Here is a 70,625-nt window from a genome sequence, read left to right as displayed (position 1 = left end):
TCCCTTAAAATCCACCACGTATTCCACGTCTCAATTCTCAAACCATACACTGAGAATACATTTCCTGGCAAAGCCCTATCACTGCCCCCATGGGTGTGAGCACAGGGTCAGGAGGAATACATTGTTAATGAAATCTTTGACTGTAAGATCAAGCAGGGCAAATTATGGTACCTGATTGATTGGGAGCATTATGGCCCAGAGGAACACGCTTAGGAACCATCTGAAAATGTTCATGCTCCCTGTGATGTTGCATTCTATATGATTTTATAAAAATATGCTAATGCAAAAGGTCTCTTGTAAGGTATCATTACAAAGCTTATAATCTACTTAGTGTGTTCATCCTATTTGTATAAATGTGTCACTCTTGTATCTGAAACTAGAAATATGAAATATAACTCTGAGGTCCTATTGTAGTTATGCAAAGTGTGGGCCATTAATGGTGGTTTGGAATCTTAATGGCTCCCATTAACCAGGACAATTACCTGTAGATGGTTCAGTTTTACTTTTAAGTCTTCCTGTATACCTGTGGGCTGGCAAGTGGGTAATGAAGTCTTACAGTGACACGTGAGCAAGTCACCTGAACTGGAATCCATCTTTAATCTGGTGCTTTTCCATTGAGAAGAGGGGTGGGAATCCAGAGGGACAAACGATTCCCGACTTATACTAAAGATATATAAGTGGGTGGAACAGAACAAAGGGGGCGGCCATCATGAGAAATCCCCTAGCTGCCACTTGAGCTGAAACAAGGGCTGTACCAGGGGAAAGGATTGTGCCCAGACTAGGCAGACATCCAGTCTGTGAAAGAAACTTATTGAAACATCTCTGAGGGTGAGATTTTAACTGTATTCAGTTTTATTACTGTACTAGACTTAGACTTGCTTGTTCTATTTTATTTTGCTTGGTAATTCACTTTGTTCTGTCTGTTACTACTTGGAACCACTAGAATCCTACTTTCTGTATTTAATAAAATCACTTTTTACTTATTAATTAACCCAAAGAATATATTAATACCTGGGGGGGGGACAGCTGTGTATATCTCTCTATCAGTGTTATAGAGGGCGAACAATTTATGAGTTTACCCTGTATAAACTTTATACAAGGTAAAATGGATTTATTTGAGGTTTGGACCCCACTGGGAGTTGGCCATCTGAGTGTTAAAGACAGGAACATTTCTAAAGTTGCTTTCAGTTAAGTCTGGAGCATTGGGGCACGAGGTTCAGACCCTGGGTCTGTGCTGGAGCAGACTGGCGTGTCTGGCTCAGCAAGACAGGGTGCTGGAGTCCCAAGCTGGCAGGGAAAGCAGGGGCAGAAGTAGTCTTGGCACATCAGTTGGCAGCCCGAAGGGGGTTTCTGTGATCCAACCCGTCACACTGCCACCCTGGTTCGGGCCTTCCATAGGAGCAACCCTGAGAAACCTAGACCCACATCACCTGAAGGTCACCCCAAGGGGAGGGGATGATGTCTTCATCCATGGGTCTCAAAGCTGGATTCATGGGAACAGCCACACTCCTACCCTCCACCTGGCAGCCTTCTGACAATTGCTCACCTGGGACACACAAAGCCCAACCCCAGTTTGAGGCCCTGCCCCTGAGGTACAATTGGCAGAGTCTCAGAGTGGCTGACTGACCCACTGACCCTAATTCAGCCAGCGTGTTTTGAAAATGCTTCTTGGTGTCACTGCAAACTTGCTGAGGTGCATTAGTCCCTGAAGAGTGTACAAGTCTCTGACCAGGAGTCTGAACCAGACTCTCTGGGCAGAGCTCATGGTGTGAAGCAGAGTGCTGGAGCCAAGAGGCTCAGTTTCGGAGGCAGTAAGGCTGCATGCCCTACCCTGAAGAAAGAGTGGGGATCTGGCACACTGAAGGGTCCCTCCAAGTAACTGTTTAATAGCTGGGGCATAGTACTGAGCCTATGGACCTATGGCAGTTGGCCATCCCAGCAAAAGTCCAAAGGGACCTTCTGAATTCTTTCTAAAATGAGTGGAGGGAGATCCAAAACAATCCCCTTATGTCACAGCATAGAGGAGATTAAATTGTTAATGACTAACATGTGCCCTCGGAAGGAGAGTCCAGGCAAACACCACTTCCACTTCATAGAATCATAGAATATTAGGGTTGGAAGAGACCTCAGAAGATCATCTAGCCCAACCTCCTGCTCAAAGCAGGACCAACCCCAACTAAATCATCCCAGCCAAGGCTTTGTCAAGCCTGACCTTAAAAACCTCAAAGGAAGGAGATTCCACCACCTACCTAGGTAACGCATTCCAGTGCTTCGCCACCCTCCTGGTGAAAAAGTTTTTCCTAATATCCAACCTAGACCTCCCACACTGCAACTTGAGACCATTACTCCTTGTTCTGTCATCTGCCACCACTGAGAACAGCCAAGCTCCAACCTCTTTGGAACCTCCCTTCAGGTAGTTGAAGGCTGCTATCAAATCCCCCCTCACTCTTCTCTTCTGCAGACTAAATAAGCCCAGTTCCCTCAGCCTCTCCTCATAAGTCAAGTGCCCCAGCCCCCTAATCATTTTTGTTGCCCTCCGCTGGACTCTCTCCAATTTGTCCACATCCCTTCTGTAGTGGGGGGACCAAAACTGGACACAAGACTCCAGTGCCGAACAGAGGGGGATAATCACTTCCCTCGATCTGCTGGCAATGCTCCTACTAATACAGCCCAATATGTCGTTGGCCTTCTTGGCAACAAGGGCACATAGTTGACTCATATCCACCTTCTCATCCACTGTAACCCCTAGGTCCTTTTCTGCAGAACTGCTGCGTAGCCAGTCGGTCCCCAGCCTGTAGCGGTGCATATTTGCCTCTGTTTGCCAGAAGCTGGGATTGGGTGACAGGGCATGGATCACTTGATGATAATCTGTCTGTTTATTCCCTTTGGGGCACCTGCCATTGGCCACTGTCAGAGGACAGGATACTGGGCTTGATGGACCTTTGGTCTGACCCAGTATGGCCATTCTTATCAGATTCTTCCTTCCTAAGTGCAGGACTCTGCACTTGTCCTTGTTGAACCTTATCAGATTTCTTTTGGCCCAATCCTCCAATTCGTGTAGGTCACACTGGACCCTAACCCTACCCTCCAGCGCATCTACCTCTCCCCTCAGCTTAGTGTCATCTGCAAACTTGCAGAAGGTGCAATTAATCCCATCATCCAGATCATTGATAAAGATGTTGAACAAAACCCCTGGGTCACTCCACTTGATACCGGCTGCCAACTAGACATCGAGCCGTTGATCACTTCCCATTGAGCCCTACAATCTAGCCAGCTTTCTATCCACCTTATAGTCCATTCATCCAATCCATACTTTTTTAATTTGCTGGCAACTTCTGCAACCTCCCTTTCAACTTCTGCATAACTCCCTCACTATTGCAGCCCAAAATATCATCTGCTTACAACATAATTTCCAATGCCTTAAAGCCAGTTCAGCTCCACAATAACCCACCCTCCAGCAAAGCTGGAGGAGCTGAAGTCACCTAGGCCGCTTACAGGAGTATGTCACTCTTCCCCCAATTAATGCAAGCTGAGGAAGCCTGCTTCAAAGAGTGATGGAGATGGTATGATGGGATAACATGATTTTGGCAATTAATTGATCTTTAAAGATTCATGGTAAATAGGCCCAATGGCCTGTGATGGGATGTTAGATGGCGTGGGATCTGAGTTACTACAGAGAATTCTTTCGTGGGTATCTGGCTGGTGAATCTTGCCCATATGCTCAGGGTTTAGCTGATCGTCATATTTGGGGTCGGGAAGGAATTTTCCTCCAGGGCAGATTGGAAGAGGCCCTGGAGGTTTTTCGCCTTCCTCTGTAGCATGGGGCACGGGTCACTTGCTGGAGGATTCTCTGCTCCTTGAAGTCTTTAAACCACGATTTGAGGACTTCAATAGCTCAGACATAGGTGAGAGGTTTTTCGCAGGAGTGGGTGGGTGAGATTCTGTGGCCTGTGTTGTGCAGGAGGTCAGACTAGATGATCATAATGGTCCCTTCTGACCTTAATATCTATGAATCTATGAATCTATGAGCTTCAGTCAAAACCTGGACAGTGCACACACGAGAATAAACACAGTCACATCATCAGCCTGTGGGGAGACTGTCACCAAAGTACAAGCTGGAACAGGGAGAGAAAAGCCAGAAAGATGAGTTCTTAACAGAGGCTCCATTGAAGGAGCTTACAATAACCCAGACAGGGAACATTCCCCTATGGACTGGAAAGGGGGTGCTCGAAACCCCAGTCACCTTAAGAAGACTATATATATCATTATACAGTAACTGAAAGCAGGGGCCAAACCTGGGCCCAACACCAAAAGCTCAAAGGGTGTGAAACAAATACCCATGATCTACGCAATCAAAAGCCTTCTCCTGGTCACAGAAAATCAACCAACATTCAAATCAAACATTTCTGAGGCCCCAGTTAAATCACTCAACAGGAAATGGTTATCAAAAATGGACCTGTTGGGGATGCAACAAGGTGCATGACTGAACCAATCAGTTTTCTGTTAATTGCCAAGGTCATTGAAAAAAGTTTATAGTCAGAGGAAAGTAGGGACATAGGTCTCCAATTCTTCACCTCCCCAAGATCCCCCTTCTTAGCCAACAGAGTAAGAACTGCTCGATGACAACGGAGTGTCAATATCTTCTCCCTGATATTCTCCTGAAAACCTGGAGAAAATCAGATCCCAGAAGGGTGCAAAAGGCCTTGTAGAACTCAATAGGAAAACCGTAAGTATGAGGTGCCTCACTGGAGCAAAGCTGTTTAGGACAGAAGTCAATTCTGAGAGCATCAGGTCCTGTTTTCCACATCCAACTCTGAGATCCTGGGAAGATCCTCAAGAAACTGCTGAGTCTCATATGGATACATTTTATGCAGCAAACAGGTCTAAGAAAAAGTCCACAGCAGAATTCCTGATCTCCACAGGACCCCAAAGCACTGAACCCAACAACCGCCTTGAAATAGCCAACCATCTTCCACTCCGCAAGTTTCTTCTGCAGGCCAAAAAACACCTGAGTAAGCGCATGCATTTGAGAAAGGTCCTGAATCTGGACCCTAACCAGAGCACCCTGATCTTTGCTAGAAAGGTCATGCAAGAGCAGGTTTTTACATTCAAGTTCTCACATAATCCAGCATCATTACTGCCAGGAAAGGCTTTTTCAAGTTCCACAATCCCCAACTCTAACTCCTTCATACTCCAGCGAAGGCCCAGGTTGTCTGCTCCATGCATTGCTGACAAAAACATGTAATATTAACTTTACCCACCTCCCACCAATGCCTCAAGGAGGGAAAATCATCCTTCAAGGCAACCCTGGCTTCCCAAAAATGATTAGCATAGACATCTTGTAAAAGGTGAGTATTAAAATGCCAATAAGGTCTTGAATAAGGGGAAGGGCTAAACACAAATAAAACCAAACATGATCTGAAATCCCAGGAGTATGATAAACTAGAAAGCAAACAGTGATGAGTAAAACCACATAAATGATCCAAATGGCCCAGAGAGGAAAAGCTTCCACTGGCACTCAACCAGGCGTGCTGCTGTGCCCAAGGTGGAAAATGCCACCACACATCTGCCAGGTCAGAAGGCTGTAAAAGAGTTAAAAGTTGCTGAGGAAGACAGTGAATGTGGTTCCAGATGACTCCTATCCAATCCTTCATTAACAGTACAATTAAAATCATCCCCCACTCCTCAAAAAGTAAAACATCACTTGTCAAACAATTTGACAAAAGAGCACCCAAAGTCTGGGAAAAGGATCCCGTCTTTCCTGACAGTAGGAGCAGAGAGTAATCAAAACAAAGAGAATATTGCTCAAAAGTAGCTCGAACTGTCATTAAGAGCCTGGAATAACACCCTGCACAATCTTTGAATCAGGCTTCACCTTGTCCGCAAAAAGACTGGCAACCCCTGCACTTGCAGTGGAACCATGACTCAGAAAACCTCTCTCTCTCCAATCAGCAGGCCAACCACTTTTGTTGCCTGAATGTGTGTGTGTCTCTTGCAGAAATGCATTACCCACCTTTTTCTGGGGCAAGTACTCAAAAAGAGGCAGGCACTTTTAAATGTCCCTGCACCCATTCACATACAAAATCATGTATCAGACCAGTACTCATCAGACAAAAGAAGACGACAGAAACAGGAGTGGGGAATACCCAAAACCTCAACAAAACCACCAGAATTTTCAATATCCATTAATCGCAACAGTACAATTGGTCAAAGAGACATACTTTAGTCATCAGCTTTTTCAATCTATACTGCTTCTGTTTCATAGAAACATAGAATCATAGAATATAAGGGTTGGAAGGGACCTCCGGAGGACATCTAGTCCAACCCTCTGCTCAAAGCAGGACCAATCCCCAACTAAATCATCCAGCCAAGGCTTTGTCAAGCCTGACCTTAAAAACCACTACGGAAGGAGATTCCACCACCTCCCTAGGTAACCCATTCCAGTGCTTCACCACCCTCCTAGTGAAAAAGTTTTTCCTAATATCCAACCTAAACCCAGGTCACCCCACTCCAGGTCACCCCGCTCCAGCCCTGAAAGGGTTAAAGCCCCCCCTGGGGGAGGGCTGGGGCTGCAAGAAAAGGCTAGATTGGGAGGGCAGCCACAGCTGGGGCCATGCCCCAATCAGGCCACAATAGGCCCTATAAAAGGGCTGTGAGCCAGGAGCTCAGGCAGAAAGAGTCTCTCTCTAGCTGTAGAGAAAGAAGGACCTGGCTGCCTGGGAGCTGAGCAGGGTACCTGAGTGGAGCAGGGCTGGGGAAAGGCCTGGGGAGCTCCAGCCTGGAGAACCCCCAGGCTGCAGGCCTTGCTGAAGGCTCAAAGCAGGTACTGGGGTTGCAGAGGGGCAGCCCAGGGTTAGGCAAAGGCAGCAGGTCCAAACCCTCCTTGCTGATAATGAGTGGTTTACAGACTGCAGTCTGCCCCAGTGAGTGGGGGCTAGATGGTGACTGGCAATAGCCACTGAGGCAAGGTGGGGATAGAGGGGTGGGGAGGAGACCCAGATTGTGGGTTACTGCTGGGGGCAGAGCCCTGCCATAGAGGGGCACCAGGGTCCGGGAGGGACTTGGGGGCCAGCGGCAGGTGAGATGCTGGCCTTCAGAGGGTGCTCGGGGCTGGAAGAGCTAATTCCCAAGACGACTGGCAAGAGGTGCCGCACCGGTGAGTCTTGCCCCACTACAAGGTGGTGGAGAACGCGGCCAGAAGCGGTCCGCCCCGATACAAGGGACAGGACTGGGACTATTGCCTGGAAGAGGAGGGGACAATGAACCCAGCCTATACAGAGGTTTTCTTTGCTGAAGGCTCTTGTGCTGTCCCTTGCTGGTCTCCAGTGCCAGGGTCCCAACAGAAGGGGACTGACGGAACACAGGAGAGGCGTGAGACCTTACTCCGTGTGGTCCGGGAGAACCAGGAGAGACAGTGGGAGGTACAGTGGGCCTTTTAGGCACAACTGGGGCAGCTAGCAGAGGGGCAGCGGGCCCTGGTGAAACTCCTGCGAAGGGAGTTCCAAAAGGACTGCCGAGACTGGTGGGAGAAGCCCAGCACTGGGGCCAGGAGGCCCGGGGCAGAGTGTCGGGCTCATTACACCTGTGGGCGGCATGGACATGTGAGGGTGAATTGTCCCTACTGGGATGGGGGCAGGGAGCCTCGCCCAGGATGGGGGAAGGGACATGCCCCTATGAGAGGCCACCTGGCGACTGAAGCCAGAAGGCGAAGAAGGTGTTGGGCTGGTGGGCAGTGGGAGTACCTATGGAGGGAGTGCCCTGCCCCAAGGAGCATGGCCCAGGGCAGCCCATGGAGGGCCGTCCCTGAGAAGGACCAAAAGAAGAAGCCGGGGCCTAAGGCAGCAAAGGGGCAGCGAGCCTGCTTTGGCTGCCAGGAACGGGCCACATAAAGAGGAACTGCCCCCTCAGAGGAGGACAAACTCAGGTGGAGGGGCCTGAGGACCCAAATGGGTCAAGGACCAGCCGGGAAGGTTATACAGAGATGGCAGTAGACATGACCGAGAGCCACCCATGGAGGATGGCAGACAGAGACTGGGACAGAGCGTTCCCAGCAAGAGGCCGGGACCCAGGCTGTAGTGGAGCAGGTCGCAGTAGGCACCCAGACCCTGAAGGAAGAGGGCCCGGGGGAGTCTGGCCTGCGTGCGCGGCTGGAGGCTGCAGAGCAGGCCCACCAGGAGGCCGAAGCGAGAGCCCTGGACCTCGGTAACAAGTATGCGGCTGTCGTCGAAGAGGAGATCTGTTTGCATAAGCAGCTGGAGGAGTCAGAGAAGAAACAAGCGGTTCTGGAGGCGCATGGGCAAGTGGTCCAGGCCAGGAGACCCGCCCCCTACTCCCAGGGGTGGTGATCTTGAGGGGGGAGGGGTGTAGCAGGGCGGTCACCCCGCTCCGGCCCTGAACGGGTTAAAGCCCGCCCTGGGGGAGGGCTGGGGCTGCAAGAAAAGGCTAGATTGGGAGGGCAGCCACAGCTGGGGCCATGCCCCAATCAGGCCACAACAGGCCCTATAAAAGGGCTGTGAGCCAGGAGCTCAGGCAGAAAGAGTCTCTCTCTAGCTGTAGAGAGGGACCTGGCTGCCTGGGAGCCGAGCAGAGTACCTGAGTGGAGCAGGGCTGGGAAAGGCCTGGGGAACTCCAGCCTGGAGAACCCCCAGGCTGCAGGCCTTGCTGAAGGCCCAAAGCAGGTACTGGGGTTGCATAGGGACAGCCCAGGGTTAGGCAAAGGCAGCAGGTCCAAACCCCCCTTGCCGATGATGAGTGGTTTACAGACTGCAGTCTGCCCCAGTGAGCGGGGCTAGATGGTGACTGGCAGTAGCCACTGAGGCAAGGTGGGGTTAGAGCGGTGGGGGTTCCCCTGAAAGGGGAGACCCAGATTGTGGGTTACTGCTGGGAGCAAAACCCTGCCGTAGAGGGGCACCAGGGTCCGGGAGGGACACGGGGGCCAGCAGCAGGTGAGACACGGGCCTGCAGAGGGCGCTCCGGGCTGGAAGAGCTAATTCCCAAGACGACCAGCAGGAGGCGCCGCACCAGTGAGTCTTGCCCTGCTACACTCCCACACTGCAACTTGAGACCATTACTCCTCGTTCTGTCATCTGCTATCGCTGAGAACAGTCTAGATCCATCCTCTTTGGAACCCTCTTTCAGGTAGTTGAAAGGCTCAGCCACAGAGACTCGTTTCAAAGTACAAAACAGATTAAGATGAGAAAACCAAGCTGTCTCCTCTACCACATCTTTCCCTTTAGGCTCACCCAGAAATCTGCCAATCGCATCCAGGATGAATCCGTCTTTAGGGAGTTCAGGACCCGAAGGATCTTTGAGTGCGTCATCCCCCACCCCTTTCAGAGTCACTGCCATCCTTGAGGGAGGAGACCTCAGAGACCCCGGCGGGAGAGGGCTGCTGGGACTGAGGGGGCAACGCTGATGTCTGATGCCTCCAACTAAAGAACCATGTTCAGCAGCCTTGTGCTCCCCAACTGCACCAGCCAGCACCCTCAGAATAGGGCCCTCTCCACTTTCAACAGCCAATTTGTACTCTGGGCTTTGCCAGCAAGCCAGAATCCACAGCCAAGGCCGCAGATTCCATAGCAACAGGCTCAGCCTCCATTCACAGCCAAGCCCAGGCCGTGAGATCACTGAGTCAGGAGCCACAGACCCAGTAATGCCATCTGCCAGCATGCAAAGGGGGCGCTAGACCCCCAGAGCAGAGACATCTGGCGCCTGCTGGAACCCATTCTCTGCCACCCCACATGTGCTTCACTCACAGAAATCCCCACATTCCCAGGGGCAGCCTGATTGACCAAATGTGTCAGACGCCCACAAGGAAAGCAGGCCATGCCCTCACTAGCCAAAGTCTCTCTCTCACACACACACAGGCCTCAGGGAAACTTTGAGCACCTTGGAAGCTTTGTTTAATGTCATAAAACCTGCCCTATGAAAGGCCATGGCTAGTGCCCTTACCACAAGTCGCTAGGTCTCTGGCCAGCCGCTCATCTGCACATTAGAGATCGTGACTTTAACAACAAGTGTTGAGAGGGACACAACGGGGACAAAACCACGCCACATAACCATCCCCTCCACCACCATAAGCTCAACAAGGCTAAGTGTGAAAAGCAACACAACATTTGCAAGGCACCTCACATTTATAACCCCAACTCCTTCCCCACAGCTAGAACACACTCCTCCCCAGACACAGAGTCTGGAGGCAAAATCCCAACCCATGGCCACAGGTTAAACCCTGCAAATCCACAACAAAGTGCGGTGTTGGCCTCCAGGCAAGCCAGCACAGCCCAAATGGGGCAGACAAAAACCCGCCAACACAAAAGAACCCTTGAAACTAAACACCCAATGACCAAAACCCAAACCCCCATTACCCCAAAAGAGAGAAGAACAAAGCACAGCCATGTGTAGCCTCTGTCCCAAACACTCCCATGCTCCTCAGGGAGAGAGAGGTGTATCTGGGACCAGACAGACAGATAGGGACAGAGCTGGGACAGATAGAGACAGAACAGCTCCCAATGCCATGGGAGGTCGGAGTTCATTCCTGCTCCTCCCCACAGTCCCTGTGTGAACTTAACCTCTCTGGGGATGTCTGCACTGCAGCTGGGAGTGAGCCACCCCCTTGTGAATAGCTGTGCAGACATTGCTGTGACGCTTTGGCTTGGCCTGGAGCTTGAGCTCTCTCCAGACGTCAGATTTGAGAGCCCAGGTTCCAGCCTGAGCTGCACCATCTACCCAGCCCTTTTTAGGGCACCAAGAAGAGCCTGTGGCCCCAGGCTGGGTGGCTCGCTTCCAGATGCAGCATAGATGTGTCCTCTGTGCCTTAGTTTCCCAGCTGTACAATGGTGATAACCGCACTGCCCAGGGACAGCATGGGGCTGTGGGGCACGGTGCTCACAGGATATGGCGAGGACCCCACTCAGGGATAGCACAGGGCCGTGGGGCATAACAATATAAGAATGGCCATATTGGGTCAGACCAATGGTCCATCCAACCCAGTATCCTGTCTTCCGACAGCAACCAATGCCAGGAGCTTCAGAGGGAATGAACAGAACATGGCAATTATCAGGTGATCCATCCCATCATCCAGTCCCAGCTTCTGGCAGTCAGAGGTTTAGGGACACCCAGCACATGGTTATCATAGAATCATTGGATTGGAAGGGACCTCAGGAGGTCATCTAGTCCAACCCTCTGCTCAAAGCAGGACCAATCCCCAGTTTTTGCCCCAGATCCCTAAATGGCCCCCTCAAGGATTGAACTCACAACCCTGTGTTTAGCAGGCCAATGCTCAAACCACTGAGCTATCCGTCCCACCCCAAGGGATCCTGGCTAATAGCCATTGATGGACCTATCCTCCAGGAACTTGTCTAATTCTTTTCTGAACCCAGTTATAGTTTGATCATAGTGCTTACAAATGTATCCACGGCTCTGTGTGTTCCTTTTGGGGATGCTGGGCACAGGCTGGAGCCTGGCCCAACTGCGGGAGGCACTGGGGGCCTCGTGCGTTCCTCCAGGGCAGTGCCAGGAGCAGTGTCACAAAGTCCATTCTCCCCATGTACAGAGCAGGCTCCAGCTTGCAGTGGGTTTGCCAAGCAAGGGGCAGTGACCTGTGGGTAGATGGTGCCCTCTAGAGGCGCAAAGTAAGTACTGCTCTGTGGAAGAGGTGCATATTCTGGTGATGGCTGAACCTTGTGTGCACAGCCCCGCAGGAACCATGGGCACAAGCCAGCAAACCCAGCCAGCAGCACAACGACAGGGTGGGCAGCATCTTCTCCATTCCTGCCCTTGAATCCCCTCCATGCTCTAGGCCCTGGGCTGCCCCAACCTCAGGGGGAGGCCCGGGAGGAATCCCAGCTGTCTTTGGGCACACCCAGCTGGTTCCCTTTATCTCGTATCTGACAAGCCAGCCATTGGGCACAGGAAGGTCATGTGACTCACCTGAGGTCACACAGGATGTCAATGGCAGAGACAAAAACGGAACTGAGCTCTCCTGAGGGCTGGGCCAGGGCCCCTCCCTCCTCCCTTGTTCTGTGCTCTCTGTGTGATGGGCAGCACCAGAGCCCCCAGCTAGGATCAGCCCCACCGTGCTGGGTGCTGCACAAACCCAGAACTCGTCCCTGCCCTTAAGAGCCTGCCTGCTCTGCTCCCCCTTCTGGAGCAGCAAGGCAGCACACGCTTCCCTGGCTGCCAGGCTGGAGCTGAGCAAGGCACAGCTTTCTAGGTGATGAGCAGGAGTGGGGAGTCTCTCTAGCTCAGCCAGAAGTTGCTGGGCTCCATGCAGGACTCACTGGGTAGGAATCTCTGGCCTATGATGAGATTACTGATTCTGTGGATGAAGGGAAAGCAGTGGATGTATTGTTTCTTGACTTTAGCAAAGCTTTTGACACGGTCTCCCACAGTATTCTTGTCAGCAAGTTAAAGAAGTATGGGCTGGATGAATGCACTATAAGGTGGATAGAAAGTTGGCTAGATTGTCGGGCTCAACGGGTATTGATCAATGGCTCCATGTCTAGTTGGCAGCCGGTGTCAAGTGGAGTGCCCCAGGGGTCGGTCCTGGGGCCGGTTTTGTTCAATATCTTCATAAATGATCTGGAGGATGGTGTGGATTGCACTCTTAGCAAATTTGCGGATGATACTAAACTGGGAGGAGTGGTAGATACGTTGGAGGGCAGAGATAGGATACAGAGGGACCTAGACAAATTGGAGGATTGGGCCAAAAGAAACCTGATGAGGTTCAATAAGGATAAATGCAGGGTCCTGCACTTAGGACGGAAGAACCCAATGCACAGCTACAGACTAGGGACCGAATGGCTAGGCAGCAGTTCTGCGGAAAAGGACCTAGGGGTTACAGTGGACGAGAAGCTGGATATGAGTCAGCAGTGTGCCCTTGTTGCCAAGAAGGCCAATGGCATTTTGGGATGTATAAGTAGGGGCATAGCGAGCAGATCGAGGGACGTGATCGTTCCCCTCTATTCGGCATTGGTGAGGCCTCACCTGGAGTACTATGTCCAGCGTTGGGCCCCACACTACAAGATGGATGTGGGAAAAATTGGAAAGAGTCCAGCAGAGGGCAACAAAAATGATTAGGGGACTGGAACACATGACTTATGAGGAGAGGCTGAGGGAACTGGGATTGTTTAGTCTGCGGAAGAGAAGAATGAGGGGGGATTTGATAGCTGCTTTCAACTACCTGAGAGGTGGTTCCAAAGAGGATGGATCTAGACTGTTCTCAGTGGTAGCAGATGACAGAACAAGGAGTAATGGTCTCAAGTTGCAGTGGGGGAGGTTTAGCTTGGATATTAGGAAAAGCTTTTTCACTAGGAGGGTGGTGAAACACTGGAATGCGTTACCTAGGGAGGTGGTGGAATCTCCTTCCTTAGAAGTTTTTAAGGTCAGGCTTGACAAAGCCCTGGCTGGGATGATTTAGTTGGGGATTGGTCCTGCTTTGAGCAGGGGGTTGGACTAGATGACCTCCTGAGGTCCCTTCCAACCCTGATATTCTATGATTCTATGATTCTATCCAGGCCAGACACAGGATGACCACATGGTCCCTTCTGGCTCGAAAATCAATGAAGCCCCCACATGGGGGCACTGTGCAGTGACAAGTGCAGGCCATGCACCTCAGCCAGTGCATCCAAACACGCAGAGTCTGGGCCTGCCCAGCTAGCAAAGCTGCTGAATCATAGAATATCAGGGTTGGAAGAGACCTCAGGAGGTCATCTGATCCAGTGCCCTGCTCAAAGCAGGACCAATCCCCAATTTTTGCCCCAGATCCCTAAATGGCCCCCTCACAATTCACAAACCTGGATATAACAGGCCAATGTTCAAACCACTGAGCTATCCCTCCCCTCCAGCTGAGTTGCTAGAGAGGCTGCCCAAGTTAAGTGCCTGCTCCCAGCCACCTACCAGAGGCCCAGGCTGCTGTGCTGGAGGCATCCTGAGGGGGCAAGTGCAGACAGTTGCTTGTGCCCTTTGTGCCTCATAAACATTGCTCCGGGGCCACTGACGCAGCCATTGGAGGACGTACACTCAACCTGGAGACCCTCAGCTCTTCAGGTAGGGTCTCTGCCCGGAGGGGCACTCTGGCCACTGCTGGACAATGGGCTCTGCGTATTCCCACTCCCTCTCCCCAACCCCACGTGTGAGGGATGAGCAGCTTTCCCAGCAGCCACACTATCAGAGGCTCACATCTACCAATGTGATATATGCCATCATGTGCCAGCAATGCCCCTCTGCCATGTACATTGGCCAAACTGGACAGTCTCTATGTAAAAGAATAAATGGACACAAATCAGACGTCAAGAATTATAACATTCAAAAACCAGTTAGAGAAAACTTCAATCTCTTTGGTCACTCAAGTACAGACCTAAAAGTTGCAATTCTTCAACAAAAAAACTTCAAAAACAGACTCCAGCGAGAGACTGCTGAATTGGAATTAATTTGCAAATGGGATACAATTAACTTGGGTTTGAATAGAGACTGGGAGTGGATGAGTCATTACACAAAGTAAAACTATTTCCTCTTGTTTATTCCCGCCCCCCCACACACACACACTGTTCCTCAACCCTGGTCTACACTAGGACTTTAGGTGGAATTTAGCAGCGTTAAATCGATGTAAACCTGCACCCGTCCACACGATGAAGCCCTTTATTTCGACTTAAAGGGCTCTTAAAATCGATTTCCTTACTCCACCCCTGACAAGTGGATTAGCGCTTAAATTGGCCTTACTGGGTCGAATTTGGGGTACTGTGGACACAATTCGACGGTATTGGCCTCCGGGAACTATCCCAGAGTGCTCCATTGTGACTGCTCTGGACAGCACTCTCAACTCAGATGCACGATTGTCTGCCATTGCTCTGACGCAGGGAGGGGCGACTGACGACAGGGCTTACAGGGTTGGCTTACAGGGAGCTAAAATCAACAAAGGGGGTGGATTTACATCAAGGAGTATTTCAGGCAGGACTTCACCGAGGGTTCCAATAAGAAATGGTGCACCTAAGTTATTGTTCTTATTGGAACAAGCAGGTTGGTCTGGCCTCTGATTGACACATGGCTAGATTTACCTCGCTGCACCTTCTCTGTGAGTGACTGCAGTGTGACCTAGAGGAATGAGTCCCCTAGACGGAGAGCGGGGGGGTTGCAAATGAGTACAAAACAAATCTGGTCTATTTCTTGTTTTGATACACTCATTCTATCTTTTACATCTTTGGCTGGCAGCAGACGGTGCAGAAGGACTGCATGCCATCCACATCTCATGGCTGCTCAGAAGAAGATGGTACAATAGGACTGCTAGCAATCCGTATCGCCTGCCTGCTCACCATAAGATGGTTCAATAGGACTGACTGCAGGACTAAAGAGAATGACCTGATCAAGTCACTCCAAATTTAGTCCCTGCGCCCATGTCTGCCCAGGCGCTCCTGATCGACCTCACAGAGGTGACCAGGAGCACCTCGGACATGATGATGACGGCTACCAGTCCTACTGTACCGTCTGCTGCCACAAGGCAAGGGGTTGCTGCTGCTGTGTAGCAATGCAGTACCACGTCTGCCAGCACCCAGGAGACATACGGTGACGGTGAGCTGAGCGGGCTCCATGCTTGCCGTGGTATGGCGTCTGCACGGGTAACCCAGGAAAAAAGGCGCGAAACGATTGTCTGCCCTTGCTTTCACGGAGGGAGGGAGGGAAGGGGGGCCTGACGATATGTACCCAGAACCACCCGCGACAATGTTTTAGCCCCATCAGGCATTGGGATCTCAACCCAGAATTCCAATGGGCAGCGGAGACTGCAGGAACTGTGGGATAGCTACCCACAGTGCAACGCTCTGGAAGTCGACACTTGCCTCAGTACTGTGGAAGCACTCCGCTGAGTTAATGCACTTAGAGCATTTTCTGTGGGGACACACACACTCGAATATATAAAACTGATTTCTAAAAAACCGACTTCTATAAATTTGACCTAATTTCATACCCTCAGACGTTCCTGTCAACTGCTGGAAATGGCCCACCTTGATTATCACTACAAAAGGTTTCCCTCCTCTCCCCCCCCCCCCCCGGGCTCTCCTGCTTGTAATAGCTCACCTTAAGTGACCACTCTCGTTACAGTGTGTATGGTAATACCCATCGTTTCATGTTCTCTGTGTATATAAATCTCCCCACTGTATTTTCCATGGTATGCATCCAATGAAGTGAGCTGAAGCTCACGAAAGCTTATGCTCAAATAAATTGGTTAGTCTCTAAGGTGCCACAAGTCCTCCTTTTCTTTTTCCCAGCAGTGTTTATTAAAGGCCATGGGAAGAAACTTCGACTCTGGTCTCCTTCCCAAGGAAATGTGAATGCTTTGGTGCGAGGGAAGCGCAAGGCCTTCCTCCCCTCTCAGTCTTCATCTTCACCATCTCCACGCCCTCCTCTGCCTGGCTAGCGACACTGGTGGTGTGTTCAAAAGCAGCTTGCAGGAGCCAGGCCGTGAGGCCAGTGAGCCTGGTGATGCAGTAGGCAGGGCCCCAGGCTATCGGGGCCACCAGACGCTCCAGGCGCCAGTAGCAGGTCAGGAGCAGCAGGAGCACAGTGACAAACGGCCTCTCGAGTGCCCTCTGGCAGAGACAAAGGCAGGGCAGGGAGATGAGTGGCCAGCACAGGCGGCAGAGCCCGTGCCAGCACACAGGCGCAGCACAGGGCTTGGAGACACCAGGGCCGGCTGCACAGCTCCAGTTGCCAGGCCTGCTCCAGTGGCCGGCATGGCAGAGAGGCCAGGGAGGCAGGGACCCAGTGAGGGGGAGTTCAGAAATGCAGCCCTAGCAGCTGGCCAGGCAGGTGTGGGGCTAGCCAGGGCCAATCCACACAGTGAGGGGGACTTTGCAGAGGCTGCCACAGAGGCAGGCTGGCTCTCGGAGGGGAGACGGCAGGCAGACAGGGGCGTGTGCAGGAATTTAACTTTGATCCCTTTTGGGGGGTCATGTTCTCCCTCCCTCCCTCCCCCCCCACACCGCCCCCCATCGGCTCCGGCAGGAGCTCACTCTCCTCCCCACAGCCCCGGGGCCGGGAGGAGCTCGCACCATGTCCAGCACTGCCAGGGGTGTGGCAGAGACCCCAGATTGGGGATTCCCCTGTGAGTGGGGCGCCCTGTGTCCCTACAGCCCTCCCCCCCACTTCTCACCCAGCTCTGCTGCAGCTGCGCCTGGACGCGCTGCTGGACTCTCTGGGAAGCCTTCCATACGAGCAGCAGCAGCAGCATGCAGCCCAGCAGCAGGTTCTGGGCCCAGTAGAAGAACATGTCGGTGCAGAGCTCCAGCGAGAGACGGATGCAGCTGACCACGTCCTCCTGCACCTTCCAGAGGCAGAAGTACCAGCCGAGCAGGCTCACACGGAGAGACAGCAGCGAAAGGCAGAAGGGGTTTAGTAAACCTCGCACAACAACCTTGTGCCTCGTGGGCAAAGAGGCCTCTGGCCCCTGCTCAGAGGCCGGGTCTGGGGCATCCTGTAGCTCAGAACAGGCAACATGCGTATCAGCCACCTTGGGCAGCTTGGCAGCCCAGCAGCTGGAAGGGACGAGCTTCCAGAGCAGCCATTTGTAGAAACAAACATGATTCACATAAGGCTGTGGGGAAAAGTGAGAGTGAGGAGCATAGCGCCAGCAGGGGGCACCCACTGCCCCAGAACCCAGGGGAGACATGGCTCCACCCCCAGGGGCACCAGTTCCCCCGGGAACGAGGGGAGACAGGGCCCAGGCCTCAGGGGGCACCACTGGCACCCCGGGACCAAGGAGAGACAGAGCCTCCCCAAGGGCACCCACTGCCCCGGGACCAAGGAGAGACAGCCCCGACCCCAGGGGGCACTCACTGCCCCATGACGGCGGGGAGACATGGCTCCACCTCCAGGGGGCACCCACTGTCCCGGTACAGAGGGGAGAGACGGCCCCACCCTCAGGGCTGTCCCCGGACCGAGGGCAAGACGGCCCCACCCCCAGGGTGCATCCAGTGTCCTGGGGCCAGTGCAGTAGGTCTGGGGGTGGATGGGTGCACTGGGGAAATGTGTCCAGAGATCCCGGGGGAGGTTTTCCTTGGGGCTGAGTTGGTGTCTTCCCCAGGCTCTCTGTTCAGCCACCAGGGTGACCGTTCTCACCAGCTGCATCAAGACATCAGTGAGGCTAGCCATGGCCCTTCGTGTGCCCATAGTGAGGCCTCCTGCCCTCCAGCTTCTTCCAGCACTGGCAGCCCCCAGTGCTGAGCTCACACTGAGCATACACTGTGACATCAGGCCCACCCTGCAAGGCACAAGCCAGACCCCCAGCAGTTACCATGGCCATCAGGCAGGCCCATCTGGTTGTTATGGTGATGCCAGAGCCCCAGCTTTGTTGCCATAGGGATAATGCAAAGCCAGAGAATAGTTGCCATATGGATGAGGTAGCAAATCTCTGAAGGATGGATGCCAGGAGAGCTGGGAGGCCTCCTAGCTGCTGTTAAGCAGTGATAACAACTTGTTTCTCATGCATCCAACGAAGTGGGTATTCACCCATGAAAGCTTATGCTCCAATACGTCTGTTAGTCTATAAGGTGCCACAGGACTCTTTGCCGCTTTTACAGATCCAGACTAACACGGCTACCCCTCTGATACTTAACTTGTTTTTTGCCAGTTTTGCATTGTTCCTGCGATCCAGATCATAGAATCATAGAATATCAGGGTTGGAAGGGACCTCAGGAGGTCATCTAGTCCAACCCCCTGCTCAAAGCAGGACCGACCCCAACTAAATCATCTCAGCCAGGGCTTTGTCAAGGTCCATCCAGCTCCAGCTCCCCTGCTCTTTGAACCCCACCACACAGCCCCAGGCTCCCCATCAGCACTCCCTGTATTGTTTTAGCTTCATTAGCCAAAGGCTCAGAAGCCCAGGGGCAAACTCCCACTGATGTCAATGGAGCCAGGATTTCACCCCGGGCACTAAGGAGCCTTGGAGGCTCATCTGCACAGATTGCGGCAGCAAGCCTCCCAGTCTGGGCCAACAGACATGGGCTAGCAGGGCTCATGCAAGCACCCTAAAAATAGCTGTACAGACAGCACTTTGAAGTTGGGGCTGGGGCTGGAGCTCCGGCTCTGAAGCCCACCCTCCTCCTTAGTCTTCAGAGCCTGTGTTTCAGCATGAGCTGCATTTTCAACGTGCTGTCTGCACAGCTGTTTTTAGCATGAGTCCTGAGCCTGAGTCAGTCAACCCGGGCTGGGAAACTCGCTGCTCCAAGCAATGTAGACAGACAACCTAGCACTGTAGCTGAACTCCATAAAGCAGCTATGTCATAGTTACTGGGCTAGCCGCACCTCTGACCCTTCTCTGGTGCATCTCCTCAGGTGTCTTTATCTCTACTGGGGAGCAATTCAGCAACTCTCCCACTAGACCAGCCTGTGCTTGTCCTGCAAACCTGAGTTTGGACATCTGCACTTCTTCCCTTTGGGAATCTGTAACCACGGTGTAGAGACAAAACTGCCTTCTTAAACCAAAGTATTGATCCTGGCGTTGTCTCTTAACTCTTCACTGTTTGCTCAGAGATGGCTTTTTCTTCCTGCCTGCTTCCCAGACAGCCCCCTACTGAGATAACCCAATGTAGTCATATGTTAAACTCCACAATAACCAGCCCAACATACAGTATTACTATAAGGTGGGTGTACAACTGGTTGAAAGACCATACTCAAATCGTAGTTATCAACGGTTCATTGTCAAACTTGGGGGACATATCTAGTGGCATCCCCCAGGGGTCTGTCCAGTACTATTCAACATTTTCTTTCATAACTTGGATAACAGAATGGAGAGCAGATTACAAAATTTGTGGATGACACCAAGCTGGGAGGGGTTGCAAATGCTTTGGAGGAAAGGATCAGAATTCAAAATGATCTTGACATACTGGAGAACTGGTCTGAAATCAACAAGATTTCATTCAGAAAAGACAAGTGCAAATCCTTAGGAAGGATCAATCAACTGTGCAATTACAGAATGGGAAATAACTGGCTAGGTGGTAATGCTGCTGAAAAGGATCTGGGGGTTCTAGTGGATCACAAATTGAATATGAGCCAACAATGTGATGCTATTGGAAAAAAGGCTAATATTATTCTGGGGGGTGTTAACAGGAGCGTCGTATGTAAGACACAGGAGATAATTATCCTGCTCTACTTGGCACTGGTGAGGCCTCAGCTGGAGTACTGTGTCCACTTAAGAAAGATGTGAACAAATTGGCACCCAGAGGAGAGCAACAAAAACGATAAATGGTTTAGAAAACCTGAGTAATGAGGAAAGGTTAAAAAAACTGGACATTTCTTAGTCTTGAGAAAAGCAGACTGAGGTGGGAACCTGATAACAGTCTTCCAATATGTTAAGGGCTGTTATAAAGAGGACAGTGATCTATTGTCCTCTATGTCCACTGAAGGTAGGGCAAAAATTACTGGGTTTAATCTGGAGCAAGGGAGATTTAGGTTTGATATTAGGAAAACTTTCTAACTCTCAGGGTAGTTAAACTGTGGAACAGGCTTCCACGGGAGGCTGTGGAATCCCTGTCACTAGAAGATTTTAAGAACAGGCTGGACAAACACCTGTCAGGGCTGGTCTAGGCAGGGGTGAAAGGAAGATAAAAGACTTACCAGTACGGGGACCCAGCTGTGCAGGGAGCCCTATGCAGTCAGGCCCACAGTCCTGGCCCTGCAAACTCACTCCCATGACAGCAGGGTTTGTGGAGGGCTCCCTCTGCTGCCATATAGCCAGTGACACCCAATCCCTGCAGGTGCAGGGGACGCTGCCCTACCATCCTTACTGATGGAGGTATTTGTTTGTCCATTTCCTGCCACACCTCCATCCATCTCCTGAACCCCCTCCCTGCCCCTGACTCCCATGGGCCACTTACTTTGTCTCCTGTCCCCATAACTGCTTTCTGTTCTGGCAGGATTTGGCTGTCCTGGAGCACCGAGCCCCACAGCCAGCTGCTGCCTGGCCTTGAGATGGCCTGTGTCACTGGACTTGTGTCTCAGGAGGTAACTACAATTTCCCCAACATTAACAATGCAGGAATTGCTAGCGTGGGTCTGCTCCCAAATGGACTGTGCCAGGTGCTCCAGGGGAAGGTCTGTGACCCCCTGCAGGAGGGAAGTTTCCTTCTAACCCCACTAGCTAAGGGGTGGATGATCCCCCAGAGCAGGGATCTGAACTGAACACCTAGCCAGACAGACCCCTTACTGTCTGTGTGAGCTGCCTACACAGACAAATGCTGTTCAGTCCTGCTCAGCCCCCAGCCAGGAGCTAGCACTGAGTTGTGACAGTGCCAGTCCTCCTTCCCCCCGTGGTCATTACCACCCTGCCTGCCCCTTGTTTGGTGTCTCAGGTGAGGCCCTGAGCGAGGATAGACACACTCCTTCCTGCATCTCCCTCAGCACATGGTGGGGAGGTTGTGGCTGGGACAGGGGCTGTGGGGGGAGGTCATGGCTGGGCAGGGGCTGTGGGGGGTGTTGTGGGTTGGGCAGGGGCTGTCGGAGGGGTTATGGCTGGGTCAGGGGCTCTAGGGGGCTGTGTATTGGGCAGGGGCTGTGGGGGGGCTATGGCTGGGTCAGGGGCTGTGTGGCGTGTGGATTGGGCAGGGGCTGTGGGGAGGTCATGGCTGGGTCGGGGCTGTGGTGGGTTGTGGATTGATCAGGGGATGTAGCGGGGTCATGGCTATGGTAGGGGCTGTGGGGGGGATGTGGCTGGGTCAGGGGCTATGGGGGGTCATGGATTGGCCAGTGTCTGGGGTGGGTCATGGCTGGGCAGGGGCTGCAAAGGGGTAATGGCTGGGTATGGGGCTGTGAGGGTGTCATGGCTGGGCAGGGGCTGTGTGGGGGTCATGGCTCGATTGGGCTGGGGGGGTCGCGGCTGGGTCAGGGGCTGTGGGGGGGATCTGGATTGGGATGGGGCTGTGGGGGGGTCGTGGCTGGGTCAGGGGCTATGGGGGTTGTGGATTGGGCAGTGGTTGTGGGGGGGTCGTGGCTGGGTCAGGGGCTATGGGGGTTGTGGATTGGGCAGTGGCTGTGGGGGGGTCATGGCTGGGTCAGGGGCTGTGGGGGGGATCTGGATTGGGATGGGGCTGTGGGGGGGTCGTGGCTGGGTCAGGGGCTGTGGGGGGGATCTGGATTGGGATGGGGCTGTGGGGGAGTCATGGCTGGGGTCAGGGGCTGTGGGTGATTGTGGATTGGGCAGCGGCTCGGCAGGGATCATGGCTAGGGCAGGAGCTGTGGGGGGTTGTGTCTGAGTCAGGGGCCTTGGTGGGGTGTGTGGATTGGGCAGGGGCTGTGCGGGGGTTGTGGATTGAGATGGGATTGTGCAGGGGTCATGGCTGGGCAGTGGCTGTGGGGGGTGTTGTGGATTGGGCAGGGGCTGTCGGAGGGGTTATGGCTGGGTCAGGGGCTCTAGGGGGCTGTGTATTGGGCAGGGGCTGTGCGGGGGTTGTGGATTGAGATGGGATTGTGCAGGGGTCATGGCTGGGTCAGGGGCTGTGGGGGGTTGTGGATTGATCGGGGGGGGGGGATGGCTTGGTCAGGGCTGTCAGGGGGTCGTGACCTGGGCAGGGGCTGTGCGGCGGTCATGGCTGGGGGGTTGTGGATTGGGCAGGGGCTCCAACCTCCTAGGCCTGTCCCTCGGCTGGTTATAGCAGTAACCAAGGGCCTGGAGCCGCAGCCTGTGCGCCCAGGAGCTGCTTCCCCAGGCCCAGGCAAAGCCAGCCTGTCTTGCTCGGGGCACACAGCTGGGAGCCCTGGGGGGAGCCGAGGCCACGTTACCCACATGCTGGCCAGCCAGCTTGCAGGAGTGCCGGAATCTCCCTAGCCATGCGGGGGGCCACCGGTGCCGGGACCGTAGTCCCTCCCCACACACTACCCTTCCCCTGAGGCCCCGCCCATCCTCTGCTCCTCCCTCTGTGGCCCCACCCCACTCGGCCTCTTCCACCGAGGCCCCGCCCTCACTCCGCCTGTTCCCCTGAGGCCTCAGCCACTCCTTGCTCCTCACCAAACCCTCTCCCTGTTGCTCACCCTTAAGGCAGGCAAAAGTGATGGGACCATGGCCCCCTGGCCCCCCCGATCCTGCACCCCTGCTCAGGAAATGTTAGCCCCCAAGAATCACCCCCCACCAGCCGCAAGGCAGCAGATTCCCTCTCAGACGGTCTCCAGATTCCCTTGAAATCAGCCCAGACTGAGCCTTCGAGCTACCAAAGCCTTTATTAAAACCAGCCTGGGTCAGCTGGCCCAACGAGGCCAACGGCAATAAACAGCATCTTCCCCCAGAGCTGCTGGAACTGCTCAGACCTCGTGCTGCAGGGTTCAGACGCCAAGACCTGCTCACACAGGCACAGAGATCTCCAGGGGGGATGACCGCCACCCAAAGCACAAAGTGATTGGCTGCCTGCTCCTCTCCCCCAGCCCTGGCATGGCACAGCTAGCCAACTCCTCTGTCTCCTCAGCCACTGGTGCTAGTGGCTCTGGGGGCCGTACGCGGCACACAGTAAGGCAACCGTTTACAGATGTGGCTGCTGATTTGCAGAGCCCAGCTGAGACCCCCTGGGCCCATCTCCTGAAGTGCCAGCTGAAGCCAAGAGGTTCTATGGGCTAATAAGGCCCACTGGGTCTCCTGTTGGACACCCAAAACTAGGCCCCAGTTCTGAAATATCAGGCTATATACGTAATATCTGTCTAGCCTGTGGTACTCCCTCATGGATATGGCAGCCCACTGCTGAGCCCCAGGAGGGAGGGGTATTTCATGGACAAGGGGCATTGAGCAAAACTCCCCCATCACCTCTTCCTGGTCCCACATTCCCCAACTGCTGGGAGGGACAGCGAGAACACGGCTGCCAGACTCTGCAACCGCAGGCAGAGGGCTGAGGGGCAAGGCACAGACATGGAGGCATCACATGTTGAACAGGTGGTGAGGGCACTTGGACAGGACACAGATGGGATGAAGTGGGGAGGGCGCATGTAGGGACGAGATGTGGCTGGTTTCTACCATCCCAGGCTGGCTTGGAGACAAAGACCTGGCCTCTGTTGCTCACGCCATCGTCCCTTTGCAGCTGGACTGTAGCAGAGCGACAGTGGGCATGACGCCTTCAGGTCTTGGGAAACTCCAGCTAGTTCAGAATGCTGCAGCACGTCTCCACAGGCTGGCACATCCAGCCTGTCCACTGCTTTCTGCGCTGGCTTCCCACAGCACCTCGGATCAAGAGCAAGGCCTCGGGCCTTATCTTCAAGGGGTTCCGTGGCCTGGCCCTAGGATACCTGACAGCACCTAAAGCCCTGGGATGAGAACCATGGTCAACAACTCTGCTCCCGCAGGCCAATGGAACTCTGCATATCAGGGCACAACTGGTCTATGCAGGAGCCAGAGATTGGTGCAGGCTGCTCCCAGCCTGCACTGACCTCCCCTGGAAGCAAGGACTGTAACTAGCCAATCTGGCCCTTCTGGGTAGCACTGAGTGACTGGGCTGATGATTCCCAGCCAGGGGATATAAAGGAGAGCCCAGCTCCAGGAGAGGGTTGGGAGTGTGGTCTCTTGTGGCTGCAGCAGGAGGGTGTGAGAGGGCAGGAAACCCCGTTCCCCCGCTCCAGGGTGGGGAAGGTCCAGCCCCTTAAGCTATCAGAGGCTGGGGAGCCCCACAGTCACAGCTGAGAACAGGACTGTTGCTTTTTGTTATTGTTCCATGCTTCTTTTTTGTGTTAAAGAATAAACAGAGCCCTGAGGAAAGGGCTACAGACTGACCTGGACGTGCCTGATTGGCCCAGGCTGATGATCAGGTTCACCAGCCTACGTGGGCCGTCACCAACCTCATCGCCTTCCTCTCTGAGTGCAAGCTGCACTGTTCTAACCAGCCTTTCCTGAGTGTGTATGTGTGTATACAAACAAGCAAAGCACTACACTGCACACACATCTCCCTCTGACATGTGACAGACGTTAATCACGTTGCTTAATGCATGACTAGAAGGCACTTAGATACTATGGGGGTCCAGAGCACATGTCAAGTGGGATGTGGGTGGGGAGAAGGCATGTGGAGCAGGACATGGGCAGAGATGGGGGATACATGGGGCAGGACACCAGCAAGTAGGGGATACATGTAGGGAGGTGACATGTGGGGTGGGACATGGGAAAGGAGGGAATATGTGTGGGATGCGGGGGGGGATACAAATGAGGAGGTGGGATGGGTGCGGTGGGATGCAGGTGGGGGATACATGTGGGGAGGTGGGAAGGGTGGGGTGAGATGCAGGCATGGGGGATCCACGTGAGGAGATGTGACGGGTGGGGTGGGGTGGTATGCAGGCAGGGGGGATACACATCAGGAGGTGGGACAGGTGGGGTGGGATGCAGGCGGGGGGATACGTGGGGGGGACGGGTGGGATGGGATGCAGGCAGGGGGGATATATGTGGGGAGATTGGATGGGTGGGGGGATGTAGGGGGGATACACATGAAGAGGTGGGATGGGTGGGGTGGGATGCAGGCAGGGGGATACATGTGGGGAGGTGGGATGTGTGGGGTGGGGTGGGATGCAGGCAGGGGGGATACACATAAGGAGGTGGGACAGGTTGGGTGGGATGTAGGCGGGGGGGATATATGTGGGGAGGTGGGATGTGTGGGGTGGGATGCAGGCAGGAGGGATACATGTGGGAGGTGGGATGGGATGCAGCTGGGATGCACATGGTGGGGTGGAATTCAGGCAGGGAAACATGTGGGGTGGGATACACATCGGGAGGTGGGATGCAGGCGGGGGGATACATGTGGGGAGGTGGGATGGGTGGGGTGGGATTCAGGCAGGGAAATGCGTGGGGAGATGAGACAGGTGGGGGTGGGATAAGGGTGGGAGGATACATGTGGGGCAGCATCTGGACTGGGAGGGGAACCCCTACAAATTTCACACACTTCGGCTTGAAGCCAACATCCATTTGGATGGCTGTAAAGGGGCCCCTGTGAGCACGTGGGATGGGCCGGGGCAGGAGTGGGGTCTCCAGGGAGGGCAAGGCAGGGCCCCTCACACATAGTTCTTAAGGGCATAGCTCCCCAGGCTGGAGTGCTTCACCATTTTATACTTCATGGGGTATGGTGCCTCTTGGCTGTGGGGGCAGGAGCAGCACAGGATGCCCCCCCCAAACACCAAGAGGGCACTTGAGGCCCAGCCCACATAGAGGGAAGCCCCCAGCTCCTTCTTTAAAGCCTCTGGCACCATGGGGTTGTAGAAGTTGCTGATGATGGTGTTGGCCGACCAGGACACAGGGATGAGCAGCACAATCCCAGCCAGAATGAAGACAGCCCCGGCGGTAATGGAGATCTTGGCCTTGACTTCCTTGTCATCGATGCACCTGGTGCACTCGGCCCCAAAGAAGGCAAAAAGGAAGGCAAAGAAGGATGCAAAAATGGAGACCACAACCAGGGCGCGGGCTACCTGGAGGTCCGTGGAGAGGTCCAGCAGCGAGTCGTAGATCTTGCACTGCATTTGTCCTGTGCTCTCGTACACACAGTTCATCCACAGCCCCTCCCAGAACACCTGGGCCACGACGATGTTGGAGCCGATGAAGGCTGTCACCTTCCACATGGGCAGCGCACAGGCCAGGAAGGTGCCCATCCAGCCCAACACCGACAGGGCCAGGCCCCCCATCTGCACGGCCATCACCGACATGGCTTACGGGCAAGTCACGCTCTCACCTTTGGAGACAGTGGGAAGAGCGGATTAGAGATGCTGCACAGCAGACACACACACACATCCCAAGCCGAATGCCAGTTATTTGTAGGAGGTGAAACCAGGGACTGCAACAGCAGGGGGAGCTGGATCAAGGCCCCAAATTAGCTGGTCAGACTCAGAAGACTTGGTTCTGCCACAGTCTCTCTGGGTGACCTTGGGCAAGTCACTCTGACCTTGCTGTGCCTTGGTTGCACATCACTACGATCTGAGAAGAAGTGGCACTTGGGGTCTTATGTTGGGCGTCTGGGCCAGAGGCCAAGTTCTAGGAGACAGAGTTGGCTTCCCGTAGGCAGAGCAGCCGCGATACACATGGTTACTTTCGCTCAACCCTGTCCATTATATCCCCCGATGCCAAACTTTACCTGTTCAGGCTGAGCGTTTTCGGTGACTGCTCTTGCATGAATGTGGATTGTGTGCATGTGCATGGATTGCGTGCACATGTACATGTATGTACGTGTGTATATGTTGTGACAGGTTCGGGCCAGATGGCTACAGGAGAGTGATAGAAGACAGATATATTAGCCCCAGGTTAAGCAGGTCCCTTTTCCCTGGGTAAGGTAACAGGGGCAGTTCCAGAACAATCAGGAACTTGCTGGAACCAATTAAGGCAGACAGGCTAATTAGGACACCTGGAGCCAATTAAGAAGCTGCTAGAATCAATTAAGGCAGGCTAATCAGGGCACCTGGTTTAAAAAGGACCTCACTTCAGTCAGTGAGGGGTGCGCAAGGAGCTGAGAGGGCGTGCTGCTGGAGAACTGAGGAGTACAAACGTGATCTGGCATCAGGAGGAGGGTCCTGTGGTGAGGATACAGAAGGTGTTGGGAGGAGGCCATGGGGCAGTAGCCCAGGGAGTTGTAGCTGTCACACAGGTGTTACACGAAACACTGTAGACAGCTGTGATCCACAGGGCCCTGGGCTGGAACCCGGAGTAGAGGGCGGGCCCGGGTTCCCCCCAACTCCCTATTGGATACACGAGGAGTTGACCTGGACTGTGGGTCCCACCAGAGGGGAAGGTCCCTGACCTGTCCCCTGACCCACTAGGTAGACCAGCAGAGACTGTGGGGATTGTTCTCCTTCCTTTTCCCCATGCCGGCCAGTGATGAGGTTAGCTGAGTGAACGGCAGGTTTGAGCCACTAGCGAAAGTGGCCAAACTGAGGGCTGCCGTGAATCTCTGAGGCGAGCAAATCCGCCAATAAGCACAGGACCCACCAAGGCAGAGCCCAGCTCCCCAGGCCATACTCCCCAGTCTCAGTGAGTGGCCCACACTAGCTACCCTCTGCCCCCAATTCCAATACCTCTTAGCCTAGGGGGAAGTGCACTGGGCTGAGAGCCAGGAGTACAAGTCTCACCTCACTTGCTGACTGGGGGTGATAATTCTGTGCCCTGTGCTCCCTTATTCCTGAGCAAAGACTCCTGAGATAGAACACAAGTCCCTAGTAGGGCAGACTCAAGTCTCATCCCCTTAGCCATGTTATCGCTCAGAAGTAGGGTGCCAGGTCCATGTGCTTGGTTATTGCTCTCTGACCACTAGACAACATTCCCCTCCCAGAGCCAAGAACAGAATCCATGAATCCTGGCTCACTGTGTTCCGCTGCTGGCAAGGAAATAGTTGTGTAACCCACTGGCAAGTGACTACCCTCTAGTCAGTGGCTGGTACACATAGAGGATAACAAGCTAGACCTTAAGCTCAAATGGCAGAGGGCTGTGCTGTGGATATGACTATCCTGGGTTCAACCCAGCTTGAGGGGTCAGTACAGTTCCACAGAATGGAATTTCTGTTTGGGTTTGGGTTGGTTGGTTGTTTTTTCCACACAACAAACTAAAATAAAGGAACTTTATTAAGGCTGCATAGTCAAGTAGCCAAAAGTTATGAAATACCAGAATGAAAGGTTACTTGTGCAACTTTAATTTGGCCCCCTCGTACATTATGCTTCATTCTTTTATTACATGATCACATGCTAATTTTTCCACATTTCTGGCCTCATTCAGTGCTCAGGATGCCTTGTGCTCTGGAATGAGGCAGCTGTTCAATATCTTTTCATCTTCATCATTTAAGGTGTGGCCCAGCACTTTATTTACTGCCCACTATTCAAAACCTGCAACAAAGACAGAATTACTAAATTCCTGTGGTGCTCATCACTACGGTACCTGAGCTCTTCACAACACCTGTGGGAGGTAGGGAGGTGGTGTTATTCTCATTTTACACTTGGAGAACTAAAGCACAGAGAGAGTAAAGGCAAAAATATTAATTTGGGTGTCCAACTTGAGATGCCTCACACCTGAATTTGACTTAACACTTTTTATTTATAGCATGACAGGCAGTTACAATATCTTCAACACACAGCTCCTGCTGAATTCAGCTGCAGCTGTGCGTGCTCAGCACTTCTGCAACTCAAACCCAGGAGTCTCCTGTTGGGCACCCAGAAAACAACGAACAAACAATTAATGACCAACTGTGAACATTGCATCCTACAGGAACTCTGTGACTTAACCATGAGACCATCCTTTCTCTTCCTGCAGACCCCTGCCCCATGCACTACACACTTTCCAACTTCTGCAATAAATGAGGTTCTACAGACAAGAGACTCCTTCACTGCACCACCCTGATTCATCCCAGAGCAGTATCCATCCTGTGCAGTGAATAAGGCAGGAATCCTCTGGAAAACTAGTGTCAGAGTAGCAGCCGTGTTAGTCTGTATTCGCAAAAAGAAAAGGAGTATCTGTGGCGCCTTAGAGACTAACCAATTTATTTGAGCATAAGCTTTCGTGAGCTACAGCTCACTTCATCGGAAGGGTTCTGGAAAACTAGTGTGTGATGATATGCATTCTGATACACTCTTTAATGGCATGTCCAAGGGGACCCAACTAAGGTCGCATGGACGACTTTAATTCTTGCAGTGTTGTTGTAGCTGTGTTGGTCCCAGGCCAAGGTGGCTGAAATAATATCTTTTATTGGACCAACTTCTAAATTAGACCAAATACTTGAAGTTTGACGAAGTTATAAGCAACTGAAAATATGGTTTTATAATGGAAAGAGTTAGGTGATCCTAGTGCTGGGCATCACTTGTATGTGATCCCTGACTGTTCTGAAAGCAATTCCAGGATTCTAACATATTCTCCTAGTTACGTGCTTCCTGCAAGGTTTGCACCAATTTCAGCAAAGAGCTGGCCAGTCGAAGGGTTCTCACTGCTGGATACCAGCTCTGAGTGGCTTGTAGAAGGCTGATCTTTTGGTAGGGGTGGCTGTTGAGCTGTAGCTTGTCCTGCTTTGGTTGGCTGGTCAGCTGTCAGCTGTCAGACTGGAAGGTGTCATTAACCACAGAAGTTATTGTGCAGGGACTGTGGAAGAATGCTCAGCAATTGCTGGTAACTCTGAAGTTACTCGCTGGCTGATTAAGTGTGGTTCTCATTACAGAATGAAATGAAGTAAGAACAGCAGCATATGAATCAGTGATAGTGTTTAATTACCAGACACAGCTGTGGATCACTGGGTAAGCGTCACAAAGCCCTGCAGAGTGGACACGCCCTGTTACTGCTCCAAAGAAAGGACACTGCTATTTGTGTCACTTGTTCCATTGTCTTTGGTTTTAGTCTCACTTCCCTGCTCCCCATTCCCCTCTCCTCCATTTTGCTCTAGCTTCTTCCTCTTCCCTCTTTCTCTGGGGTGGGCTCAGGGGTAACAGATTCCTCCTAAAAGTGGGCGGGGGGCACATAGCCATGCCTTCTCCATGGCCCCACCCCTGCCCCTCCTCTTCCCCCAAAGCCGGAGCTGGGCTGGGAAGCCTGGGCCCATCCACCTGTGTGGGGCCTGAGAGCAGCCCCTGGCCATGTCCCTGCCCTGCAGGCCCCCCTCCCAGGGCAGGTGTAGGATCTGTGGCTCCCCACAGCTGCCTGCACAGCTGTTACCCCAACCCAGCTCTGGTTTCTAGCCTGGCTGGGGGGCGGGGCCTTGGGGCCGAAGAGCCACACCCAGGCCATGGAAAGAGCTGTGGACCCTCCATCTGCCCTGGCCAGGGAGCCCAGGGGGTGGGGACACGGGCCAGGGGCTGCTCTTGGGCCCCCCACCCTGGGCAGGTGGAGGGTCTGCGGCTCCCCACAGCTGCCCAGGTTCCCTGGGCTGCTCTTACCTGGGCCGGGCTCCGGCTTCCGGCCTTGCGAAGGGAAGGAGCCTTGGGGGGAAGATGAGGGGCAGGGGGCTGGGCCTGTGGTGAAAAGTGGGAGGGCCATGGCCTGTTGGCCCCACTCTCCCCCACCCGGTTCCGGTGCCCCTGGGTGGGATCCCATCCTCCTGACCTATCAGAAGTTCCTGCTAACCTGGGAACACATCAGAGCCCTCCTTTGTAACAGGAGCCCATGGAGTCACTGGAAACTGACATGTGACAAGTGTCATCTGTTCATCAACCTGACCCATGTCAGATGCTGGGGTCATCTCTTCCCAGAGCTGTTATGGAAGTGTCATGCCCGCCTCACTTGGGGTCAGGATGGAACAAACAATGTTAGCATTAAGGACAAAAGAAGGAGTCGGTCCTGGGGCGGTTTTTGCTCAAGAGCTTCATCAATAAAAAAAACGACGAGTACTTGTGGCACCTTGGAGACTAACAAATTTATTTGGGCATGAGCTTTCGTGGGCTAAAGCCCACTTCATCGGATGCATGCAGTGGAAAATACAGTAGGAAGGTATCTATACACAGAGAACATGAAACAATGGGTGTTGCCATACCAACTGTAACTAGACTAATCAATTATGGTGGGCTATTATCAGCAGGAGAAAAAAAACTTTTGTAGTGATAATCAGGATGGCCCATTTCAAACAGTTGACAAGAAGGTGTGAGTAACAATAGGGGAAAAATTAGCATGAGGAAATAGTTTTTACTTTGTGTAATGACCCATCCATTCCCAGTCTTTATTCAAGCCTAATTTAATGGTATCCAGTTTGCAAATTAATTCCAGTTCTGCAGTTTCTCGTTGAAGTCCGTTTCTGAAGTTTTTGTTTTTGGAGAATTGTGACTTTTAGGTCTGTAATCGAGTGACCAAAGAGATTGAAGTGTTCTCTGACTGGTTTTTGAATGTTATAATTCTTGACGTCTGATTTGTGTCCATTTATTCTTTTTCATAGAGACTGTCTGGTTTTGCCAATGTACATGGCAGAGGGGCATTGCTGGCACATGATGGCATATATCACATTGATAGATGTGTAGGTGAACGAGCCTCTAATAGTGTGGCTGATGTGATTAGGCCCTATGAGGGTGTCCCTTGAATAGATATGTGGACACAGTTGGCAACGGGCTTTGTTGCAAGGATAGGTTCCTGAGTTAGAGTTTTTGTTGTGTGGTGTGTGGTTGCTGGTGAGTATTTGCTTCAGGTTGGGGGGCTGTCTGTAAGAAAGGACTGGCCTGTCTCCCAAGATTTGTGAGAGTGATGGGTTGTCCTTCAGGATAGGTTGTAGATCCTTGATGATGCGCTGGAGAGGTTTTAGTTAGGGGCTGAAGGTGATGATTAGTGGCGTTCTGTTATTTTCTTTGTTGGGCCTGTCCTGTAGTAGGTGACTTCTGGGTACTCTTCTGGCTCTGTCAATCTGTTTCTTCACTTCAGCAGGTGGGTATTGTAGTTGTAAGAATGCTTGATAGAGATCTTGTAGGTGTTTGTCTCTGTCTGAGAGCAAATGCAGTTGTAACATAGAACTTGGCTGTAGACAATGGATCGTGTGGTGTGGTCTGGATGAAAGCTGGAGGCATGTAGGTAGGAATAGCGGTCAGTAGGTTTCCGGTATAGGGTGGTGTTTATGTGACCATCGCTTATTAGCACCGTAGTGTCCAGGAAGTGGATCTCTTGTGTGGACTGGTCCAGACTGAGGTTGATGGTGGGATGGAAATTGTTGAAATCATGGTGGAATTCCTCAAGGGCTTCTTTTCCATGTGTCCAGATGATGTAGATGTCATCAATGTAGCGCAAGTAGAGGAGGGGTGCTAGGGGACGAGAGCTGAGGAAGCGTTGTTCTAAGTAGGCCATAAAAATGTTGGCATACTGTGGGGCCAGGCGGGTACCCATAGCAGTGCTGCTGACTTGAAGGTATATACATTGTCCCCACATGTGAAATAGTTGTGGGTGAGGACAGTCACAAAGTTAAGCCTCCTGGAGGGGGGGATGTGGGTGTGTGGGGAACACATGCTGGCGGTGAGACTCTGGATGGAGAGGGGCCTGTGGGATGTGTGGGGAGCACAGGCTGGGGACGGGGATCTGGGGGGATGTGTGGGGAGCACAGGCTCTGGGCAGGGTGGGGCTCTGGAGTGGGGATGTGGGATGTGTGGGGAGCACAGGCTGGGGGCAGGGCAGGGCTCTGGAGGGGGGATGTGGGGTTTGTGGGGAGCACAAGCTGTGGGTGGGGCTCTGGAGAGGGGATGTGGGATGTGTGGGGAGCGCAGGCTCTGGGCAGGGCAGGGTTCTGGAGGGGAACATGGGGTGTGTGGGGAACACAGGCTGGGGGCGGGACCCTGGGGGGGATGTGGGGTGTGTGGGGAGCACAGGTTGGGGGCGGGTCTCTGGAGGGGGACGTGGCATGTGTGGGGAGCAAAGGCTGGGGGCGGGGCTATGGGGGGATGTGTGGGGAGCACAGGCTCTGGGCTGGGCGGGGCTCTGGAGGGGGTGACATGGGATTTTTGGGGAGCACAGGCTGGGGGCAGGGCTCTGGAGGGGGGATGTGGGATTTGTGGGGAGCACAGGCTGGGAGTGGAGCTATGGGGGGATGTGTGGGGAGCACAGGCAGGGGGCAGGGCTCTGGGGGGATGTGGGATGTGTGGGGAGCAGAGGCTGGGGGCAGGGTGGGGCTCTGGAGAGGGGATGTGGGATGTGTGGGGAGCATAGGCTGGGGGTGGAGCTCTGGGGGGATGTGTGGGGAGAACAGGCTCTGGGCAGGGTGGGGCTCTGGAGTGGGGATGTGGGATGTGTGGGGAGCACAGGCTGGGGGCAGGGTGGGGCTCTGGAGAGGGGATGTGGGATGTGTGGGGAGCACAGGCTCTGGGCAGCGTGAGGCTCTGGAGTGGGGATGTGGGATGTGTGGGGAGCACAGGCTGGGGGCAGGGCTCTGGGGGAATGTGTGGGGAGCACAGGCTGGGGGCGGGGCTCTGGGGGAATGTGTGGGGAGCACAGGCTCTGGGCAGCGTTGGGCTCTGGAGGGGGTGACATGGGATTTTTGGGGAGCACAGGCTGGGAGTGGAGCTATGGGGGGATGTGTGGGGAGCACAGGATGGGGGCAGGGCTCTGGGGGGATGTGGGATGTGTGGGGAGCACAGGCTGGGGGGGCTCTGGAGTGGTGATGTGGGATGTGTGGGGAGCACAGGCTGGGGGTGGAGCTCTGGGGGGGATGTGTGGGGAGCACAGGCTGGGGGCGGGGCTCTGGGGGGGATGTGTGGGGAGAACAGGCTCTGGGCAGGGTGGGGCTCTGGAGTGGGGATGTGGGATGTGTGGGGAGCACAGGCTGGGGGCGGGGCTCTGGGGGGGATGTGTGGGGAGCACAGGCTCTGGGCAGGGTGGGGCTCTGGAGTGGGGATGTGGGATGTGTGGGGAGCACAGGCTGGGGGCAGGGTGGGGCTCTGGAGAGGGGATGTGGGATGTGTGGGGAGCACAGGCTCTGGGCAGCGTGAGGCTCTGGAGTGGGGATGTGGGATGTGTGGGGAGCACAGGCTGGGGGCGGGGCTCTGGGGGGGATGTGTGGGGAGCACAGGCTCTGGGCAGGGTGGGGCTCTGGAGTGGGGATGTGGGATGTGTGGGGAGCACAGGCTGGGGGCGGGGCTCTGGGGGGAATGTGTGGGGAGCACAGGCTCTGGGCAGCGTGGGGCTCTGGAGTGGGGATGTGGAATGTGTGGGGAACACAGGCTGGGGGCGGGGCTCTGGGGGGATGTGTGGGGAGCACAGGCTCTGGGCAGCGTGGGGCTCTGGAGTGGGGATGTGGGATGTGTGGGGAACACAGGCTGGGGGCGGGGCTCTGGGGGGGATGTGTGGGGAGCACAGGCTCTGGGCAGCGTGAGGCTCTGGAGTGGGGATGTGGGATGTGTGGGGAGCACAGGCTGGGGGCAGGGCTCTGGGGGAATGTGTGGGGAGCACAGGCTGGGGGCGGGGCTCTGGGGGAATGTGTGGGGAGCACAGGCTCTGGGCAGCGTTGGGCTCTGGAGGGGGTGACATGGGATTTTTGGGGAGCACAGGCTGGGAGTGGAGCTATGGGGGGATGTGTGGGGAGCACAGGCTGGGGGCAGGGCTCTGGGGGGATGTGGGATGTGTGGGGAGCACAGGCTTGGGGGGCTCTGGAGTGGTGATGTGGGATGTGTGGGGAGCACAGGCTGGGGGCAGGGTTCTGGGGGGGATGTGTGGGGAGCACAGGCTGGGGGTGGAGCTCTGGGGGGGATGTGTGGGGAGCACAGGCTGGGGGCGGGGCTCTGGGGGGGATGTGTGGGGAGAACAGGCTCTGGGCAGGGTGGGGCTCTGGAGTGGGGATGTGGGATGTGTGGGGAGCACAGGCTGGGGGCGGGGCTCTGGGGGGGGATGTGTGGGGAGAACAGGCTGGGGGTGGAGCTCTGGGGGGGATGTGTGGGGAGAACAGGCTCTGGGCAGGGTGGGGCTCTGGAGTGGGGATGTGGGATGTGTGGGGAACACAGGCTGGGGGCGGGGCTCTGGGGGGGATGTGTGGGGAGCACAGGCTCTGGGCAGGGTGGGACTCTGGAGTGGGGATGTGGGATGTGTGGTGAGCATAGGGTGGGAGCGGGGCTCTGGGGGGATGTGTGGGGAGCACAGGCTCTGGGCAGGGTGGGGCTCTGCAGTGGGGATGTGGGATGTGTGGGGAGCACAGGCTGGGGGCGGGGCTCTGGGGGGGATGTGTGGGGAGCACAGGCTCTGGGCAGGGTGGGGCTCTGGAGTGGGGATGTGGGATGTGTGGGGAGCACAGGCTGGGGGCGGGGCTCTGGGGGGAATGTGTGGGGAGCACAGGCTCTGGGCAGCGTGGGGCTCTGGAGTGGGGATGTGGGATATGTGGGGAACACAGGCTGGGGGCGGGGCTCTGGGGGGGATGTGTGGGGAGCACAGGCTCTGGGCAGGGTGGGGCTCTGGAGTGGGGATGTGGGATGTGTGGGGAGCACAGGCTGGGGGCGGGGCTCTGGGGGGGATGTGTGGGGAGCACAGGCTCTGGGCAGGGTGGGGCTCTGGAGTGGGGATGTGGGATGTGTGGGGAGCACAGGCCCAGGGCGGGTAGTTCAAGACCAGTCCTGCATTTCCCTGATGCTGGAACCCCCCAATCCATCCCTGCCCCGTCCCCCAAAGCTGCCTACGCGCCCGTGAACGAGCTGCTGGGAGGCGGGGGCCCAGGCTCAGCCCGCGGTCGTTCGACGGGAAACGAGAGACGGCACAGCCGGGTTTGGAGCAGCTGCGGTTTAATGTAGAAAATGACACTAATTTATTAATATTTCACATTGGCAGGAAGATCACAGCCTGGCCCCTGGTCTGCAGAAGGGGGCTCCCAGGTCACTCTGGGGCACAGCCCCCTTCCAGCACTCTCCTGGCATCCCAGCACCCATGCTCGCTCCACCCTTCCCCCGCCTGGCTCTTCCAGCCCCCAGAGCCACTCTGCTTGTCATGAGCGGAGCTCTGCCCCATGCTCCAGCTCTTGGGGGCAGCCTATGGGTCACCACTGAGGAAGCAAATCAGCCATGCCGGGGGGGCCCCCTTCCCAGAGGTGAACCCTGGAGCTGCCTGGTCTAGTCTGTATAGGTGGGCGCCAGCATCAGGCCACAGGATGCGCTCGGTGCCTCGTTGGGTGTCTGTTACAGTGACTTTGCCCCTCCCCAGGTTTGGCAGCCCACGGGAGCTGTAGCCAGCTGATTAATCTGGGCAGCCTTCAGGCTGTTCCTGTTTGCAGTGGCCCGGGTGCAGCTCCCCTGTTCCAGACTCAGCCGGAGCTGGACATGTGCGGCAGCAGGCTCCCAGAGAGGGTGTGTGCCACCAGTGGAAGCACCTTTCCTTTCTGCTCTTGCTCAACCTGCCTGGCTCTGCTCCCACCTCCCAAACCGGTTTGCCCAGCTGGGCCACTGACATCCAGTCCCCAGCACTGCCCCTCCCGCAGGTGCCACTGACACAGAAATCACAGGTGCAGCTAAACAAATACAGGCCTGAGAATGGGTCAAAGCAGAAACACAGGGTGTTACCCAGGGTTCTTTCAACCCAAGGTTTCAGGCACTTTACTGGTTTGCCGAAGTCTCCCCATACAAGGGCAGGGGTGGGATGGCGGGAAACAGCTCCCTGCTCAGCAGCCCAGCCCCTCAGGATGGACCATCTGAACCAAGCACTGTCTCTGATGGATGCTAAGATCGGCCAGAGCCCTGTCTCCACTCGGAGCATTGGCCAGTGTGTCTCTATGGGTACAGCCACGGGGGCAAACCTCCCAGGGGAGATGCAGCTTGTCCCAGCAAGAGTGCAGTAGCCAATACAGCTTATCCTGGCTCCCTGAGAGAAATAAGCTATGCCAGCAAAGGACTTTTTTGCTGGCATTCCTGCACCTTCTCTGCAGCTTTTGCCAGCACAGAAATGTGGTACAAATCACATCCCCTACGTGACACTGCACTACCAGCAAAAGTTTCTCATGTAGACCTGGCCAGAGTCACCAAGAGCAAGACAGACCCCTGGAGTGAGACAGAGATACCCACTGAACAACAGCCCTGCGAGTCGACAGGCAAACACAGAAACTCAGACACACCCAGAGACAGAGACACAGACAGAAACGCAGTCACCAAGACATCAGGACGCACACCCAGCCTGAGACACGGACAGACACATGGAGACACAAAGGGGCCCTGTTGCAGTTTCACTCTAATAAGGCAGTCTCAGACTAAAAGCTCCTGCTTTGACCCCTGGGCAAGGGCCCGACCGAAATGCCAGCACCTGCTGGAGATGCGAGCTCTGGTACTGGAAGGAGGCCTAGAGGCCCCCACCCTTCCCTCAGGTGCTGCAGGGGAGGAATGGCAATGCCTGGGCCTCGTTGCAGCTTTCCTTCCTCTGCAAGGGCTGGGCTCACTGCTCCCAGGGAGGACCTGCCCTGCCCCAGCGTCATCTCTCTGTCCCCCTGAAGCATGGTGCTGCCAGAGCAGTCAGGGACTGTTTCTATCTATTCTCCATTTTAACTCGGATTAAAGAACCAGCTGAAATCTCAAGGGAAACAGAGAAGCACCTGCAAACTTTCTTACTACCCTCCACACCCCACCCCGCACACATCGCCCAGTGCACCCCTTCTCCTCCTCCCCCTCCCCCTCCTAGGTGGGCACAGGTGGTGCCAGAGCTGCAAGGGGGCTGGCTGACAACGCCGGAGCTAGCCGCGCCTTGTGGAGATGCCCAGCAGAGCCCTGATGGGCTGCCAGGTCCAAGTCCAGGCTGGCTTCGCTCAGGTGACCTTAAGGAATTCCAAGAGCTCTGTGCTCTGGCACAAACAAGCTGCAGTGGCAGATTCTTAGCACTGGGGCTGTGCAGCCGCTCACCAGCTGTACACGTCAGCCAGGGATGTGCTGAGGGTGTGTCTGAGCAGCCAGCCAGCCCTGGCACCATGGGGCTTCTGCTCTCAGGAGGCCAAGCTGCTCTCCCAAGGCCCCAGCCCATGGAAAGGCCACAGTCTTCTCCTTCGGGAAGCTCCTTGCCAGCTTCTGTCTGTGTTCAGCCATCAGGTCCAGGGCCACAGGGGGGAGAGCTGGGCTCAGGCAGAGGTACAAGCAGAGCAGCGGGCTGGATTTGAGCAGGATGGCAGCTCCTTGATTGTCTTGGGTGGGAGGGATGGCCGAGGCACAGAGCACGCGTGGTCCCTATACGTAGTTGCTGGCCGGCACCGACCGAGCAGCAGTGTACTTGGCAGAGTAGGGTTTCTCATTCCGGGGGGGGCAGCTGCAGCAGAGCAGGGCCCCCCCGATGAGCAGGAGAGCGGATGCAGCCCAGCCAATGTACAGGGAGGCCCCCAGCTCTCTCTTCTGCGCCTCAGTGACCATGGGGTTGTAGAAATCCCGGATGATGTTGTTGGCTGACCAGGAGACGGGGATGAGGATCATGATGCCAGCGATGATGAAGATGATTCCAGAGACGATCATGACCTTGGCTTTCGCAGAAGCATCCTCCACACAGTTGGTGCATTTCCCTCCAATGATGGCCAGGAGGAGGCCCAGCACGGCCAGCACGATGGCGATCACCACCAGGGCGCGAGCCGCCTGCAGGTCCTGGGGCAGCGCCAGCATGGAGTCGTAGACCTTGCACTGCATCTGGCCCGTGCTCTGCACCACGCAGTTCATCCACAGCCCCTCCCAGATGATCTGAGCCACCACAATGTTGTTCCCGATGAAGGCCGTCACCCTCCACATGGGCAGCCCACAGCACAGGATGGTGCCCAGCCAGCCAATGACAGAGAGGGCTATGCCCAGCACCTGAAGCCCCATAGAGGCCATCACTCCCTAATCTCTGCCTCGCACAAGCCCCAACAGAGCTGACTAGTGTCCTTGGAAGTGGAGATGCAATGCTCCACGGCTGGACCATTTGGAGAAGTTATAAACCTTTGCAGGGGGTGGAGTTTCATCCCCCTTGCTCCATCCACTTTGCACAGACAGAATGTGTAAAACCAGTTCCCCAGGATTCCTGAGCTCTGCATTCTCATCACAGCAGTGGTGCTCCAGGGCAGATTACAGAGGGACCAGCTCTCACGCCCTACGAAGGAGGCTGCTCCCAGGGGCACATAGCTGGGCTGCCTTACAGCTCCCACCATTTGTCCTAAATTAGGATTTTTCCCAGCTTTGCTAAAGTCCCATCTGGAAAGAGCACCCCCCCGCCGCCTCCGCCCGGGGAATGGGATGGTGGGGGGAGCAGGCTCTGCAGGTGGAGGGGAGGAAGCTTGAAGAGAGGGTCTAAGTGCTGGAGCAGGATTCTGGGCTCTATTCCCAGCTCTGCCACTGACCCACTGTGTGATTTTGGCCATGTCATGTGATCCATCTGTGCCTCAGTTTCTGCCCCCAGTAGAATGGCGCCCCCGGGGGTCACTCCTGTTATAGGGTTATGCTCTCCACAGCTGTCACTTCTGGGCCCCTCCCCGCTATTAGCACAGCCCAATGTTCCCTCTAATTTTTGACAGGCCATGTGCGCAAAAAATGTGTTCTGTGCAAATTTCTGTATGCGAGGTGTTTTGCTGTGTGTGCGGGGTTTAGGATCTGTGTGTGCGCACACGCAGCCTAGAGGGGACAGTGGCACCGCCCACTGTGCACTGCTGGGAGCCTGTCACCTCATCCCACCCGACCCCAGCCGACAGAGCAGAAGCTGCTGCCCTCGTTTGTACCAAGGCTGGTTGTTGACAGCATCCAAGTGTGAATCAGGCCTCAGGGATGCGGTGTCCCCAGTGCGTCTGAGAGCCCCAAACCGGTCTGAGCTGCTGGCTGCTGCAGAGAGGAAGGGCTGGGGCAGATCCCTGTGAACAAGCACCGCACACAAGAGCTTTCTGTGGACTGTCATTACACAGCATCCCTCCCTTCCTCCTCCCCAGCACAGCAGTGTCACACAGCACTTGCAGCCACCACACTGCCCTGCTGTCCCAATCGCTGACTCAGCCCATAATGCTCCTCACCCTCCCTCCCAGAGAGAGGCTGGGGGAGGAACAGACAGACCAGGGCAGGGAGTGGTGCAGACCTGCCTTTTGCCCTGGGGCAGCTGGGGCTGATAGCTGGGCTGTAGCAACCCCTGAGGTCTGCAGGCAGCTACCACCACCCATGGGCCTGAGAAACTACACCACACCTGGCTGAGAAACCCTTGCTATCAGGACAAAGGCACAGGAGGTCATGGGCCTGGCCCAGGAGGGGTGTTGGGGAGCCCAAGACAGATCTACTTCCCCACCTCACCCCAGGTCACAATGGGCCCATGTCACGGGGTGCGCTCATTGGGAGAACAGCTAGTTACTGCTGACTCACGGCCTTAGCTTGGGCTGGGACACAAGTGGGATCTTATGCTGCTTCTGAAGGGAAATCCACTGCAGGGGGAGGGATAGCTCAGTGGTTTGAGCATTGGCCTGCTAAACCCAGGGTTGTGAGTTCAATCCTTGAGGGGGCCATTTAGGGATCTGGGGCAAAAATTGGGGATTGGTCCTGCTTTGAGCAGGGGGTTGGACTAGATGACTGCCTGAGGTCTCTTCTAACCCTGATATTCTATGAGAAGAGACAGCTGGGTCCCAAGCTGCAGAGCTACCAGCTGGCAATGGAGAGGGCACAGGTTCTTGGGGAAATAGAAGACAACGGAGAAATGACAGGTTTCAGAGTAACAGCCATGTTAGTCTGTATTCGCAAAAAGAAAAGGAGTACTTGTGGCACCTTAGAGACTAACCAATTTATTTGAGCATAAGCTTTCGTGAGCTACAGCTCACTTCATCGGATGCATACTGTGGAAAACAGTATGCATCCGATGAAGTGAGCTGTAGCTCACGAAAGCTTATGCTCAAATAAATTGGTTAGTCTCTAACGGAGAAATGGTCTCTCTCCCCCTTAAATCTCTATCCAGCTCCAGACAAACCCCTCTAGCTATCTAGGCATTTCTGCACACCCATCGCTGTGGTTTTGAGGCAGCCATGACTGCTGCCCAGACCCAGAGAGTGAAAATGGGCAGTTCCTGGGCGAACCCCAGGAACAGGGTCCTGAACTCCTGCTTCTTTCCAGAGAACAGCGCAACACCATCCCAGGCACACAGCCAGTGGCCACTCATGACAAGTATCTGATCCAGAAATCAGAGCCTACCCACTGAGGAGAACCTCTCCCATCCCCCTGGTCTGCATCTCACCATCTGGGAGGGACTGTCTTGGAATGGCAGAACAGGTCCCAGTGCCCCCAGCTCCCTGGATTCAGCCTAGTGAGCAATGGGGATCACAGATGCTGCAGGAAAACAGCAGAGTAACCTTGTGAGGAAGCCTCGGACTCCTGGAGTGTGGGAGGAGATCCCAAGGAACAAGCTGTGTGCTCCAGCTTCTCCTCAAGGCCCAAGGCTAGGGCAGTGTGCCAACATAGAGACCAGAGACTCGTCTAGACAACCAAACAAAAGCCCAACAGCTTAATCACCTTGGTTATTGTCACCTCCACTGTGATCCTTTCACAACCACAGTCCTCCTGATGCTCCCCTTACATCACCACCTGGGATACAGATGACTGACATGCATCTAGGGACCATGGGCGCCAGGTTTGTATAATTTTTGGTGGTGCCCAGAACAGGTTCAAGCAGAGCTGTCCTGTCCATAGGATGGACCGGGCCAATCGCCCCGGGCCCCACGCTTTGGGGGGGCCCCATGCTTCAGGGGGACGCAGGGTCCAGGGCGTACTGGGAGGTTAGCGGGGGGCCTGCCACCCAGACCCAGCCCATCCTGCTCTGCTCCGCCCCACCAGCTCCTGGCGTCGCTTGGGGGAGGGGACAGAAGCCAGAAAGAAGCGGGGTGGAGGCTTGGGGGAAGGGGTGGAGCAGGGGTGGGCTGGGGCCAGATCTCTTGCTGCTGCCGGCACCAGGCCCCCCACTAGCCCTCCCGGCCGCCCTGGACCCCGCATCCCCCTGAAGCACGGGGCCACCCAAAGCGCGGTAAGCCCAAACATTGGTGGAGCCGGGCCCACGTTCCTAAAGATTGGTGGAGCATGGGCACCACGGGCCTGTATAACTCATCGCCTATGCTAGGGACTCAGGTGCAGGGGCAGCAGGCACAGACTATTGAGGGGAATTCTTATAAGCAGAGCAAGAGCATTTCACCCTCTTTGGTAGCCTAGCAGAAAATTCACAATGGTGTAAGCCCAGAGATCATGAGTTCTAATACCTGGTCATCTACTGATGGCTATTAATATTGCTGGACACTTCACAACCGCTATTCTGCACTGTACTGCTGCCTTGGGGGCAACTGTCACTTACCTGTTTAACAGATACGGTGCCCTAGAGAAGGTCACTTCAGGCACAGCTCGGGACAGAACCCAGGCCTCAAACACAACAGACCAGGGCACATTCATTTTGCGACTCAGAAGGTCTGTATAAGTCAATACAGGAGTTTCTGTAACCCACATTAACCCAGTCTGGCTCTCTGCCAACCCCTAGTGACTAGATAACATAAAGAGGTTTATGACAGGTTTCAGAGTAACAGCCGTGTTAGTCTGTATTCGCAAATAGAAAAGGAGTACTTGTGGCACCTTAGAGACTAACCAATTTATTTGAGCATGAGCTTTCGTGAGCTACAGCTCACTTCATCGGATGCATACTGTGGAAACTGCAGAAGACATTATATACACAGAGACCATGAAACAATACCTCCTCCCACCCCACTCTCCTGCTGGTAATAGCTTATCTAAAGTGATCACTCTCCTCACAATGTGCATGATAATCAAGTTGGGCCATTTCCAGCACAAATCCAGGTTTTCTCATCCTCCGCCCCCCCACACACAAAGAGGTTTATGAATGCAACTGCTTCCATGCTAAGACTGCTGGTTCTTCAGCTCAAGCAATAAGGCTCCTGCTTGTACATGCAGACAGTTAGGGGGTCAGTCAGCCAGATGACCCAGACAAAGGCAACGCTGCAACTGACTGTTGTCTGTGCCATGTACTGCCTGCTTGGTAGTAACATGGGCGGGCGCCATGCTTGTAAAACTAACCTAGCTCTTTCTTAAGAGAGCTATTTACAGAGCTGCTGCAACTAGCACTCTAGCCATGTGCATGCAGACAAGTTCCATGCAGGCGGCTACACTCGCTGTAGCCAGGAGACCACTGTGGGCACCCACTGGCTCACATATTTGCTAACAGCATGCTTCTCTGGTCCATCAGGTGCTCCTGTAAGTGAGGTGGAACTTGGGTTGTAGAACTGAAAGTTAGACAGTCAAACCCTGTGGATATCCCATATAGTGGTGAAAAAATATGCACAAAGAAACCTGAAGAAATTGTTGGATTAGTGTAACATTTCTGTACTTAGAAGTGAATTTGGATGTTGCCTTAATACATGCTTTGCTGTTGCATTGTTCGTGTTTGTATTGTGGTTAATGGGAGCCGTCCTTTAAGAATAGGGGTGGGGCACTTTGTTGTAGACAGTGTTTGAGAATGACAGCAGTGTGTGGGAGATTTTACCTGTTTGACCGGAAAGGGGAGATTGGGCCTGTGTGAGCTCAAAAAGGTCAGAACTTACCTTTCCTGAAAACAGTCTCATTCATGAAGATAGGTGCTCATGGGGGACTGATGGCCTCAGGACATTGCTAATGAGCTACGGAGCCTGTCTGAATCCTGCCCTGCTCAGCGATGTTAAACGCTGTTCCCATGTAATGGATGTTTGGTGGCCTCCACATGAGGTGAGTTTGGTGAATCCTAGTTCCTGCCCCTAGATCACAAACTCACTATTTTACACTAGGGGTGGGAGTCTCAAGGGGGACTCAGGTGCTTAACTGCTACTCTCCAAACACCTCTCTGTCAGAGAGTCAAACCCGTACTGACCCTGAACCCCAGCTTTGTCCTACCTACTGGCCCTGAACCAGAACTGAACTGAAAAAATGGGGGTTCCCCGTTAAAATAAAAGGTTTGCATTTGTAACACCGACAGACCCCAGGATCGAACGTGGGGCCTCTGGAGCTCACTGCATGAGCAACTACCCTGTGAGCTAAAAGCCACCTGGCCCTTACCTAAGGCTGTGGCCGGCTAATTAATCTCTCTCTCGGTGCCACTAGAGAGGCCAGAGCACCACACCCAGGAGGGGTGTGGGGTACACATTTTTTAGCTCAATATTTTTAAAAAACGTGACCTCTTTCATTATAAAACAAGACAACAAAACAGGAGGGGCGGAAACTCCTCCACTAGTGCCCAAACTGTCGTCCCCTTCCCCCAAGGTCCTGGCCTCATGCCACCCCTCCCCCCCAAGACCCTACCCCCTGCTCACTCCTCTCTGCCTCCTCTCCCCCATCGCTCCCTCTTATGGACAGTAAAAAGTGGGAGGGCACTTTTAAAAGTGACGGGGCCATGGCCCCGCCAACAAAATACCACATTGGCATGTGGTCGCTGTCAGAAAGAGCGGCCACAGTCTGAGGAGGAGAATGAGAACGCGCGAGCAGACAGGGAGGGGAAGCTGCACCACGTGAGGCAGCCAGGGCCCCATGGTCTCTGAGATTCCCCTCTGGGGAGAGAAGAGGTGGGACGCTCCCTGGTCTCAGAAGTAACAATAACTCTTCAAGCCCAAGGGAACCGTAATGGCTCCCCAAGCAGGCCTCCTCCACCAGCCCCTGGGCAGCTCCTCCCACCAGCTGCCCCACTGGAGGCCCCAAACTCAAATGTATTCTCTCCCCTCCCCCGAGGACCAGTGTGATACAGCAAATGCTAGAAGATGTTCGCTCAAACAAGTTGCTCGTAAAAAATAGTTCTGTTTATTTTATGACACAAAAACACTAGGAAAACTCATGGAAAGCTAAAGTTAAACAATCAATAAATGTTCAAAAATCAAAATAGTTTCCATTTTAAGCTTCAAGTCTCTTTTTTTGAATTTACTTCCACTAAGATTAAAATTTGATTTGCGCCAGTAGCTGAACTGGGGTGTATGGGTGTGGGTGTGTGTCTTGACCCACAACTGAATCCAAACACACTGACTGCAACTGAACCTGACACTGAACCGAACCCAAATCAATACCGTTTCCAGTCCCTGTGGCCTGGATCTACGCATCTAAATCCCCTGGAGGGACTCAGCATGCCTACTGGCTAGCTTAGGCAACACGGCTTGTGGGTTTTGTGCCTCCCGTTCTTAGGCTCCCCATGCACTGGGTGGGAGCCTGGGTGCCCAGCTCAGCATGGTGAATACCAGCAGGCAGCAGGGTGCCCAAGCATTCGGTGCTGCAATGCGAAGAGCTGCAGTGTCTGTGTCCCCCTAGACTGTTCGCTCTTTGGGGCAGGGGCGGTCTCTGTGTGTTTCTACAGTGCCTGGCACAATGGGGCCCCGATCTCAGCTGGTCCTCTAGCATGAGCTCATACAGCAGGGACGAAAAGCATCTTCCCCGCGGTACCTGTGGAAGAGCGGCCAACACTGCATATGCTGCCAAAGCAGGGTATTGCAAACGTCAGAAGACAGGCCAAAAACACATTTTTAATCTCAGGATTTTGGGGGACTGCGTCATGATTTTCTTTTTAAAAAGGCAAAATTACAACAAACGTTCACATACTCCATTGTCCATGATTATTCCTTAGTCAGAATCAGGTTAACGTTTAAAGAACCTGGCTAAAAATTCTGGCTTTCTGGCTGCAGAGTCCTCTTCCTCCGAGTACACTAAAAAGGGTGTCCACATTTCTAAATACCTTTCTTCTTTTCAGTGCTTCTCTTGTTTACATGCTGGGTGTGAAAGCTTTTCCGTTACAAGGACTGTCCATATGTTACTTTACCCCAATTCCATAGGAGGAGAAGTGATATTTTTCCAATAACGTGCATTACAAAATCTTGCAGCTAACAATAAAAAAGAATTAATTTGTTGTTCTGTTCAAAATGTAGCTCCTTTGCTGGAGCATTAAGTCAGCAGTTCAGGGGATCTTTAGGAAGCATATTGTCATAAGTTGAATCTCTTTAATAATTTCCTCCCAAAACCTTCTAATTCTGGGACACAACCACCACATGTGCGAGTATGTCCCTCCTTCCCCACAAGCCTTCCAGCACAGCGCCTCCCTAATAGCAAAAATAGGATGGATCTGGACTGGAGCCAGATGCCATCTTCACCGTACTTTAGAAACTGAGTGAGGATTTTGGGGCATAGTGATGAAAAAATGATGGCGCTTGCTAAAAACAATGATGCTCTAGACAGCCACACAGGCCAGGGTCCTTCGAAGCCTTTGAACCTGTCAACCAGCAAGTGCTGTTTCTGTGCCACACTGGGGATGCAGGATAAATAACAGCAAACTAGCCAGGCTGAACCACAAACTCTTGCAAGATTGTGAAGTAACTTCCTGTTTTACCTCCTCTTCTATTTTAGATGCTTTATGCTGAAAGAATCATAGACTCATAGAAGATCAGGGTTGGAAGAGACCTCAGGAGGTCATCTAGTCCAACCCTCTGCTCAAAGCAGGACCAACCCACTTGTACTAGAGCTTCAGTAGATCAAACTATATATTGGATACACCAGGGATGCTGGAACAATTTTTATTGTGGGGATGCTGATGACGGAACCCATGGAAACCATGTATTTGGTGTTTGTTATTACGACTTCACGACAGGGGGTGCGGCAGCCCCCCCTTGCACCAGCACCCCTGGCATACACTATTATATCTATAGGCTAGGAATGAAGGTGTTCTGGTGCCCTGCCACCCAGTGGAATTTGCAGCCCGGAGCTAGGCACCCACAGCTGGACCCACAAGGGGAATTAGGTGCCCAACTGCCACTTTAGGTGCCTAAACCCAATTTTTAGATCCTCAAAACCCTGGTTAAGCAGCTGCCTAACCCTTTAGGAACCTGAAACCCCCAGGATCTAGATCCACAAATGCCAAATCACGGACTTAGGCTCCGCTGGGATCCACAAAGCTCCTGCCTCACCCGCTAGGCTATGAGCTCCCTAAGTGCCTATGTGTCTGCCTCTGGACATGTTCACTGTTTGGATGCCTCTCTCCTGCCCAAGACCCAGCATGATCCACAGAGCAGGAGAAGAGGGGCACTCCTCCACACATCGCATCCATGGAGCCCATCCCACAGACATGCCTGCCAAATCAGGTCCCATGCAGACTCTGAATGGAGGAGTCCTGCAGACTCTAGGCCATGCCCAACTTATAACTTTTAGCCCATTGGTTAGAGCCCTCGCCTGGGATGTGGGAGACTCAGGTTGAATTCCCCCTCTGCCAGGGGGGAGAAAGGATTTGAACAGGGGTCTCCCACCTCCCAAAAGAGTGCTGTAATCACTGACCTATGGGATGTTATGATGGGGGCGGGGGAAGGGTCCCTCAATCTTTTCTGTGGAAGCTGTTCCACTTTGCATAAATACGGACAGTCATAGGGCCAGAGGGAGACTGAGCCTATAGCCTGGTGGCCACGGAGCCTCCTTGGGAGGTGGAAGGCCCAGGTCTAGTCCCCCTGCTCCAATGACTCTTCAATTATTTATCCAAACTGGAGCAGCTTCACCAGCAGACTAGCCCATAGCCCTGTGGTTAGCGCCCGCTCCTGGGAGTGCAGTTCAAATCCTTTCTCTCCTCTGGCAGAGCAGGACTTGAACCAGGGTCTCCCACATCCCAGCTGAGTGCTCTAGCCACTGGGTGAAAAGTTACCAGGCAGGTGGCTCTTCCTCCAGCTCTTTCTTGTGGAGCGAGGCAGGCACCTAACTCATTCTGGCAAGGAATGACTGAGGGAACGTCGTCACTGCAATAAAAGCCCCACGGTACGACCACAGCGGACTCGGGCCCGCAGGGCTTGGGCTCCGCTATAAAATAGCAGTAGAGTGGTGCGGGCTCTGGCTGGAGACCAGGTTCCGAAGCCCTGTGTGGGGGGAGGGTCTCAGAGCCCGGGCTCCAGCCTGAGTCCGAATGTCTCCACTGCAATTTTTAGCCCTGCACCCAAGCCCCATGACCCCAAATCAGCTGACCTGGCCTTTGAGACTAGGTGCTGCGAGTGTTTTTTTACAGCCTAGCCGACAGGTCGGCAACCTATGGCACGCGAGCCAAAGACGGCACGCGAGCCGATGTTTAATGGCATGCTGCTGCCTGCCGGCTCCCAGCCACCGGCCCCCTCAGCCCGCTGCCGAACCCAGGCCGGGCCCCCGGCAGGCAGCAGCGAGCCATTAAACATCCTGCCCGCCCCGGCCCGCTCTTCTCCGTCCCCCCCCGCGGGGGCAGGGTGAAGAAGCTTGGTCCTGCCAGCTGCTGCTGCAGGGCAGGCAAGCTCCCCCCTGCCCCGCCTCTTCCCCCGCCCCACTGGGTGCCTGCCCCTCCCCCTCTCCCCCGCCTCTTCCCCCGCCCTGCTGGGTGCCTGCCCCTCCCCCTCTCCCCCCTCCCCCACCTCTTCCCCGGCCCTGCTGGGTGCCTGCCCCTCCCCCTCTCCCCCCTCCCCCGCCTCTTCCCCCGCCCTGCTGGGTGCCTGCCCCTCCCCCTCTCCCCCCTTCCCCGCCTCTTCCCCGCCCTGCTGGGTGCCTGCCCCTCCCCCTCTCCCCCCTCCCCTGCCTCTTGCCCCGCCCTGCTGGGTGCCTGCCCCTCCCCCTCTCCCTCCTCCCCCGCCTCTTCCCCCGCCCTGCTGGGTGCCTGCCCCTCCTCCTCTCCCCCCTCCCCCGCCTCTTCCCCCACCCTGCTGGGTGCCTGCCCCTCTCACCCCTGCCCCGCCTCTTCCCCCGCCCTGCTGGGTGCCTGTCCCTCCCCCTCTCCCCCGCCTCTTCCCCCGCCCTGCTGGGTGCCTGCCCCTCCCCCTCTCCCCCCTCCCCCGCCTCTTCCCCCGCCCTGCTGGGTGCCTGCCCCTCCCCCTCTTCCCCCTCCCCCGCCTCTTCCCCCGCCCTGCTAGGTGCCTGCCCCTCCCCCTCTCCCTCCCTGCCCCCGATCAGCTGATGGCCCTTGTGCGGGAGAGGGAGAAGCGGAGCACCGGGCACTCGCTGCTCCGGGGAGGAGGCGGAGACGAGGTGGGGACGGGGCCTTGGGGAAGGGGGGTGGAATCAGGGCATATCCCCTCCAGCCCCCTGCCGTGACCCCTGCCCACCCTCCCAGCCCTCTGCCCTGACCCTTACATCCCGCCACACACCCCAGCCCTCTGCCCTGATCCCTGCACCCGCCACACACCCCAGCCCTCTGCCCTGATCCCTGCACCTTACATCCCGCCCACACCCCAGCCCTCTGCCCTGATCCCTGCACCTTACATCCCGCCCACACCCCAGCCCTCTGCCCTGATCCCTGCACCTTACATCCCCCTGCACACCCCAGCCCTCTGCCCTGACCCCTGCACCCCCTCACACACCCCAGCCCTCTGCCCTGATCCCTGCACCTTACATCCCCCCGCACACCCCAGCCCCCTGCCCTTAGCCCTGCACCCCACCACACACACCCAGCCCTCTGCCCTGACCCCTTGCACCCCACCACACACAGCCAGCCCTCTGCCCTGATCGCTGCACCCCCCACACACACACCCAGCCCTCTGCCCTGATCCCTGCACCTTACATCCCCCTGCACACCCCAGCCCCCTGCCCTGATCCCTGCACCTTACATCCCGCCCACACCCCAGCCCTCTGCCCTGATCCCTGCACCTTACATCCCGCCCACACCCCAGCCCTCTGCCCTGATCCCTGCACCTTACATCCCCCTGCACACCCCAGCCCTCTGCCCTGACCCCTGCACCCCCTCACACACCCCAGCCCTCTGCCCTGATCCCTGCACCCGCCACACACCCCAGCCCTCTGCCCTGATCCCTGCACCTTACATCCCGCCCACACCCCAGCCCTCTGCCCTGATCCCTGCACCTTACATCCCCCTGCACACCCCAGCCCCCTGCCCTTAGCCCTGCACCTTACATCCCCCCGCACACCCCAGCCCCCTGCCCTGACCCCTGCACCTTACATCCCCCCGCACACCCCAGCCCCCTGCCCTGACCCCTGCACCTTACATCCCCCCGCACACCCCAGCCCCCTGCCCTGACCCCTGCACCCCCCACACACACCCAGCCCTCTGCCCTGATCCCTGCACCCGCCACACACACCCAGCCCTCTACCCTGATCCCTGCACCTTACATCCCCCCGCACACCCCAGCCCCCTGCCCTGACCCCTGCACCTTACATCCCCCCGCACACCCCAGCCCCCTGCCCTGACCCCTGCACCCCCCCACACACACCCAGCCCTCTGCCCTGATCCCTGCACCCCCCCACACACCCCAGCCCTCTGCCCTGATCCCTGCACCTTACATCCCCCCGCACACCCCAGCCCCCTGCCCTGAGCCCTGCACCCCCCCACACACACCCAGCCCTCTGCCCTGACCCCTGCACCCCCCAGCCCTCTGCCCTGATCCCTGCACCCCCACACACACACCCAGCCCTCTACCCTGATCCCTGCACCTTACATCCCCCCGCACACCCCAGCCCTCTGCCCTGACCCCTGCACCTCCCCACACATCCCAGCCTCCTGCCCTGACCCCTGCACCCCCCCACAACCCCAGCCCTGACTCCACTACCCCCCACACATACCCAGCCCCCCCCACGCCCCATGCCCTGACTCCTGCACCCCCCACACTACCCAGCCCCCTCACATCCCATGTCCTGACTCTTGCACCCCCCACATTCCCACCCCCACCCTGAGCACCAAACAGGAGCTCCTGCACCTTCCAACATTCCCACCTGCACCCCTCGCACCGAATGGGAGCTGCCCAGGTAAGCACTCCACACCCAAACCTCTTGCCCCAACCCTGAGCCCCCTCCCTCATTCTAGCTCCTGGCCAGACCCTGCACCCCAACCCCCAGCCTGCTCCTTCACGCCCAGCCCAGTGCAGAGAGAGAGGAAGAGAATGGGCTAGAACCTGGGAGAAGGTAGGTACCCACTCTGTGTGGGCAGGGCCGGGATCCCAGACCGGCAGTGGGCTGAGCGGGGCCAGCAGCCGGGACCCTGGCTGGCAGGAGCTGGCGGACTGAACCTCAGACCAGCAGCGGGCTGAGTGGCAGCAGGCTGAGCCGCTCAGCCCGCTGCCGGTCTGGGGTCCCGGCCGCCGGTCCTGCTCAGCCCGCTGCCGGTCTGGGGTCCCGGCCGCCGGTCCTGCTCAGCCCGCTGCCGGTCTGGGGTCCCGGCCGCCGGTCCTGCTCAGCCCGCTGCCGGTCTGGGGTCCCGGCCGCCAGTCCTGCTCAGCCCGCTGCCGGTCTGGGATTCTGGCTGCCTGCCCCTTGCCAGCCGGGGTCCCGGCCGCAGGCCCCGCTCAGCCTGCTGCCGGCCTAGGTGAACGGAAGCCCAGGCTGGCAGCGGGCTGAGCGGGCCGGTGGCATAAGATAAGCTTTTTAATTTAATTTTAAATGAAGCTTCTTAAACATTTTGAAATCCTTGTTTACTTTACATACGACAATAGTTTAGTTATAGAATATATAGACTTATAGAGAGAGACCTTCTAAAAACGTTCAAATGTATGACTGGCACGTGAAACCTTCAATGAAAGTGAACAAATGAAGACGCGGCACACCACTTCTGAAAGGTTGCCGACCCCTGGCCTAGACGTACCCTTAGACACCTACGCTACCAGGCTCCAGCAGAGGGGTTCCTCGCTGCGGATCACAAGTAGAGATAGGTACCAAACTCTGCGGGAGGGGCAGGGCTTAGGAAACATCCATCTTGTCGCCATCTCTCATTGGCTAACGCTGGCAGCTCCCCACCCAGTGTGATGGCTTTGGTGACTCGCATTCTGAGGTGCCTCTTGCTCCTCGTGCCTTGTAGAGGGAGCCTAGGTGCCTAACCCAGGCTTTGCGGGTAACAGTGGTTTGTTCCTGTGATCTTCTAAATGCCAAATTGCTGAGTGTTACAACACCCCCATCCCTTTGGGAATCCAGGCCTGGTACCTAACTCCCAGCTGTGAAGGCTGCTAGGTGGCAGGACACCAGGCACTACAATACCTGTGTGGATCTAGGCCCTGAAGGGCTTAGAGTGAGGAGGGGAGCTACAGGAAGCAGGCTCCCCCCACCTCAGCAGATGGGCTGCAAGGCTGGGGAAGAGGCCCAGGAGCAGGAGGGTCAAGCAAAGAAGCTGTGATCCATGCTGAGCTGCTTTATTTGGGGGTTACTTGTCAGCACACCCCATAAACCCTGCGCAGACCCTGGCACACACACCAGCCATCTACAAGAAAGAGAACTCATTTTTAACAAAACTACATCTCATAAGGTATTGATTTTGCATTAAAAGAGCTGACGCAGCCTTGTGTCATGCTGAAGCCCACAGTGCACCAACCAAAATGGTGCCAGACCAAAAGTCCTGACCAGCTGTATGACTGGCAGCTGCACCGAGAGCCCGTTGCATATGGTGCTCCTACTAACCTTATTACCGAGTTTCAGGGAATAATCCAGGACTGGTACAGAGAGGCATACAACTGTTTTGTGCTATTTCACTAATTGCTCTCTCCTGTTGGTGATGACCAAGCAAATGAGTCAAATGATTTGACATTGCTGCAGGATAGAGCCATCCAGGAGTGTGATGAGACTTTCCCGAAAGGCTGACTTCAAAATGGACGTGTCTGCAGACAGCAAAGAGTGCTAATGGAACAGAACATGGAGTTGCACAGAGCTGGCCAAAGAACTTCACCACAAAGGGGCCCACGGAAGGTAACTTGCGGAAGAAGGTTGGAGTAATGAAGAGTAGGCCAAAGGAGCTCACCACAGAGGGGCCCACAGAAGGTAACTTGCAGAAGCAGGTTACTGACTGGAGATGAGCCAGTGGGAATTCAGCGGATGGCCCAACATGTACTATACAAACTGATATGGCACAAGATATTTTGCACAAAGAAACAGGAATTATCCAGAGACAAAGTTGCAAGAAGCCATAAAGGAGAATGAGGAGGGGGACAAAACTCAGCTTCTAGTTTGACATTTCAAACTTTCCCCAGAAGCATGAATGAAACCACTTTCAGGGAAGGGGTTGGAATGGGGGAAGGGGTGGGAAGAGGCGGGGCAGGGGCGGGGCCTCACAGAAGGGGTGGAGTGGGGGCGGGGCCGGGGCGGTGGGTGGGGGGTGGTCAGTGGTGTGGCCCTCAGGCCAATGTACTAGTCCTCATGTAGCCCTCGTGGTCATTTGAGTTTGAGACCCCTGGCCTAACCCCACAAGCACCTCACTTTCTGCTGGTAAGCATGGGCAAAGATGCCTAAATCCTGATGCCACCCCACAGCTAACAAGCTGCTTTGAGCCCTTGCTCATGTGACACATCAACTGGCCACTCAGATGAGACATTCCCCACCCGTCTCCACAGCAGGACCTGATCCGGTAGGTGTTCTCAGACCATGCCTACAGGATCAGGTCCTGCACAAAACAGTCAGGGGCAGGCAAGCTGGGCATTCTTCAGGCTCACATATGCGCACCCACACCCAGGACAGCCAGTAGCCCAACAATTTAGGGCACACCCCGTTTAAATCCTTCCTCTTCCTGATTTAAAGCAGAGACTTGAACCTGACTCTCTCACATGCCAAGTGAGTGCGCTAACCACTGGGCAACAGAGTCACTCACACACTCACTCTGACCCAATGAATATTTTAATAGTTATACGAAATGGAACGGCTTCAACAGGTCAGATTAAGAGAGACACATGCCAGACTAGCCAAGAGCCTGGCAGTTCGGGCACTCACCTGGGAGAGCTGAATTCATGTCCTTGCTCAAAATCAGGCAAAGTGGGGACTGCCAGCCCGGGAACCCTAATAAAAAACAGGCCTCTGGCCTGACAGGCTGGGATCAATGGGAGCTAGGTACCTAAGTACCTTTATGAATCTGAGAGCTAAGCCCTGCCCCAGTCCTCGGCATTTCCTATCGGCTTTCTTAGGCAGCCCACCACTCCGCATGCTGGCTTCTGAGAACCCGTCTTAAATCCCTGGCTCCCCCCATGCACTGTACAATGGAGCCATTCGCTTAAATCAGGGCTCAGAATTCCACTAGGCAGCGGGACGCCTAAGGATTCGATGTGGCAATGCCATAAGTTCCTTTCTGAATGTGGTCCCTCTGTTTTTTAAAGTCCTATCGGGGGAGACCACTGCAAAATTCAGGAAAAGAATAACGCCTTGAGTGACTCACCTGAATGAACTCTAATCTAACTCAAGAACCAGTCACTGAAACAGTGAAGCTAAGCTGGAGAACCCACATTCATACCAGTTCCAACTGATAAGTAGCCGAACAACTTTTGTTCATGTGATGACTTGGTCATGTTAGGCTAAATGCTTCTCAGAAAGTCTTTACCTTTATTAAAACCCTCTGAATGACTCAAATGTATGTGTACTTGTATTTCACTAACAAGTTTAGTCTTAGTTATTTACAAGTCATGCTGATTCATTAAGTCAGTTGAGAGTGCTAGGACAAGAGAAACTCATCACTCTAGCTCAGCCTAATAATGATGTTATTGAAAGCTGGGCTTCATTACAGCAAAATTTACTTTGTCAAATCCTGAGTGTTTTAAAGAGGTCAACCTAGAAATTGCACAGCTTTCAAGAGAATTAGACAAAAAGAGGAAGACACTTTGAATTGGCTTGTAAACTAAAGATTTTCCCACTATTGCTGTGAGTAATTCATCTTTTTATAAAGAAACAAACAAGAAAAATTACAAAAAAAATAAATAAAAATTATCTGACCACTATTTGAACCTTTGGTTAAAGTGGCATAGGAACCCACAGCGCTGGTGAAATTCCTGAGAAACTAGAATGGCTTCAACATTATTCCGTGCATATTACAGTTTGGGCTTAGCGTATGATAGTCTTGTGCATGTATAAGTGGCAAAGTATGGCTCTGAGTCATGGGCAAGGTCATTCTGAACTGAAAACTGACATTCTTTGGTAACTAAGTAATTTGTCTAAAATTCGAAATCCTGCTGTAGAATTGTTTGGTGGAACTGACAAGAGCAGTTCCATAATTCCACTGGGATATAATCTTGATGAGAAGTAAATAAGGAGCTGTAATTAAGAATCCATAATTCTGTGCTGGAACCACAATCACTTGCACTAGACTAGTACAGAACTAGGATCAACGTTACCTTTGTAACAAGGTTGTGATAAGACCTTAAATGCATTTAACTAATTTATCATCTCTTGATAATTGTAACTTCTCATGTTAAATTCCATTTTCACATCATAAACATTATCAGCCAACCATCTGTATTCTGCTTTCTGTAATTTCTTATTAGCCAACACAACTTTGAAAGCAAATAAGCCTCAAAGATTTATATAAATTCTCCAGCTTGTACTTTAGCTAAGGAACACAGATCCAAAGAACAGTGAGAAACCTAGTAGAGGGCACTGGTTAGTTAAACCATCTTACTAATGTGCATTACATATGCCCGCAGTCTCTGTCTCTCAGTAGCGAAGAGGGCCACTGGCATGTGTGCTCCAGCCGTATCGGCTCTCTAGCACGGACCATTGTGGTTGGCGCGGGCCCCTGGCCTGGAGCATTCTAGTGCAACGGGAACATCCTCCCCACCCCCCGGTACTGTCCTGCATCTAGCAGTCAGAGGCCTCCCTTGCTTTGCAGCGTGGCCCTTGTGCAGGGTCCCCAGGCGAGTTCTGAGCAGCAGGGAAAGTTTCCTTCCCAACATCCCTCTCAGTACAGCAAACCTTCCCCTACAGGTTTCAGAATAACAGCCGTGTTAGTCTGTATTTGCAAAAAGAAAAGGAGGACTTGTGGCACCTTAGAGACTAACCAATTTATTTGAGCATAAGCTTTTGTGAGCTACAGCTCACTTCATCGGATTTCATCATTCATTTTCCACTGAATGTATCCGATGAAGTGAGCTGTAGCTCACGAAAGCTTATGCTCAAATAAATTGGTTAGTCTCTAAGGTGCCACAAGTACTCCTTTTCTTCTTCCCCTGCAGAGGCAGCTCGAGGGGCCCTCTGGGGAAGCAGGCGTTGGCCTCCTAGTGCTGCACAGCACAAGTTGCAGGGCTCCGGGGAGGGGCCCCGACTCACATACACACACCCTAGTGCAAGATGGCAGACAGGGAGTCTGTTGTTCTTTGTATCCTACCCCTCCTGCTCTCCCAGCCAAGACAGGAGCTGCCATTCATGCTAAGAGCTGATTACCTGCTGTTGAAGAAGGGCCCTCATGAAATACCCAACAACAGAGCGTCTGTGTTCTGGATGGGAGAGGATCTAGCAGCCGAGCTCCTGAAACACAATCAGACAGGAAGTGTTTACAGCCCCTGCCCAGAGGCACGTTTTCCAATCCTTTAATAATTCTCGTGGCTCTTCCCTGGACCCTTTCCAATGTATCAACATTCTTCCTGCATTGTGGGCACCAGCACTGGACACAAGATCCAACAGCAGTAGCACCACTGCCAGATACAGAAGTAAAATAACCTCTCGACTCCTAATCAAGATTCCCCTGCCTTAGCCCTTTTGGCCACAGCATCACACTGAGAGCTCATGTTCAGCAGATTGTCACCACGACCCCCACATGCTTTTCAGAATCGCTGCTCCCACGATACAGCCCCCATCCTGTAGGTATGATCTGCATTCTTTGTTCCTCCATGGATAACTTTACACTGGGCTGTATTAAAACACATATTGTTTGCTTGCATCCAGTTTACCAACAGATCCAGATCTCTCTGTATCACTGACCTCTTCATTATTGACCACTCCCCCAGTTGGGTCATCTGCAAACTTTAGCAATGATGACTTTCTGTTCTCTTCCAGGTCATTGATGAAAATCTTAAATAGCACAAGACCAAGGTTCCCTGTGGAACCCTACTAGAAACACACCTGCTCAATGGTGATTCCCCATTTACAATTACTTTTTTCAACCAACAGTTAGGCAGCTTTTAATCTATTTAATGTGTGTCATGTTAATTTTATATTCTTCTAATTTAATACTCAAAATGGCATGCTGTACCGTGTCAAATGCCGTACAGAAGTCTCAGTCTATTACATCAACACTATTCCCTTTATCAACCAAACTTGTAATCTCATCAAGAGAAGATATCAGATTAGTCTGAGGCGACCTATTTTCCATAAGCCTGTGCTGATAGACATGAACTATATTACCCTCCTTTAATTCTCTGTGAACCAAGTCCTGTATCAGTCAAGCCATTATTTTGCCTGGGCTCGATGTCAGACTGAGGGGCCCATAGTTAGGGGGAAACCACTCTAGCAGCTCGGGGGGGAAGAGGCTCCGATCCCCAGACCTACTTCCCTCCCCTTTACACCTCAGTGACAGGAGCATAGCCCTTCTCAAGCCTTGCCATGGTGCAGCTCCCGTGGGATGGGAGTCATGTGGCACGGCCCCGCTGCTCGCAAACATTGTGATTCGTGGCTCCTGAACCCCTGTTGCCTGGGACCATGTGAAGTCAGGAGCAGATTCTTCCCAGGCTGTTTATCCCAGTGCTTTGCCCTCTGGGGGACTGGGAGGGGGCAGGGGAACAGACCCCACCCCAGGAGGTGACTATAATCTGACTGTTCTGACCTTCCTCTAACCACTGCATCCAGCCCATCCCAGGGTGCTGTTGTTGCATAACCTTCCGCTAACGTGAAGCCAGGCCCAGCCTACCCCTCCCCATGGCACATGGGGAGTCAGGAAGGTAGGCCTTCCCTCTCAGCCACATTCGTGGTGGCAGCTCCCAAAGGGCTCCTTGGAGATTCTGGGCTAGATTCACAAGGAGACTCTGCTCCGCATTGCAGCACTTAATGTCTAGGCACCCTGCACCCACTGGAATTCAAAGACCCGAGGTAGGCACCCAGGCTTGCTATACACTGCACAGGAAAGTGAGCCACTAAGAAAGGGATTCACAAAAGCTGAGTGAGGAGCTGCCTAAGTGAGCCAGCACTCCATCCCTCGCGGGGAGTTAGGCAGCTGTGAGTCTAGCGCCTGAACCAGGTCAGCCTTTTTTCAGGAAAAACTAAGGAGGCAGCATTCCCCCTTCCCCTCGTCCCGTGTCACAGCATTTACCCAGAATACAGGAGACTCAAGTTCAAATCCCCACACAGCCTGATTGGGAGCAGCTCGCCTGTCTCCCCAGGGAGTGCCTGAACCGCCAGGCACAGCAACCTCTTAATCGGTCTGGCTGGAGCTGTTTCACTGTGTTTAAAATACTTACATATTCACTGGACCAAAAAGAGAGAGTGGACATGATTCTGTAGCTCAGGGCTTGGGGTGGGGAGCCCTGAGTTTACTTGCACTGGGTTATCCCATGTCCTGTGTGAATGCTCTAACCACAGGCCTCTTGGGTCTATGGGGGCACAACCATCTCCTCCTTGGCTGTTTCACATGGGGCCTGGCAGGCAGCCCCTGGGCATGCCTGCGGGATCAGGCCTGGCAGGCATGATAAGCAGGGGGATGCCTGGTTTGAGGATCTAGATGCCGAGCAGACAGCCTCTGGCAGAGGTGTAAGGGGCTGTACTGGGGAGTCCTAGACACCTGCAGATCAGGTGGCAGCTGTTTGAAGATCTGAATTTTGGACTTCGGTGCCCAAAGTGGCAGTTACGTGCCTAAACCCCTTTGTGAATCGAGCTCTCTGCCTCCATTATCTCATTCTCCTCCTTTCCCTTCAGGCCCTGACTGACTTGATGTCCCTCTTTCCCCATATAACAATTATACTAATGAATTAATGTCAACACCTTCCATCCCAGGATCTCTGGGTGCTTTCCAGACATGCATGAATTTGCCTTTCCACCTCCCCTGTGGGGTTGATCCCTATCCTCAGTCCCAGGCACTCAGGTCCCATGACAATGTGCACAGTATAAAATCCTAGAGACAGAGGAAATTAAAGTGAGTTCAAGGAACTGGTGCAATTCCCACTCACGTCAAGGGACAGTCTTGGAGCGAAGCTGGGTCTGACCAAGTGTATCGGGGGGCGATGCAGAGACAAAGATGTCTGCATGTAGACACCCATTTTGAACATCTTGCCCAGTGACTTTTAGGCTTCTCTGTCCTTCCCATGGGTGGGTTTGACACAGCTTCCCACTGCCCATCACAGGGCCCTGGGCAGAGGGGCTCCATGGGATAGCGCCAGATAAATACTATTGGTCAACTGCAGGTAACAACAGCCAGAAAACAAGCTGTCTCCCCGCTCGCCCAGGCCTGCCGGTGACGGGGCCAGCCGTGCAGCTAAGCAACACAACCCCAAACAGGACAGAGCCAACAAATGTGGCAAAGAGCAATTCAGGAGTTTGGGGACAGGGGACTGCAACAGCAATGTGAGGGGGAGTCCGAGACAGGAGAGCCAGCCCCTCCCTAGCCCCCCATGGGGTACCGAGGTCCCAGTCGGGACAGCCAGCCGCTACCTAGCCCCCCATGGGGCACCAAAGTCCCAGAAAGGACAGCCAGCCCCTCCCTAGCCCCCCATGGGGCACCGAGGTCCCAGTCGGGACAGCCAGCCCCTCCCTAGCCCCCCATGGGGCACCAAAGTCCCAGAAAGGACAGCCAGCCCCTCCCTAGCCCCCCATGGGGCACTGAGGTCCCCAGTCGGGACAGCCAGCCCCTCCCTAGCCCCCCATGGGGCACCAAAGTCCCAGAAAGGACAGCCAGCCCCTCCCTAGCCCCCATGGGGCACCGAGGTCCCAGACGGGCACCCCAGCCAGCCAGTCCGGGAGCCCCAGGGCAGGCGCTGGGGCTGGTGGCCCCCGGGGGCAGGTCGCGCTCGGGTCACTCACCGGGACCTGGGTCCGCGGCTAGCGGCCGAGCGCTCCGTGCGGCGGCTGCGGGCTTAGGGGCTCCCGGCTGCAGGTGCGGTGGCAGGGGAGCGGCCTCCGCGGCCGGGATTGGGCGCCCAGGAGAGGCGGGGAGGAGCGGGCAGGGGCGCCAGCGGGACCCGGGACCAGATCGACCCCGACCGGCCCCGGCCCGGTGTGAGCGGGGCTGACCGGCGATGCGGGAACTGGCCGGGCGGTGGGGGGCCGCGGCGCCGGGGTGCCGCGCGGGGACTGGGGGGAGCAGCAGGGGGGTGGCCGGGGGGGCAGGGCGGGGGGGGGCGTGTGTGTGACGTGGGCCGGGCTCTCGGTTGCGGAGCCGATACTCGCTCCCGTGCGTGGTCCTGACTCACGGGGACATAGGTCCCGACAGCGGGACTCCCAGGGCTGGTGAGTCACCCGCACCCGAGAGCAGCCGCTTCCTTCCCGGCAGTTTCTGTGGCGCTGCGGGGAAGTCCCTCCGGGCTCTCGGCTGGGCCAGGCAGCCTCAAGCCTCCCCGCAAGGCCCCGGAGAGTTCGGCCAGGCTCCAGCCATTCCCCCGCTCCCTGCATCCCCCAGCGCCGGGCTCCCAGTATCTACGTGCTAAGGTTGCCACCCCACCAGGATTGTCCTGGAGTTGACAGGAATTAAAGATTAATCTTTAATTGAAGATTATGTCATGTGATGAACCCCCAGGAATACATCCAATCAAAATTGGCAACACTAACCCCTGCTCCCCGCAATCTCCCACTACACCCCCCTCCCCCCAGTCAAGCTCTGGAGCAGACTTCCAAGCTGGGTCCTGGAATCCTACCCACTGGAGGTTTTTAAGAGGCAAATAGCTGCCAGGCATGTCTCAGGATCCCTTCCAGCTCTACCTGTCTGGGATTCTATGTCAGAAAAAATTTCGTCCAGGTGGCCTGAGCCACCTTTCCCCTGTAGCCCCTCTGGGGTACATGGGCACATGGCTGTCAGCCTCAAGACACAAAAAACATGACTCGGGGCCCCCAAATCATGCTTTTTAGTCTGTCTTTTGACTCCTTAGCTCCCCTGTAGTCCTCTGCCAGTGTGTGCATTTAAGAATTGCAGGTTGAAAAGACAATCTTTAATGCCCACAAAATACATCACGCCCTGGCTGCGCATGCAGGACTCCACTTACCCTCACTACTGTGAAACCATAAAATCATTCGCTTTTCTTCTTCTCATTTTAATAACTATATTGACAGATAAATGACTCTGCAGTTACAATACATAGAATCATAGGACTGGAAGGGACCTCGAGAAGTCATCTAGTCCAGTCCCCTGAACTCATGGCAGGACTAAATATTATTTCTAGACCATCCTTGACAGGTGTTTGTCTAACCTGTTCTTAAAAACCTCCAATGATGGAGATTCCACAACCTCTCGTCGCAATTTATTTCAGTGCTTAACCACCCTGACAGTTAGGAAGTTTTTCCTAATGTCCAACCTAAACCTCCGTTGCTGCAATTTAACCTTCCTGTCCTGTCTTCAGAGGTTAAAGAGAACAATTTTTCTCCTTCCTTCTTGTAACAACCTTTTATGTACTTGAAAACTGTTATCATGTCTCCTCTCAGTCTTCTCTTCTCCAGACAAACAAACCCAATTTTTTCAATCTTCCCTCATAAATCATGTTTTCCAGACCTTTAATCATTTTTGTTGCTCTTCTCTGGACTTTCTCCAATTTGTCCACATCTTTCCTGAAATGTGGTGCCCAGAACTGGACACAATACTCCAGCTGAGGCCTAATCAGCGCAGAGTAGAGCGGACGAATTACTTTTTGTGTCTTGCTTACAATACTCCTGCTAATACATCCCAGAATGATGTTTGCTTTTTTTTGCAACAGTGTTACACTGTTGACTCATATTTAGCTTGTGATTCACTATGACCCCCAGATCCCTTTTTGTGGTACTCCTTCCTAGACAGTCATTTCTAGGGTGACCAGACGTCCTGATAATATCGGGACAGTCCCGATTTTAAGTTATTTTCCCGCATCCCGACCGTACATTGGTCAGAACGCCCTTTGTCCTGATATTTTGGTTTGCAGTCTGGGACCGCACATACCTGGGGGTGGGAGCTGTGGGGCAGCTCCTGCCTCCAAACAGGGAAGCGGCCGCCGGCAGGAGCCTGCAGTGTGGCCCCTAGCTAGGCAGAGGCTGCGAGAGGGTCTTCGCTGCCGTGTGCTGCACCGGCTCCATCCTGCCCAATCAGAGTTGCGGGGGTGGGGCTTGCAGGTGCCAGCAGCATACAGAGAGCCCCCTGCTCCCCCACCCCAGCCCCCACCCCAATCCTAGGAGCCAGAGGGATCTGCCAGATGCTTCCTGGGAGCCTCCCCAGGTAAGCAGCCCCAGCACTCCCCAGGACTCCCCACCTTGCCCCGCAGCAGGTCCCTCTGGCTCTTAGGGTCGGGTCAGGTTCAATCCGGTTAGGTGGGGTCAGGGGCGGGAGGACAGGGGGCTCTCTGCGCTCTGCTGGCGCCTGCAAAAGCCCTGCTCTGTGGCTCCAGCAGCTCCCATTGGTGTTTTTCATGGTCAATGGGAGCCACGGAGCTCGTGCTTGTGGCGGGTGCAACATGTGGAGACCCCTCAGCCACCCCTGATCCTAGGAGCCAGAGGGACCTGCCAGATAGTTCCTGGGAGCCGCCCCAGGTAGGCACCGCTGGGATCCCCCACCCCCGGCAGATCCCTCTGGCTCTTAGGGTCGGGGGGGGGGGGGCAGGGGACTCTGCGGGCTGCTCCCGCCTGCAAGCCTGGTCCGTGGCTCCGGCAGCTTCCATTGGTGCTTTTCCCTACAATGGAAGCCACGGAGCTCGCACTTGTGGCAGGCGCAGCATGTGGAGAGTCTGGAGACCCCCCCTTGCCACTCTGACCCTAGGAGCCAGAGACTTCCCAGCAGGGCTGATGACTGCGGCCAGGGAAGGGGGCAGGGCGTGATGGAGTGAGTATCTGAGAGGTCTGTGGGGGATGCTGGGCTGTGAGGGTGTGGAGGGCGCTGGGCAGTGGGGGAGATCTGTGTGTGTCAGGGCACTGGGGATCTGTGTGGGTGTCAAGGTTCCTTCCCCACTCTGAACTCTAGGGTACAGATGTGGGGACCTGCAAAAAAACCTCTTAAGCTTATTTTTACCAGCTTAGGTTAAAACTTCCCCAAGGTACAAACTATTTTACCTTTTCCCTTGGACTTATCACTGCCACCACCAAACGTCTAACAGATAAATAACTGGGAAAGAGCCCTCTTGGAAACGTCATTCCCCCCCAAATCCTCCCCATACCCTACACCCCCTTTCCTAGGGAAGGCTTGATAAAAATCCTCACCAATTTGCATAGGTGAACACAGACCCAAACCCTTGGATCTTAAGAACAATGAAAAAGCATTCAGATTCTTAGAAGAAGAATTTTAATAGAAGAAAAAATAAAAGAATCACCTCTGTAAAATCAGGATGGTAAATACCTTACAGGGTAATTAGATTCAAAACATAGAGAATCCCTCTAGGCAAAACCTTAAGTTACAAAAAGACACAAAAACAGGAATATACATTCCATTCAGTACAGCTTATTTTCTCAGCCATTTAAAGAAAACAGAATCTAACGCATCTCTAGCTAGATTACTTACTAAGTTCTAAGACTCCATTCCTGTTCTGTCCCCGGCAAAAGCATCACACAGACAGAGAGAGCCTTTGTTTCTCCCCCCCTCTAGCTTTGAAAGTATCTTGTCTCCTCATTGGTCGTTTTGGTCAGGTGCCAGCGAGGTTATCCTAGCTTCTTAACCCTTTACAGGTGAAAGGGTTTTTCCTCTGGCCAGGAGGGATTTTAAAGGTGTTTACCCTTCCCTTTATATTTATGACAGGGGCATTGTGTAGTTTTGGTGGTGGGGCTCTGGGGAAGGGCACTGGGAGGGAGGGGAAATCTGTGTGTATTGGGAAACTAGCAAGTGGGGGGTTCCGTGTGGGGTGCTGGGCAGCTGTGGTGGGGCTGTGGGTGGCGGGGGTGCTGGGCAGGGGTGGTGGTGTGCACAGCAATGTGCATTTGTGGTGGAAGGGTTGTTTGGGGGGGGGGCTCTGGGCATAGTGGATCCAGGGGGCGCTGGGCAGGGGAGCTGTGTAGGGCAGCATGGGCCCACCCCCAACAGGAAGGGGCACACTGGTAGCACAGGGCCAGGCGAACCAGTGTGCCTCTGACCATGCCATGCATGCCCCATTGCCCCTGGCCGGCTCCACCCTTCCCGCTGCTCACCTCCTCATCTGAAGGCGGGGGTAGCGGGTGCAGGGGTGGGTCCCAGCAGTGCTTACCTGGGGCGGCTCCTGGGAAGCAGCCGGCAGGTCCCTGAGGTGAGTGTCAACTGGGCTGAGCCAGCAACATGGCATGGGCCAGTCCCGGGGCAGGGAATCACTCTTGGGAGCAGTGTGATCAGCCAGGCCAGGGCCTGCCCCTGCCAGGCTTCTTCAGGACCCACTTGCCTGGAGGGGCCCAGCCAAGCCACCCGCCATACTCACCTCCCCCCACTGGCTGAGTCTGGCCCCACTTCTGCACCCGTTCACGGTGGCTCAGTGCTGAGGAGACAGGCAGGGCCCTAGACAGGTGGTGGGCACGAGACTGTCCAGAACTGGAGCTGCACTGGGGTCTGGCCAGGGCACAGGGTGGAGAGGAGCCAGCAGGCTTGGTGGGATCTGGGGATGCAGCACAAATGGAGCAGGTCATGCCAGGACCCCTTCTGAGTGTGGGCCTGGCACCACTGAGTTACCAGTGTAAACCCAGCTGCCCTTTCCTTGAGGCTGGGAATAAAAGTCAGACTTCAATTCAGCTGTCACCTGCCAGCTCTTTATGACCAGACTTAGCGCTGCATCAGCTCCAAACCTCCTCTTGGCGAACAAGCCTTGGGATCTGACCAATCCAAAGTGAACTGAAGTTTCCCATTTATTTTAAGGGGCAGGGCAGCACCCGCAGAAAGCTCTGCCATCTGGGAAACTCCCTCTGCAGCAACAACAGAGGAAAACCCACCCCAACCAATTGAGCCCAGGTGGCTGCTAACCTCCTCTCCGGCCCAGCCCCAGGCTGGAGTGTTCCAATGGCTCTCGGCACCCAGGGCTGAGTGACAGCCCTGGAGTGGAACCACTCTGCACTGGGGGTGCCCCTAAGAAGGGCTGGGCAGGTCAGCTCGCAGGGAGCCCTGGCTTGCAGAGCCGGGCAGGGGTTCCCCTGCAGCCGGCTCCGTGGACGCAGCGGAAGGGCTAAAACTGCCGGCTCCGAAATGGGATGTGGCTCTGTGCTCAATAGGGGAGGCTGCTAGAATTGGTGAGTTGCTATTTCAAAGCTTTTCTTTCACCACCTGTTTTTGCATGGGGGGTAGGTGCCCCACAGAGGTAAAACTGCATCCTCCGCCCAGCAGGGTGTGCAGACTGGTCCACCTAGCTCCTGGCAGAGCAAAGGAAAGGAGACACCTGCCTCTGCACATGCCGATTCCCCCCAGGGCAGGCCGGGGCTGCGCACTGCTACGCTGCTGCCCAGCTCACTTACCCACGTTGGCAAGCAGGGATTGCACCTGGTGGCGGACATCTGCGCGACGTACAATCGGGACACCATTCGTCCCGATATTCAGATCACATTTAACATTTGGTAGTGAAATAGAAAATTAGTCGATTGGGAATGTCCCATTAAACCCGATTGTGCTCTGTTGTCTGTGAGGGGCTTATTCCTTCACCCTCCCACTTCCCTGGTCCTTCTCGCACAAACAGAGAGCAACAATACCCGAAGTCCAAAGGTGCAAACAATTCGATGTTTATTGGGGTGAACTTCCAGCAAGCAAAGATTCCAGTTTCCTTCCTTAGTGTCCCCCTTCCCAGCTCTGACACCACAGAGCCTTACCTATGTCCCTTTTCCCATCCCCCCCCCTTAGCAAAACACGATTCCAATCCCCCACCCCCATTCCCTGTTCCCATTCCCACCCTTACTTCCTGAGTGACTACAGACTATATAGTAAAACATGAGTTCTGCTCAGCTATACCTTAACCAATCATTTTTCTGAAATTTAACTAACCAATCCTAACATAGTATAACATGATTATCTAACCAACTCTATCCCACCACCTTAATTGGTTTACACCCAACAAAATTAATTAGACAGCAGACAGAAACAATCACAGAACCAGACAGAGATTATACAGACAAACAATGGGGAAATGGGGACTACAGTGATAGAACACAGAAGTGAGGATTTCACATCCCAGCTATTGATAAGTGAGTTCTTGCCAGACAGGATGCTATCAAACTAAGTTTCCATTTACATCTTCTAGGCTCTTCCCTTTCTCTGGAGGTGACAGGCATTATCAGGACAGGATTGTATTCCTAACAGCCCAATAGCACCTTCTTTCAATGGGACTAGGTTGGAATGTGAGGGGGTGACCGGTCGCTTCCCAGCTTATGGCTGCCTCTGCTGCTTTGCCAAAGGCCTTAGCCTAAGCACAGGGCCTCAGACTGTCACAGTGAGAAAAGGCCCTATCAACAGGCAGACAGTAATTTTGATTCTTTCTTTTATACTTCTATAACTAGATATATGATAAACATATACCTAAATTCTTAGAGTATAGGCCTTTGCAGACAGGCCTGAATATCTATATCCTAACACTCCACCCCTTTTTGTTTTTTTCTTTTTCTTTTGGGATCCTCCTGCCCAGGTATCCCTGGAAAAGCAGAGGACATATGGCAACACATTTCCTGATAGGGCCAGGCGTCAAGGTGGAAGGTGTCGATGCTCCATCTGTCCCACTGCCCCTTGTGTAGTACCATGCCCTGCACCTTCTCTCGTACGGGCATACCACACCTATTCCAATTAGTGTTCCAGACTTCCCATTATAGTGGGCCTGAGAAGGTTGGGTCCAGGTTGTCTAGCACACTGCAGGGTGGGAAGGGCTTACTACATTACTTGTGGGTTATAATTAGTGGCTGTTCTCTAGGGGGTTGTGCCCCCCTTGTTCATTTTCATATGCAATGAAATACAAATACAGTTAACAATACACCATCTGCTGTGATAATTTACAGCAACACTGAGAGTTCTGACCACTGGAGTATGCCCCAACATCCGAGCCACCACCAAAACACTGCCTCTCCTCCTCCGACAGGGTCAAGATTTTCACGTGTCCAGTTGCTGGCAGTTGCAACAAGCTGCCTCTGCAGGTTTTGCGTGCTTTTGTCCATATTATAAGTTCATTGAATGTCCACAGAGAAATGGGTTATTGTCCAAACCAACTTAACCACTTGGTACGGAATCAGGCAGTATGAACTGGTTTGATTATTTACAGCAGTAAGATTCACAGATCCATTTGTGCACCAAAGTCCAGATAGCAGCATGTAGATGTGCATAGTTTGGTTATGGTCTAGTGTAATTGTGCCCCCTAGTAATATGTACATTCCCAGCAAAACACCTCATACACAGTACACCCAATTGTCCACCCCTTGCCATAGGCCAATGGGTGTGCTCCTCCATAGTCATAGCAGAGGGGCACATCCAAACATCTTCTCTTCATTTACACCATTTCACACACCCCTCCATTGATTCCCAGTGAGCTCCTCCCCTTCTCATTATTCCCACAGGGCTTGTGGGGACCACCTTAGTTGCAGTTCCATTTCCAGGTGCCATGGTAGCTATTACACAGGTGCTGGCCTCCTAGTTGAGCATTTTGCATTCCCATACACATCTCCCCACTAGGTCAGCCTTTTGAAGCCATCCCTCACCCGTGTCATGAGGTTTTTTGTTCATTGAAACACAACACGACAAACGCCACAGACAAACAACACAAAAAAAGATCCATGGTATTCTGGATTATTCTTCTGCTGGCGCCAGCTTGCTTGTAGAGTGTCTGAAAAACGAAAGAAACAATTTCCATCCCCCTTGTGGGGACAGATTATTGCTTAATAATAATACCACTTCCTTTTTACAAATCTCCTTGCTAAATGCAGGAAAAACAGAAGAATTACCTCCAGGCTGTCCTTATTTTGTTCTATAGTCAGGCTAGTGAATTACCCCACTCACTGGTTATTTATGAAATTGATGTGGTGGTGTACCTCAGTTTCCCCTCTTGTACAACAGACCGGGTTTGCAATAGTTTCTTTGCTGTACCAAGCTTTAAGTTTATTCTCAGGTAATAGCTGAGAGACAGCTTTAGATTTCTGCACTGTACACACACACACACACAGCCCTTTGGGTTAACCTGTCCCTCTTATTTTCAGGCTTGTCTTGTTTTTTCACCTCCCTTTCCTGGAGGGTCATAATTTGAGTCTTCTAGTAGCTTGTTTGCTGACCAGATGTATTTATTATTTGCAGCTCCTTTGTGCTGCTACTTATGGGCAGTTTTTTCCTTCCCCCATCAGCTAGGTAATTTGCATCCACACAGAGGCTTTTTGGCTTGCTTTTGGATCCAAAGCTATTAGCAGCTCAGAGACTATCTTAAAAGGGACACAATCTACTTCCACCAGAGTCTGATTACTTTCCACTTTCATCTCCTGCTCCAAAACAGAGATCTGAAAAAGAAAGCACATTTAATTTTAACTAAGTACCATGTTTTCTTTGTATTTCTTTTACCCCTTCTCCAATATACACTGCACATGTCCTGGGAAAATGCACACTCCTTCCATAGTTTAACCTCCATAACATTATATTAGCCATATTAATTTTACACAAGGTGTAACTGCCTCCCCCGTGCCCACAGAGTTTTCATGCACCTCCACCAAAGCAACAGTCCGATCCTCCAGAGCCACCCCAAGGCTCAGTGTTCCCATCATTCCTCCCCTTTTCCTTTCTTTTACCTGTGCACACACCCAAAATTCTCTTTTGTCTAACATCCCTTGCACTGTGATTACGCTTTTTTACACAACTGTACCCTGATTACACTCCCATCTTGTACAACTAGACACAACCATGGGCAGCCAAGTTAAGTTCCAATAGAAACCCCTTACATTCCTTTAGTGATTTTGGTTACATTACCCAATGTAGTCAAATAATTTTGATCAGATTATCTCTCCGCCTGCTGCCTGCAGCAGTCCCTTATAGACCATTTCTGTGGGAAAAGGGCCCATTTTCCCTCAGAATAGCTGTAAAGACTTCTGGGGACAGAAGCATAGTGGTGGGAGTAGCCACTCTACCTGACCCCCTTGGAAAATTTAATTACCAAGCTTCCATCCAATGTGACTGCACAGAGTTGCACATACAGTTACATTTATATAACTGGGTTTTATCATTAAACCAAAAACTTCCTTTTTGTAACACCATAACTGTTACTCTTTAACATCTTCACAACAGTTACCTTTTACTATTTCCACAACTCCCAAATGTTTACTTTCCTCCAAACCCTGTATTATCAATTTCTACAAAAGCTATTTGTAACTTTTCACTAACTTCTTTAAATCACTTACTCCTACATTTAGTTCTTTAAGGTAGTGCAATTTGTTTGTAACAACTCAGCCACCAAATACAATTATTGCCACACAGCTGCCTTAACCTGTGCTGTCTTTACCTTGAGACTGTTCAAAAAAGCAGTAAAATATTTGTCTCCATGGTTGCCCCTCACTGGAATGGGACCCCACTCTGTCACTCACTGGGATGGTGGGACCTGGGGAAGGGTAAGCGCCTGGGCCCGCTGTCCAGCCCCAGCCTGGGGAGGTAGTGGAGAGGGAGTTTGCAGCATGAACCCATGGGAGAGGAGAGGGCTTACCGAAAAGTGACCTGACAAGTCACTTTCACCTGAGCTCTCTGGTTCACCCTTGCCCTTCCAGACAGAAGCCCGAGCCAGGGCTGCAGCCTGCAGCCAGAGGAGGGAAAACTGATTTCTAGCACATTGCTTCATACGCCGGAGAAGGACACGTCACTCAGCTGTTACTGGAACTGGACAATTGTATTGAAAAATGTAACTCAGTACAAAGCAGCGGAAGCAGGACTGTCTAAGGGTATGTCTACACTACGAAATTAGGTCAATTTTATAGAAGTCAATTTTTAGAAATTGATTTTATACAGTCATTTGTGTATGTCTCCACTAAGCGCATTAAGTCGGCAGAGTGTGTCCTCAATACTGTGGCTAGCATCGACTTACAGAGTGGTGCACTGTGGATAGCTATCCCACAGTTCCCGCAGTCTCCGCTGCCAATTGGAATTCTGGTTTAAGCTCCCAATGCCTGATGGGGCAAAAACATTGTCGAGGGTGGTTCTGGGTACATGTCGTCAGTCGCCCCTTCCTCCCTCCCTCCGTGAAAGCAACGGCAGACAATCATTTTGCGCCTTTTTTCCTGCCTGGGTTACCCGTGCAGATGCCATGGAGCCCGCTCAGCTCACCGCTGCTATTGTGAGCACTGTAAACACCTCGCACATTATCCTGGAGTATGTGCAGAACCGGGCTAAGAGACACCAGCACGAGGACGATTGTGATGAGGACATGGACACAGACATTCCTGAAAGCACGGGCTGTTCCAATAGGGACATCATGGCAGCAGTGGGGCTGGTTGATACAGTGGAATGCCGATTCTGGGCCCAGCAAACTAGCACAAACTGGTGGGACCGCAGAGTGTTGCAGGTATGGGATTATTCCCAGTGGCTGCGAAACTTTCGCATGCGTAAGGCCACTTTCCTTGAACTTTGTGAGTTGCTTT

The 70,625-nt window shown here is 54.0% G+C and overlaps 2 protein-coding genes across 7 annotated transcripts; both read right to left on the bottom strand.

Moving 5' to 3' along the window:
• Nucleotides 1–25,578: 25,578 nt before the first annotated feature.
• Nucleotides 25,579–63,666, bottom strand: LOC142000261 (claudin-4-like). Of its 6 annotated transcripts, XM_074974396.1 has the most exons (4): nucleotides 59,964–60,018; nucleotides 58,929–59,058; nucleotides 56,400–56,483; nucleotides 25,579–26,662 (listed from the first exon to the last, which is right to left on the bottom strand). In XM_074974396.1, the coding sequence occupies exon 4, from the start codon at nucleotides 26,634–26,636 to the stop codon at nucleotides 25,992–25,994; it is 645 nt and encodes a 214-aa protein (XP_074830497.1). In that variant the 5' UTR covers nucleotides 26,637–26,662; nucleotides 56,400–56,483; nucleotides 58,929–59,058; nucleotides 59,964–60,018; the 3' UTR covers nucleotides 25,579–25,991. The 6 variants fall into 6 exon arrangements, 3 of the variants coding, with proteins under 3 accessions (XP_074830497.1, XP_074830498.1, XP_074830496.1); XM_074974397.1 differs by lacking the exons at nucleotides 58,929–59,058; nucleotides 59,964–60,018 and adding an exon at nucleotides 63,607–63,666; XM_074974395.1 differs by lacking the exon at nucleotides 58,929–59,058 and having other exon boundaries at nucleotides 59,964–60,081.
• On the bottom strand, nucleotides 38,027–39,227 carry LOC142000283 (claudin-4-like). Its single transcript, XM_074974441.1, has one exon. The coding sequence runs from the start codon at nucleotides 39,156–39,158 to the stop codon at nucleotides 38,529–38,531; it is 630 nt and encodes a 209-aa protein (XP_074830542.1). The 5' UTR covers nucleotides 39,159–39,227; the 3' UTR covers nucleotides 38,027–38,528.
• Nucleotides 63,667–70,625: the final 6,959 nt, after the last annotated feature.

Source organism: Natator depressus, chromosome 17 (assembly GCF_965152275.1).
Source record: "Natator depressus isolate rNatDep1 chromosome 17, rNatDep2.hap1, whole genome shotgun sequence".
In the NCBI taxonomy this organism is placed as follows: Eukaryota; Metazoa; Chordata; order Testudines; family Cheloniidae; genus Natator; species Natator depressus.
This window is presented reverse-complemented; position numbering and strand designations above follow the sequence as displayed.

What these genes read in the sequence shown, in the direction of transcription:
- LOC142000261 (XM_074974397.1), bottom strand. Translation starts at nt 26,636, where the DNA reads ATGTCGGTGATGGCCGTGCAGATGGGGGGCCTGGCCCTGTCGGTGTTG.
- LOC142000283 (XM_074974441.1), bottom strand. Translation starts at nt 39,158, where the DNA reads ATGGCCTCTATGGGGCTTCAGGTGCTGGGCATAGCCCTCTCTGTCATT.